The following is a 67,630-nucleotide window of genomic DNA, read 5'->3' as shown; positions in this document are numbered from 1 at the left end:
TAGTAACCTCCCTATCGTAGTAACCTCCCTGTCATGTAGTAACCCTCCTGTCATGTAGTAACCCTCCCTGTCATGTAGTAACCCTCCCTGTCAAGTATTAACCTCCCTGTCATGAATTAACCCTCCCTGCATCATGTAGTAACCTCCCCTGTCATGTAGTAACCCTCCCTGTCATGTAGTAACCTCCTGTCATGTAGTAACCTCCCTGTCAAGTATTAACCCTCCCTGTCAAGTACGTAGTAACCTCCCTGCCTGCAGTAACCCTCCTGTCAAGTATTAACCCTCCCTGTCATGAATTAACCCTCCCTGTCATGTAGTAACCCTCCCTGTCAGTGTATTAACCCTCCCTGTCATGAATTAACCTCCCTGTCATGTAGTAACCCTCCCTGTCAAGTATTAACCTCCCTGTCATGTAGTAACCCTCCCGTCATGTAGTAACCCTCCCTGTCATATTAACCCTCCCTGTCATGAATTAACCTCCTGTCATGTAGTAACCCTCCCTGTCAGGTATTAACCCTCCCTGTCAAGTATTAACCCTCCCTGTCATGAATTAACCCTCCTGTCATGTAGTAACCCTCCCTGTCAAGTATAACCCTCCCTGTCATGAATTAACCCTCCCTGTCATGTAGTAACCTCCCCTGTCAAGTATTAACCCTCCCTGTCATGAATTAACCCTCCCTGTCATGTAGTAACCTCCCTGTCAAGTATTAACCTCCCTGTCAAGTATTAACCCTCCCTGTCATGAATTAACCTCCTGTCATGTAGTAACCTCCTGTCAAGTATTAACCCTCCTGTCATGATTAACCTCCCTGTCATGTAGTAACCCTCCCTGTCAAGTATTAACCCTCCCTGTCATGAATTAACCCTCCCTGTCATGTAGTAACCTCCCTGTCATGTAGTAACCCTCCCTGTCATGTAGTAACCCTCCCTGTCATGTAGTAACCTCCCTGTCATCATGTAGTAACCTCCCTGTCATGTAGTAACCCCTCCCTGTCAAGTATTAACCCTCCTGTCATGAATTAACCCTCCTGTCATGTAGTAACCCTCCCTGTCATGTAGTAACCCTCCCTGTCATGAATTAACCCTCCTGTCATGTAGTAACCCTCCCTGTCATGTAGTAACCTCCCCTGTCAAGTAAACCCTCCCTGTCATGAATTAACCCTCCCTGTCATGTAGTAACCTCCCTGTCATAGTAGTAACCTCCCTGTCATGTAGTAACCTCCCTGTCATGTAGTAACCCTCCCTGTCAAGTATTAACCCTCCCTGTCAGTAACCTCCCTGTCATGAGTAACCCTCCCTGTCAAGTATAACCCTCCCTGTCATGAATTAACCCTCCCTGTCATGTAGTAACCCTCCCTGTCAGGTATTAACCCTCCCTGTCAAGTATTAACCCTCCCTGTCATGAATTAACCCTCCCTGTCATGTAGTAACTCTCCTGTCATTAACCCTCCCTGTCATGAATTAACCTCCCCTGTCATGTAGTAACCCTCCCTGTCAAGTATTAACCCTCCCTGTCATGTAGTAACCTCCTGTCATGTAGTAACCTCCTGTCAAGTATTAACCCTCCCTGTCATGAATTAACCCTCCCTGTCATGTAGTAACCCTCCCTGTCAAGTATTAACCTCCCGTCGTAGTAACCCTCCTGTCATGTAGTAACCTCCCTGTCAAGTATTAACCTCCCCTGTCAAGTATTAACCCTCCCTGTCTTGAATTAACCCTCCCTGTCAAGTATTAACCCTCCCTGTCATGTAGTAACCCTCCCTGTCATATTATTAACCCTCCTGTCATGTAACCTCCCTGTCATGTAGTAACCCTCCTGTCAATGTAGTAACCTCCCGTCAAGTATAACCCTCCTGCAACCCCCTGTCATGTAGTAACCTCCCTGTCAAGTATTAACCCTCCCTGTCATGTAGTAACCTCCTGTCATGTAGTAACCTCCTGTCAAGTATTAACCCTCCCTGTCAAGTATTAACCCTCCCTGTCTGAATTAACCCTCCCTGTCATTAACCCTCCCTGTCATGTAGTAACCCTCCCTGTCAAGTATTAACCCTCCCTGTCATGTAGTAACCTCCCTGTCAAGTATTAACCCTCCCTGTCATGTAGTAACCCTCCCTGTCATGTAGTAACCTTCCTGTCAAGTATTAACCCTCCCTGTCATGTAGTAACCCTCCCTGTCATGAATTAACCCTCCCTGTCATGTAGTAACCCTCCCTGTCAAGTATTAACCCTCCCTGTCATGTAGTAACCTCCCTGTCAAGTATTAACCCTCCCTGTCATGTAGTAACCTCCCTGTCATGTAGTAACCTCCCTGTCAAGTATTAACCCTCCCTGTCATGAATTAACCCTCCCTGTCATGTAGTAACCTCCCTGTCAAGTATTAACCCTCCCTGTCATGTATTAACCCTCCCTGTCTTAGTAACCCTCCCTGTCATGTAGTAACCCTCCTGTCAATGTAACCCTCCTGTCATGTATTAACCCTCCTGTCATGTAGTAACCCTCCCTGTCATGTAGTAACCCTCCCTGTCAAGTATTAACCCTCCCTGTCAAGTATTAACCCTCCCTGTCAAGTATTAACCCTCCTGTCAAGTATTAACCCTCCCTGTCATGTAGTAACCCTCCTGTCAAGTATTAACCCTCCCTGTCATGTATTAACCCTCCCTGTCATGAATTAACCCTCCCTGTCTTGAATACCCTCCCTGTCATGTAGTAACCCTCTGTCAAGTATTAACCCTCCCGTCATGAATTAACCCTCCCTGTCATGTAGTAACCCTCCCTGTCAGGTATTAACCCTCCCTGTCATGAATTAACCCTCCCCATGTCAGCTAGTAACCCTCCCGTCGTGTAACCCTCCCTGTCATGTATTAACCCTCCCTGTCTTGAATTAACCCTCCCTGTCTTGAATTAACCCTCCCTGTCATGTATCCCTCCTGTCTTGAATTAACCCTCCTGTCAAGTATTAACCCTCCCTGTCATGGAATTAACCCTCCTGTGAATTAACCCTCCCTGTCATGTAGTAACCTCCCTGTCAAGTATTAACCCTCCCTGTCATGTATTAACCCTCCCTGTCTTGAATTAACCCTCCCTGTCATGTAGTAACCCTCCTGTCAATGTTTAACCCTCCCTGTCATGAATTACCCTCCCTGTCATGTGGTACCCTCCCTGTCAAGTGTAACTCTCCCTGTCATGAATTAAACCCTCCCTGTCTTGAATTAACCCTCCCTGTCATGTGTACCCTCCCTGTCAGTATTAACCCTCCCTGTCATGTAACCCTCCCTGTCATGTAGTAACCCTCCCTGTCATGTAGTAACCCTCCCTGTCAAGTATTAACCCTCCCTGTCATGTATTAACCCTCCCTGTCTTGAATTAACCCTCCCTGTCATGTAGTAACCCTCCCTGTCAAGTATTAACCCTCCCTGTCATGTAGTAACCCTGTCCCTGTCAAGTATTAACCCTCCCTGTCATGTATTAACCCTCCCTGTCTTGAATTAACCCTCCCTGTCATGTAGTAACCCTCCCTGTCAAGTATTAACCCTCCCTGTCATGAATTAACCCTCCCTGTCATGTAGTAACCCTCCCTGTCAGGTATTAACCCTCCCTGTCATGAATTAACCCTCACTGTCATGTAGTAACCCTCCCTGTCAAGTATTAACCCTCCCTGTCATGAATTAACCCTCACTGTCATGTAGTAACCCTCCATGCCCTGTAGTAACCCTCCCTGTCATGAATTAACCTTCCCTGGATAACACCCTCCCCACACCCGACCCGGGGATTGTACCCTGGGCGCAATGGTTAGCCAAGAACACTACTGCTGAACCAACTTTAACTGAAAAGGACATCAGGCAAACGCAACTAAGGGCCCAGTCAGGCGCGGGATTCTGAACCTATGGAGAGTCAGCCCACATTATAGTGTATCAGAACGTGGAATTGACACAAGATGAAACAGTCAGTCCAAGGCTTGAGCTACACCGTGTGTGATACATTAGGTACATTTCTCCCTCTGTGTCAGAATTTTGTGAATGGGGTGAGTTTTTATGAGGCTCGTGCGGGTTGGGACTTCGTTATACTAGTTTTTCATATTATGTTTTTGTCTGCTTGATAGTGTTATGAGTACTGGAGTTATTACACCAGCAACACGGTGATTACGCGGAGTGAACACGCGACAATATTCATTACTCAAATTTATTCATAAAATATCACGCTGTCGAGCTACAACACTTGGTATAATGTTAGTGATTAAGGTTGTAAAGGATACGAGGCGGAAAGTGAAGCTGACTCGCCTGTCCATAAGAACCAAACACAGAAAAATCTGACGATGGTGTTGAGGGGTGAGCCACGTCCCCGTGCGGTAATGGATCCCCAGATACTACACATTGCGAGGTACCTTATCAAGGACACTTTTTATCCCGAGATTGTAACAAACACATTTCTACAATTACAATATTTGATTTTTTTTCAGTTTTCATATGTGGACATAAGCGGTTTTACAAATGTTATATAGTAAATGTGAGGCGTTCTCGCCTTCCAAGTGTGAGTAGCCCAACCCTGATGCTTGCTTGTGGTAGAAGGATGTATCGAGTCGGTGCTGAGACAGGAATCTGACACATGGATGACTAACTGAAAAAGTCGTGGATATGAACATGAAGCTCCAGAGCTGTTGTTGGTGGTCGAAGGAAACAACGGAGAACACTGACTCGTGGCGCATTTGGTAGAAAGTGTAGTAGATTTAGCTATATATGTGTAGGAGGATACGTGATGAATGAGCCATCCATGAACCTTAGGCTGCGGCACGACCGACAAGTTGCAGGGGTGAAGGAGAACAGTGGAATGCTTACAAAGTAGGTGGAGTACCACAAGGGTGGTGGGGGGGGGGTTAGGTCCTCTCTCTCTCTCTCTCTCTCTCTCTCTCTCTCTCTCTCTCTCTCTCTCTCTCTCTCTCTCTCTCTCTCTCTCTCTCTCTCTCTCTCTCTCTCTCTCTCTCTCTCTCTCTCTCTCTCTCTCTCTCTCTCTCTCTCTCTCTCTCTCTCTCTCTCTCTCTCTCTCTCTCTCTCTCTCTCTCTCTCTCTCTCTCTCTCTCTCTCTCTCTCTCTCTCTCTCTCTCTCTCTCTCTCTCTCTCTCTCTCTCTCTCTCTCTCTCTCTCTCTCTCTCTCTCTCTCTCTCTCTCTCTCTCTCTCTCTCTCTCTCTCTCTCTCTCTCTCTCTCTCTCTCTCTCTCTCTCTCTCTCTCTCTCTCTCTCTCTCTCTCTCTCTCTCTCTCTCTCTCTCTCTCTCTCTCTCTCTCTCTCTCTCTCTCTCTCTCTCTCTCTCTCTCTCTCTCTCTCTCTCTCTCTCTCTCTCTCTCTCTCTCTCTCTCTCTCTCTCTCTCTCTCTCTCTCTCTCTCTCTCTCTCTCTCTCTCTCTCTCTCTCTCTCTCTGAGTGAAATATTATGTAAAGTCTTCTCTCAAAATCACATTCCGATGTTTTATTCATACATTTCAAGTACCAATAAATACTGCGACACACAGTTACAATGATGAATAACAGAGTCTTACTAGCGTTGATTTAGTGAGTATCAACAAGAGCATCAGTATTGAGGATATAGGTGAGTCTTTTAGAGTGTTGGAGATCTCTTGAAGGCTCCTGATGAATAAGATAACCCAACTGTACATATATCTGAGGAAGAACATTTATTAAGTACCGGAAGAGTGTGACGAGAGCGAGGGTAGCATAGACTGTCTGTGTTTGATCAAGAATGGGATGTGTGTTATTCAATCCATGCGTGTTGTGGTGTAGGTGTATAGGGTATCAGGAACACAGCTGAAGGTCACGTGAGTTAATTCGTCTGGGTACAATAGCCTACAGAAGGACACTCATCACTACATCAAACAGGTCGAGGAAGCTGAGAAGAGAACTCCTCCTCGTGGCGCGTTTTGGGGGTTTGGTCACATCTATAAAAAGTGTCACCAGAAGAGAGAGGTTACGGGTAAGAGAGGATATGACCGCGAGGTGGAATGCAGGGATTGACGTCATATATCTTTTGTCAAATTAAAAGCGATTCAGGGAATATAAAGCTGTGTATGTATGTTTTTTTTTTTTTTTAAGCTTTCGCGTTGGTCATCGTAGCGGCCAAATCGTGAAATGAATTCGGACATAAATTCGTGGTGGAGAATAAACTTATAAGTATGGACGACTGTTGTGGACAAGTTCCCTGGACGTAAATAATGGCTAAGGATGAGATACCTGACGGACTATAATCGATAGGAAACTGAGAACATATGAAATGTATTTACTGTACCGCAGAACTACTGTACATTCATATATGACAAAACTTACGAAGGTATAAAAATTTGGAGGTGGTTTTAATAGAAGTGTGGACATTTTTGTATGGCCTTGGTGTATTTGTGAACAGCGAGGCATTCATCCCCCGTTTTTTACTCTTCCTCGGAATTATCTCGACACTTTAAAGTTTAAACCAACATTAAGGCGCCTACATAAAACCAGTTAAGATTGTACAAAATATTATTTATTTTCAGAAGAATTTTATAACGTTTCGGCGAGAGTGAGTCTACAACAGTGGGCGGTGCGGAACGGTGTCAGTTTCAAGTGGTCTTTATTGCTGTTGATTTTGTGGGCGGGGCTGTGTGAACTCACGCTACAGGTCATAACTAAACAACCAACAGATGACGATACATGAAGCTTGACCTCATTTCCCGTAAACCATAAAATAATATTAATCGACTCTCTTTACTCAGCCACAACCATTGGTGTGTAGTAGTAGTAGAGTGTTGAGCGGTGGGCGTATTGGTGGTCAGGAGGCAGACCAGTTATAACCTGCCAACCAAGACCTGGGGATTGTGTCCCCCTTCACACACACACACACACACACACACACACTAGGGGTGAGTGATGCTATGTGAATTATCGGGAAATCCCTTTTGTCTCGTCCTTGTGTTACCAAATACTCGTAATATAATTCACCAGAACACCTCGCTCATCTGCTCACACCACAAGCCTATCCTGGATCATTTGGGGTAGGTCATGTGTCGGGCGTTATGGTGGAGGGCGGATGCCACCACCCTCTTAGCCGTTAGGTCACTGACCTACATCGATTCTTTCTCCTGGTCGACCCACTCTGACCCTCCCCACTCTCCACGGCCCATCACCCCCCTCTCCACTGACCTTCACCACCCTCTCCACGGACCGTCACTCCCCTCTCCGCGGACCTTCACCCCCCTTCTCCACGGACCCTCACGCCCCTCTCCACAGATCCCCACCCCCTCTCAACTGACCCTCACGCCCCTCTCCACCCCCCACCCCTGTCTTCACGAGGCCCCACCCCGTCTCCTGCACATACACACACACACACACACACACACACACACACACACACACACACACACACACACACACACACTGATGGCATGTGCACCTCTTTGTCTGCCTCGTCCTCTTCACTGCCTACCTGAAGGGGCAATATTGATTAGAGCCTGCCTGTTCCTCCCTCCCCTGCCTCAGTACATATTGTAGGTCCGTTTTTTAACTGACCCTCCCTCCCACCCACCTTCAGGTCAAAGATTCTTACGTGCTCTCGCTCCCTCACTTTACAGGTCCATGCATCCCTCTTCCCTCAACACTTACATTTGTTCCTCACAACCCCCCACACAGACTCTTAATGTCTCCTCTCCGATGGTTCTCGTCACTTTCATGTTTCTGCTCTTTGGACGCTTTTGTTCTTTTAAGTCGTCACCGTCCCAGACCTGCAGTATAAGGCTGGGTTGGATGTTTAAGTGAAATTTACTTCAAATCTACTTTTGGGCTTCAGCAGAGACCCATCCACCTCTGCTGCCAACCTTTAATAAACTGTTTACCTTGGTATGGAACTCTTGATCCCCTCTTTTATTCCTGTAAATAAACCTCTGGTTCAACTTTTCCTGTCGGAGGACAGGTGAACTCATTAAGCCTCCGGCAGTTACAAGAAACACGTAAATCTAAAATTTGTAACTTTAATCACAGTATTTTGCTGCAGAGAACCATGCTAGACACCATATAAAAAATAAGAAAATCATCTCAAAGCAATTATATTCTTTGAACCAAAACACGACCCTTTCACTCTGAGTCTTCACTGTTGATCATTGTTTGTGGTCACCAGCCAAGATCTTTTATAACACCCGAGATCTACCCGTCATCCCTCCTAACCCCATAATTTCCCCTGACAGACAGTGTGGATACAGCACACATTCTTCCTCCCTCTGTACTTGGTTCATTGTATGCTCCTCCCTCCCTCCCCCCTTGCCTGTCAGAATTCAAATAAAGTTGACCGGGAAGTTTTATCAGAGGCGGGGTTCGACCCTGCGTGCACGAACCCTGGGGTTCGGACGCAGAACTTGCAAGGTCAACCAGCGCACCTGCCGTTTGTCTCGATAACTAAATGGAACAACGTCCCCACCTGCTGGTCAACAAGTGGAATAAAAAAAGGAGGTTAAATCTCTGAACGGGACCTGGCTGTTTTGATCAGGAGTCGGCTACCAGCAACAGGGGGGGACTTGGCGGCTGGTATTCCTTCCACACTGTTTAGGTCCCTGGGTACTTGTTCACCCTCCCACACTTAGCTCCCCACCTGCCCTGCCCTACCCTTCCCTATTACAGTCCGTATGTGGCTCCATCATAAAGCTTATTAGCGCATTATCAGGTGCAACCACACACACATTTCCTAGGTTTCTTTATGAACATTAGTATACCACCTTTTTATATTTGTGTGTGTGTTGTTGTTTACGCACATACAGAGAAAAATCATTTACTTTTAATAACCACTTGTCCTAAAGTTACGACAATTACGCTCTGTAATTATCGCAACAAGATGTACTCTACTCTTCCCAGTTCGGGGGGAAATTGGAGTGAGAATCCTAACACAGCACAACACACCACAGTCCCCATACCAAGGCGGTCGAGTAGCAGCCTGTCAGACCAGTCACACTTGGAGAATTAGATAGAGAAAAGTAGAACAGACTTTGGCATGCAAGGTGTAAGGTCCCCGAGGCGCCACACAGTCTCCCGTAAGCCACCAGACCCTGACCCTCGTCTCTGGGGTTGGATCGTAGTTTTCAAAAACTCGTTATGATAATTTTCTCTACTGTCTGGGGGTTAGAGAATATAATATCTATTGACAGTAAATCCTTGGGTGTAGTACCACGTAATTTCAAATGTGTCTTAGCTAACGTGAGCCATTTATATGCAGTCTCACGGAATGTTAATATACGAGTGTTCGTGGTGACGGTCCAAATAGTGATGACAATGATGGTGGTGTCAGGGTTGTGATGTATAATGGTTGCATCATTGACCAAATAACCAAGCTGTTCTAGATTCCAATGTCCCCTGTAGTAACAGCTATCCGGTTTAGTAGTTCATCATGTGACCATACGTATATTATTAGTATAGTATTGTTGCTCTATTTTATGAGAAGGAAACCGAATCTAATATTACGTCTTGATGGAGCAGTGGGTCAATTTTCTTCTCTGAGGTGTGGTAAGACGGTAGAAAACAACTTGCTGACCTAGGCGCCACGTACCCGATGGTGGTGGTGGTTATAGTATCCTGGTGGCGATGGTGGCAGTGGTGGTAGGGGTTATAGTATCCTGCTGGTGATGGTGGCAGTGGTGGTAGGGGTTATAGTATCCTGCTGGTGATGGTGGCAGTGGTGGTAGGGGTTATAGTATCCTGCTGGTGAGGCAGTCTGCTGTGATGGTGGCAGTGTGGTAGGGGTATAGTATCCTGCTGGTATGGTGGCGTGGTGGTATATATCCTGCTGGTAGGTGGTGGTGGTAGGGGTTATAGTATCCTGCTGGTGATGGTGGCAGTGGTGGTAGGGGTTACAGTATCCTGCTGGTGATGGTGGCAGTGGTGGTAGGGGTTATAGTATCCTGCTGGTAATGGTGGCAGTGGTGGTAGGGGTTATAGTATCCTGCTGGTGATGGTGGCAGTGGTGGTAGGGGTTATAGTATCCTGCTGGTGATGGTGGCAGTGGTGGTAGGGGTTATAGTATCCTGCTGTGGTGGTGGTAGGGTTATAGTATCCTGCTGGTGATGGTGGCAGGGTGTAGGAGTATCCTGCTGGTGATGGTGGCAGGGTAGGAGTATCCTGCTGGTGATGGTGGCAGGTGGTGGTAGGGTTATAGTATCCTGCTGGTATGTGGCAGGGTGGTGGTAGGGGTTATAGTATCCTGCTGTTGGTGATGGCAGTGGTGGTAGGGGTTATAGTATCCTGCTGGTGATGGTGGCAGTGGTGGTAGGGGTTATAGTATCCTGCTGGTGATGGTGGCAGTGGTGGTAGGGGTTATAGTATCCTGCTGGTGATGGTGGCAGTATATGATGTTAGCCGCTTGGTGCTGGTGGTGGTGGAAGCGGCAGTTTTGGTGATGGTAGCTGGTGGTTTGGCCATTGGTTATGGTAATGTTATCGATGTTGAAGGACGTTTATAAATGGTTATGGTAGTGGAGTGGTGTTGGTGGTATGGGATGGGTATTGGTGGCGGCGACAGCGACCAGGTGTATCATAACCATGATCAAGTTTTTGTGTAAGGGGTGAGCCGGACCGGGTACATGACGGTGGCACCAAGGTTACTCTCTCTCTCTCTCTCTCTCTCTCTCTCTCTCTCTCTCTCTCTCTCTCTCTCTCTCGTGTTTGAACTCCTTGATGCTCTTCACCTCAGAGTTTCTCTCACCGACGGTAGTAATAAAAATTTATCTCACCGTGTAAAGACAGTAGTGTGAAAAGACAGGTAATGTTGGAGCGATGGCCGGCGCGGGCAGGTGGTATATACAGTGTCCGCCCCTCCATCAGCGCTCGTTGGAATCCTGTGTAAGCGGCTTCATGCCCCCCCAGTCATGTTTCTTTACCTTTAAAGGGCACCAGCCAAAGAAGCGGCCTGGCAACTTGTTCACTGTAATTTTCCTGTCTAGCAGATTTATGACCGGATGTCATAATTAACATTGGACTTCAATTTACCTGTATAAAGTGTAGTTACCATGGAGGAAAGGGACCCGGAGCCAGGGAGTCCCGTACAGCCAGGGGAGAGGGGCACTTGTGGTTGTATGAGAGATTTTATGCTTGGTGTTAGAGCACAGAGGAGAACCAGCAGTGTTCTTCTTGTGCTGCTTTCTACCTTATGTCAGTTAGTGTAGGACTTGAGTAACAAATTCGCCCACGTTGCCAGAAGACTTTACTGTCCTGTCCTGAATGTGTGTGTCGGCCGTTGACTAGTGTGCAGCGGGTCAGGGGAGCCAAACTTAAGTGATGTGTAGGAGGGTGTCGGTGATGTGAGTAAGGGGTAGGAGGATGCGACACCACCCGTGACTGATGGTGGGCGTGATGGTGGATGGAGGAGGAGGAGGAGGTGCGCCATGACCCACATGGTGAACCCCTCTGGCCTGGCCTCCAGTTGTGGTGTTTTGACCTGCAGCTAACACACACACACACACACACACGCACATCGTTTTCATGTGTAGAGTAGTATGTAGTATATTTTAGGGTGACATCTAATTGTGTTCCCACAGCAGTACACGAATGGTCATGGTAAATTCATTTCATCTTTCTTTCAGTCTCTGTCGCTGGCGAAGAAAAAAATCGTGCACTACACGACGCTGGACCCACAGAAGAGAGCCAACGCCGCCTTCCTCATCGCTTCTTATTCTGTGAGTATCTCTTGTTGGTTAGTCACTATTGTCACAAGCTGCTGTTTGTGTAGTCATTTTACATAAGGAAGATTTGGTGTGCGTTGCCTCTCATAATGTTGGAGTGATTACCATACTCTCTCTCTCTCTCTCTCTCTCTCTCTCTCTCTCAATAGAGTTAATAGAGTCAATCACCCAACTACTTACGGTAATCTTGGCATAATATCTACTTAAATCACCCTTGAGGCCGCCATCCTGTAACATAATCAAAGTGTTGCCAGTTTGATATAGTTCGTCACACCTCCTGATAAGGGGAAGATTTATTATACGAATCCGTGTAAAAAATACTTGACCCTGTAAAACACACACACTACTACTACTTTGCTGTCACTCAGAATCGAGTATGACAATCATCCAGCTGTGATGCAATGATATGAGTTATTAGGGATGTCACATTCATTGGTGAGTTTGGAGGTGACTAAAGAAGCCGATACGGGACCGGCAGAGTCGCTCACAGATGTTGCACTTGTGGAGGTCTACATCGAGTGTGGGAGGGGCGGCGGTAGAGTCTTTCCGGCGTTGGCGCTTCTCTGCCTCAGTTTGCAGTTGGGCTAAATCAAAAATATTGGCAGCTTGTGTGGTGCTCCTTCAAGTGTTACGATGTGGAGTTATTGTCTCCCAGGTGAGGGGGTCGATTTGGCACTTTTTCAGGTTTGTCTTAAGACTATCTTTATACCTTTTCAGCTGCCCACCAGCGTTACGTTTACAATTTGTTAGGTGACTGTAAAGTAGTTGCTTTGGCAGTTTACTGTCGTCCATGCGGGTAACATCGTCAGTCCAGCTTGGTTGTTCATGGATAATGGTAGCCTCGATGTTCCTACAGTTTGTATCAGCAAAAATACTGGCATTTTTTCTCTTGTCTTCCCAGCTAACTCGGAGGATGGAACGTAGACTAAGGTGGTGAAAGTTTTCAAGTGCCTTGAGGTGCCTCCTGTATGTGACCCATGTCTCGCTGCCATATAGCAGGATGGGGAGGGTCATTCCTTGATATACATGTAACTTTGTAGATAATTTCAGTTCCCTACAGCTGAAGACATGGTTTTGGAGTCTGCCAAAGGCTTGAGATTCACATCTGATCCGATGCTGAATCTCTTCTTCGATGTCCGTGGTGGTGGACAGGTGAGATCCGAGATACCGAAAGTGGGTAACATTAGAGAGGGTAGTACCATTAAGATGGATGGATGGTGGAGGTGTGTCTGAACCAGGGTCAGGTTGAAAGAGAATCTGAATCTTTCGTACATTCATCTCAAGGCCGAAGTGTGCATATGCATCTGCGTAGGTGTTCAGGTTCTCCTGTAGGTCGTGTTCGGTGTGACCAACAAGGGTGAGGTCGTCTGCTTACTGAAGTTCAGTAATGGAAGCTGCCGACACATTTGTTCTTGCCTTGAGTCGTCTTATGTTGAAAAGACCCTTCATTCGGTACCCTATGTCCACCCCGCCGGCAAAATTTGCGCTGGCACAAGTAAGGAAGGCAGCCAAGAAAATAGAAAAGAGAGTTGGTGCCAGTACACACGCTTGTTTAACCTCCGTTTGGATGGGGAACAACTCAGACTGGGTGCCATTGTGCAGGACACTGCCGTTCATACCATCCTGGAGTTGCCTCACAGTGGCGATGGATTTTGGGGGGCAGCCAAACGGCTGAGGGTCCACCAGAGGGCTTCCTTGTTGACCAAGTCTAAGGCCTTGGTTAGGTCAATGAAAACCATGCACAGGTCATGACGCTGTTCTCTGCACTTTTATTTATCTGGCGGGCAGCACAGATCATGTCAGTGATGCCACGTGGTGGTCTAAAGTCTTATTGAGATTCTGAGAGGAAGTTTTCCGCTTCAAGAAGAAATTTGTTAAGGAAGTCTCGGGCGATAATCTTGCCAGCTATGGACAGCAGTGAGATCCCGCGGTAGTTGCCAGTCTGACCGGTCCCCCTTGTTCTTATAAGATCTTGGGGGATTTCCTCCTTTTCTCATATATTCTCCAGGAGAGAGTGGAGACGGCTGGTAAACAGAGGTCCCCCTGCTTTATACACCTCGGCTGGGATTCCATCAGGTCCTGAAGCTTTTTATTTTTCATTTGTTTGATGGCAGTGGCTATCTCATCGAGGGATGGAGGAGTGTTTCGGTTGAGCAGTGAATGGTAGTGATCTTTCCAACGCTGAAGGAGGCCTTTATCGTCTTTAATTGTGGAGTTACCATCGGATGAACTGAGAGGGGCTGCGCTACGAGTGATTGGCCTATAAAATGCTTTGCTGGAATTAAAAAATTCACGCATCTTGTGCTTATCTGCAAATTTTTGTGTTTCACATGCTTTATTTTTAAACCAGTCGTTCTTTAGATTGCGAAGTTCCCTCTGGGCTGCAGCTTTCTTCCTGCGGAAGGTATCAGCTTTGGTCCGAGACTGAGGGTTGTTATGCCACTCAGTTAAAGCAGCACGTTTGTCGTCAACAAGTACATTGACTGCTGGGTTGGGTTAGGTTAGGTTAGGTCTCTCTGCAGGTTTTTGTCATGACAGTGTTGAGAATATCCCATTTGGCACTGGGATTTGGGATGTTTGTTGTTGGGTTCTTTATCAGCCCACATTCGAGCTGCTCTCTGAAAGCATGTGCTAATGCTGGATCCTCCAGATGCTTAGTGTTAAAACCTCTTCTGGAGGCTTGCTGCTTCGCCATTTTGGGGCGACATGAAGTGAAAGCTTGGCTCTGAAGAGCCAATGATCAGTGTCGTAGTGGTCTGAGCCACGCATGGCGCGGATGATGAGGACATCTCGGCGATCTCTTTCTCTAACAGTGATGTAGTCAATGAGATGCCAGTGTTTGGATCGTGGGTGTTGTCACGAACCCTTGAACTTGTTGGCCTGCCTAAAAAAGGTGTTGGTGATTGTGAGGTTGTGTGCAGCACACTTGCTGAAGAGGATTAGGCCATTGGGATTACACTTGCTTAGTCCATTTCTCCCTATGGTTCCCTGCCAAATGTCAGCATCTCTGCCAACTCTGGCATTGAAGTACCAAGGAGCACATCCTTATCTTCTCTGGGGATAGAGGTTAGCACTCAGTCAAGTTCGGCATAAAAGGCCTCCTTGATGTCATCCTCTGCATCCAGTGTTGGGACGTATGCACTGATGAAAAAATCATCACGTGAGTGATTCAGTGGGACTCAGAGCGTCATCAGGCACTCGTTGATCCCAATAGGCATTTCAGTTAGCCTTTGTAGGATGCGTTGGTGGATGGCAAAACCAACTCCATAAATGCAGTTTCTCTCTGCAGCAGGCTTACCTTTCCAGAAGAAGGTATAACCAGACCCCAGTTCTGTGAGTTGACCCTCGACTGGGAGCCGGGACTCACTAATGGCTGCTATGTCGGTGTTATACCTTGTCAGCTCTTTTGCCACAAGGGCAATTGACGCTCATTTGTGCCAGTATCCAGAAGGGTCCTGACATTCCATGCAGAGATCATAAGAGGTTGTATAGTTTGTTTTACACACACACACACACACACACACACACACTACGCCCCGCATAAAAAGACTTATTGAGCAGCGCAACAAGGCATACTACACCAACAACCGCCTGTACAAAAGTCTACGTAACCAGGTCATCGGGGAAATCAAGTCTGCCAAGAAGACTTATTATCCCAGGAAAGTGCACGGCCTCAAGGAAGTCGGCATCTGTCAGTGGTACTCCAAGGTAAAAGATCTCTGTGGTCTCAGCCGTCAGTCTCCCACACTTCCTTTCATCTCACATTTACCTAGTGAGGAGGCAGCTGAGATAATTAATAACCATTTTGCTACCATATGTCATACCTTACCCAGACTTGACCTCACTCTCCTCCCAGCTTACTTACCTTCCCCCTCCCCCCCTCCCAGTGTTCAACCATATGAAATCGCCAACAAACTCCTGAAATTTAAATCCAAATGCTCCACGGCCCCAATTGACCTCCCAATCAAAATATACAAGGAGTTTGCAGTCGAACTTGCCACCCCCCTCTGTTCTATTATTAATGCATCCCTCAGACAAAGCAAATGCCCTAATGAATGGAAAACCGCATTTGTCACCCCCATCCCCAAGGTCACCACCCCACAGTCCCCTAACGACCTCAGGCCAGTTGCCATTACCCCCATACCCAGTCTACTTTGTGAGGACTTTGTTTTTGAGTGGGCATTTGCCAGTATCTATCAGTCAATTGATCCACAGCAATTTGGCAATATGAGGACCTCCTCTACATCACACTGCTTGGTGAGCTTTCTGGATTTTCTGCACAAAAACTTGCAGAAACGTAAGACATCACTGGCCGTTGCCCTTGTGGACTTCAGGAAGGCCTTTGACCTTGTTGATCACTGCACTGTTATCAACATGGCTATTGCACTAGGGCTGCTCACCAACCTGGTCTCATGGCTCACTGATTTCTTGAGTGGACGTCGCCAGGCAGTGAGGTATCAGGGCTTGGTCTCCACATCCCAACACCTCACCTGCGGTGTTCCCCAGGGGACCAAGATGGGACCACTGTGCTTCCTCATCCTGATCAACGACGCTCTATCGGACACTCCTCACAGGTGGAAGTACGTGGATGACTGCACTGTGGGGGCTTCAGTGGACAACATCGCACCAGATTACTCATCGCTACAAGGCACCCAGGACAGGCTACAGTCATGGGCTACGGAGAACAAGGTCACCATCAACCACACCAAAACCGTAGTCATGCACATCAATACCGCCACCACTCCAGTGCAAGCCTCAGCAGTCACAGTGGGTGCCCATCCTCTCCAGCTGGTGCAGTCTGTCAAACTCCTGTGTGTAACTATAGACAACAAACTTGACTGGAAGGCCCATGTAAATAACACAGTCAAGGCAGCCTCGTACCATCTCTACATGCTACGACGACTTAGGTCACTTGGGACACCCACGCCAGAGCTGAGGACCATCTACAACATCTTTATTCTCCCCAAACTAACGTATGCGCCACCAGCCTGGTCGTCTTCTCTCAACTCCACCCAACAACGTCGGCAAGAGAAGGTACAGAAAAGGGCCTGCAGAATCATGCTCGGCGCAGAATACTCCGGCTACACCAACGCTCTCTCAACCCTGGAAATGCCATCCCTCAGTGACCTCCACCACCAAGCACTGGAAAGGTTTGGCAGTGGACTACTGCACCACCCTCGTCATCGCCACCTCCTGCCACCTGCAACCCCCCACCCAACTCGCGCAGTCCGCCACTACAACAAAATTCAGCCCATAAGAGCCCGCACCGATAGATATAAGAACAGCACCATCCCATCTATTGTTAAAATAATAAACAACTCCTGATTTATGTATTGTACAGCCCTGTAAATGTATTCAATGCATATTATATCATTATGTCTAAATAAAATGTAAGTCTGTATATTTTCAGCCACCGGCTGCAACTCTATTAATAAACCGTAGTAGGTAGTAGGGAGCTACCAAACAGGGAGTTACTACCGCCTGGGAAGATATTCCCCTTAAAAAAAATCCTTGACCACCGGAGGGTCAATACCTATCAGGCACTGCTCCTGCGGCAGTAGCTGCCCCGGCAAATGTTGGCCCATTCCCTAAGTCCCTCTCCTCCACCCATCCTCACCACCGAGATATCAACATAATTCCGCCAAAGTGACATATTCGTTTCGTAAAGAAGTGGGATCAATGTCGAACAGTGATGAACAGTATTAAAGCCAGTACATTCAGCACTAGACAGAACCAGGGAGAGCTGTGACCCACCAGTAAGTCCACACCCAGAGATAAGCACCCCCTGGGAACCGACCACCATCTTCTGATCAGGCGGTGTTAGGGAGTCTACCTTGGGAACAACCATGGGTCGGCTTTACACCTGATCATAAGATAACACAACACCACTTAGCAGAGAGTGAGGTACTGTGACGCCACCCCACACCACAAAGTGTCTCCATGATCATGTGTCAACACCTATGGACTAGTTACTACATCACGTGAACACTACACCACCCGGTGTTTCTATGACCACGTGAGATCCTTCATGTCAACACCTACGGATGAGTTACTGCACCACGTTAACACCACACCACCCGGTGTCTCCATGACCACGTGTGAGGTCCTTCATGTCAACACCTACGGACGAGTTACTGCACAACGTTAACACCACACTACCCGGTGTCTCCATGACCACGTGAGGTCCTTCATGTCAACACGCCAGGACGAGCTACTGCACCATATGGCCTACGTGACCTCACACAGTAAGGCAAGAGACCACACCGGCCATCAACTGTAAACTATAATTTGTATGTTCAATTCATGTTCTTTTAGTAATGAAAGCTTTCCGTCCAGTGTATATTTTCAGCCTTCGGGCTACTGAACTTTTTCAATAAATCGTTTATTATTAGTAGTAGTAATAGTTTTATTATTACACACGCAGGGCTGGTGATAAAGGGTAAAAAGGAAGCTTACTCTCGGCTGGCTCGTGTAATCCTCGTCCCTTTACTTATGATGATTGACGAGGTGGTTTAAGTAAATGGTTTCAACTTTACCGCAATGCAGAATTTTGTCTTGCTTCACATATCGAAACTCATAGGAAAAAAATTAAATGTCATTATCAATACAAATTCAGATTTAGGACAGAAGGCGAGTGCTGTATCCATACATTCCTTGAAGTTACTTATCCAGATCAGATACACCTGGAATATACCTGGATAAGATCATGAGGGGTTACCATTGTAGTGTTGAGGTGTGAAGGTAAAACAACTCGTCAGGTGTGAGAATCTGGCGCAGGGTGACTGATGACTTCCTGTGCTGTTGATTCCTATGACCAACTTTGTGGTGAAATAATTAAAGCTTCGTTGTTGACCTAGGCCCAGCTTTCACTTGACGGCGGTGAAGAATGTGAAAGGTCTTAGAGAAATGGCACGAGCCTTGATAGTTATAATACACTGTACCTCCCCCGATGGTTGATTGTTCTGTCAGTTTGAGCGCCTCTCAGTCATGTCACAAAGTTTCTGTCACTTAGGGGAGGTGTCCTTGACCATCTTTTTTTTTCTTTTTTTTTGTGTTTATGGTGATGATAATTGTTTGATGAAACTAAGTGTTGATGGAGGTAGTGGTAGGCATCTTAATACACGCCAGGTTTTTATATTACGTCGTATAATATAACAGCAGTTCGAGGTCTTTTAGAATGGTTATGGGCGTGAGCTTGTGTGGACAGCCATCTTGACTGAATGAATGTCTTGTATATAGTTGGTCAAAATTTACAGACCGGTGTATGTGTGTAAAGTAAGGATGTTATAACAAGCTAGCTCTCTCTCTCTCTCTCTCTCTCTCTCTCTCTCTCTCTCTCTCTCTCTCTCTCTCTCTCTCTCTCTCTCTCTCTCTCTCTCTCTCTCTCTCTCTCTCTCTCTCTCTCACACTGGTTGATAGCATGTGTGTGTGTGTTGTCTGTCTGTGTGTACATGCGCGCTCTGAATGTATTACGAAATATCACACTCGAAATCTCGGGGAGTTAATACACGAGGGAGGAGTCACAGAGTACAGCAGTAGGTCAGGGTCAGGTTGAAGTGTTGGGTAGACTTAAACGTCGGCGCTAATGGTTGACGTGTGGGATGTCGCGTACCTGAGGCTCAGAGTTTACCGTAACCTTGGAATCATGTTTCTCTAGTTTATGGATTTTGAAACATACATACATACTGTATATACTGGAGTGGTTTTTGAATGGATGGAATTAGATGTATGAAGTTAACACTGTATTTATCTCGTTACCCCCAATTAATAGAACGAATTGAAACGAAAGTAAATGGAAGGGATATAAAGCCATGGTAGTCGACTAAATAACTATTGTGGAGTTAATGTTGTTAGCAGGTGAGGTCATGTGTATTCTTATAGCCCCATTCTTGGCTCTGTAATGTGTGTGTGTGTGGTCAGGAAGGCTGGCTGGCTGCTGAAGTGGCACAGTAGGTGTCACTACCTCATGCCAACCCTCACTCACCCCACTGGTCTAGTGAGTGGTGCTCCGAGCTGCGTGTGTCACTCATCTCCACTACCACCGTTTACTGCACCACCACTATTGTAATCATCACCTGCATTGCCATCATCACCATAACCGTTACCACCACCACTAACACCATTACAACCACCACTAACACCATTACAACCACCACTAACACCATTACAACCACCACTAACACCATTACAACCACCACTAACACCATTACAACCACTACTATCACCACCATCACCAGAACTTATATTTAGTTACAGTGTGAACCTGCTCACCTCACACAGAACCACCTGCTGTTGATAGTGTGTACAGTACCACCACCATACATGACAGTCTCCGTAATGGAATAAATTGTTTATCTTCAATATTATGTTCGTGTTAAACGATATTAAACACTTAACTTTTATAACTATTATGCTTATTTGTTTATCTCAACATGTGCAGTCTGCATATCATGATTAATTTAGTGCTGTCCAAGCGCAAGAAAATACTAATAAATAAAAGGGATTTGTGTGGTGTTCATGTGGGTGTTGTGTGGTGTGGCCGCAGGTGTCGTCTCATTTGTTGTGTCCAAATTGTGATGCAGGAAGTATCCTTCATGGCTGGTGGTTGGTGTGGCGCCACTGTCCAAGTGCCATTTTGGGTTACCCCGCAGTGCATGATACGACGGTGTTGGCTGGCGTCGTTATGCTTCAAGGTCTCCCGACTTCACATGCATCCCATTGTAATTTCCGCCCCTCCCTGTACGGATAAAAAGATGCTATTGTTTGTAAAAAGTGTCCCGGAATTGCGCAGGCAGGAAGCTGCATGTTTCTTGTGCACCCATAACTTCATTGTTGTTCGGTGCTTCACGTGTCATTATTGGGTTTTGGTGGCACTGCATCAGGTTCACCATAGATGGCTCACTGGGTCATTAACCTGTCCATCTATGGTGACGCTTCTGCTCATGTTTAACCGATATTACAATGATAGATGAATAAGTAAATATAACCAAAAATAATCATGCTCTCTAATGAAATGAAAAAAAAATGGAGCTGCATTATAAAGCACAGTTCTCTGTGTCGTAAATTGGTCCCGAAGCCTAAAGCTGCCATCAGATAGTCCTTCCCATTGCCTTCAACTGACATACTTGAGTGAGTGAAGCTCCGGAGCCTCTGTCACCACTTCACGGGGTGAGGAGAGAGCACTTTTGTACTATTATCCCGTCTAAATAATAACTGAAAAAGGGGGAAGCAAAACCCGTAAGGAAAGGTTAAGCACAATGTCAATAATACAGATTTTTACGTCAGCAGAAAACACTTGATATTGTAGTTTTGTGACAACTGGAGAAGATAAGAACAGGGGAGTGATGGTGCTTACATTACCTCATAACTCTCCCTTCTTACAACCAGCGCCATTCCTTTAAAGCGACTTTATAAAGGTTGCACAATCTTCTCCTTTCGAACTTTTAAACAATCATATAAAACGTTATAAAAATATGCTATACCAAAGTGGCATTTGAAGGGGAATATATTTTGAGAAACCTGAATTTAAAGGCAGGAAGGGATGGGGAGGACGAGCCACCATCAGTAGTGTGAGGTGGTGTGAGCACAGACGGGATAGCGGGACCATCGGGGGCTGAAGGAGAAAGTTGGACAAGATTGCTTGCCCTGTCAAGGATCATTATCCTGATACCCGCCATGTGATTCAGACCAGACTTAACTGTACACACACAGACACACATCCCAGTCTCTCTCTCTCTCTCTCTCTCTCTCCCTCCCCCTCCTCTACAGTATAGTGAAAATTTTGATTGTGCATATTATTCACTGAATTTCTTAACTTTCATCAAAACTCGCACTGTTTTATTTATTTTATATATATATATATATATTTATATATATATATATATATATATATATATATATATATATATATATATATCCATTTTCCCGTGTGATTTTATCAAGATTTATCTTATCCACGTTTTCATATTTATATATATATATATATATATATATATATATATATATATATATATATATATATATATATATATATATATATATATATATATATATATATAGACAAGGAATTACCCAACTGAGCTAATGATGGGTCTTGCTGGGTTATTAGGCTTGTGGGTCTTGATTACACCGTACATGTATGGCAGTGGAGGGGACGTTGAAGTAAGATGTTTAATGAGAGTAGCTTTGCCTCTCAATAGAGACTTCAGTTTTTTGTTGAACTGGGTGTTAACTGTGTTGAGAGGATTATTTATGAGTTAGAATATGTTGTAGTATCACATAAAAGGTCATTCATTTTAGAGATATAATCATATTTGTTTAAAATCACTACTGTGTTGGCCTTATCTGCTTTAGTGACATGTAGGTCCTTATTTTTCTTAAGGGCTTGGATTGCTTTGGTGAATCTTTCTGGACAGTTTGGAACACAAGGCTTAGACATAGATGCATACACAACACCTTTACACATGTTCACTTCTTCACTTGTCAAATTACTGAATTTCTCCAAATTGCAAAATGCTCTGGCTATGTCAACACTGTCGACTCCCTTGTTAGAGCCATCAAAACTTAAACCATAGCCGAGGGCACACAAGGTATCATTGTCTAGTTGTTTAGAGGAGAGATTCACTACACTGTTGTGATTGGCATCCTTAGTCCAATCACTATTTCTAATAAGGAGTGCCAATTTGTGGTCTATCTTAGCTTGAAGATCAGAACGCTCACGTCTCAGGTTATCAAAACAGTAATCCAACATGAACTTTTTCCAATCACTCCGTATGGTCATATTGAAAACACGCTTTTTTTTTTGTCTTACAATACGGAAGGCTTCATCCACTTCAATTTTCTTTATTTCCAAATGTTTCTTAAGGATGATTTCTTGGAACTCAGACATCTTCAGGACACGTTGTGGGAGGATTGATCTAGGCATAACTTTTTCACTAAGGCATGTCTGGAGAAATTTCAAACGTATTTTCAATTTGTGGGCCTTGATCATCGAAGAGGAGTATTCAGTAACGAAAGGAGACAGTCCAGGACAACTTGTAGAGAGGTAGAAGAAGTGGCGCGTGGAATCCATTTATGCAAGTAAATCACTGTAGGTGCGCGTCATGTGGCATTTAAAAATCAAGAACTCCCCCAACAACACAATTGGTTGCATTTATAAAGTTCATTGCAAGGAATGTAATATGTTTTTCTTAGGCCAGACAGGTAAAGATCTTGTAACTAGACTTAAACAACATAAATATAGTGTTTGGACAAGAATCCAATGCTCTGTTTGTTCATTTGAGGGATAACAAGCATTGCATTGACTAGGATAATGCCTCCACAATATTACCTTGTAATTCAATTGATAGTAGGAACATCATAGAATCTAGTCTCATTAAACATACCGAATCCGTCAATATTAATTTGAGTAATGGTATGTACAAACTGGATAATTTCGTAATTAAGAAGATTTGTAACCAGGTGAGAAGGTTGGGTCACCTTACCCTCTGACCTGACTACCGACCGTTGCCGTGCTATTTTAAGATTAGTTGGGTCATTACCTAATACCTGACCATTGTGGACCTGGTCTCACCCTCCTCTGTATATATACACCTTGTTTTGTACTTCTCTTTAGTCTGTACTCACCCCTGAAGATGTGAATTACACGAAAGCGCTTGGGAACTTCGTGTTTTCTTCTTTCCTTGTGGTTATCAGCATATATATATACTGTATATATATATATATATATATATATATATATATATATATATATATATATATATATATATATATATATATATATATATATATACGGAAGAGGGTGAGATCAAGTCCACAATGGTCAGGTATTAGGTAATGACCCTGCTAATCTTCAAAAAGCACCCCAGCAGTCGGTAGTCAGGTCAGAGGGTAAGATGACCCAACCTTCTCACCTGGTTACAAATCTTCTTAATTACGAAATTATCCAGTTTGTACATACCATTACTCAAATTCATATTGACGGATTCGGTATGTTTAATGAGACTAGATTCTATGATGTTCCTACTATCAATTGAATTACATGGTAATATTGAGGAGGCATTATCCCAGTCAATGCAATGCTTATTATCCCTCAAATTAACAAACAGAGCATTGGATTCCTGGCCTGTCCTAGCACTATATTAATGTTGTTTATTGATACAGGACATAAGTAACTCTTTCTCTTAAGTTTAATGAATAGTTAGTTATGCATGGTGTCTGATTAACCGTTCGGGTGAATTGGATTTTCTCAAGACTAATTTACCTTGTATCTTTTAATTTAAGAACAACAATACAATTAACACAGGCATTTCCTTCATATTACCTAATTTACCATTTTATTTTTTCTTCACAATATATGACTACCTGACTCCCACCTATAATAATTCTAAATAAGAAATGTCAAAGAATTCTAAAATTTTGCTCAAAGTGGTCTTGTAATTTCGATGTTTTTATTTTTGGGGGGCGGTGGGTGCCTTATGTAGAATCAAATCCCCATATGATAAAGATCAGATGAAAAGTAAGTTGTTGGGGGTATATTCCTCGCTTGTGCCGAGTGAGTGAGAGCGATGAGTTACCATAACAAGCCTCGTCAGGAGTCAGGTCTTTAAATCCTCACCAAGAAGCAAATGCTTCCCGGATTAAACTGCTCCACACCGTTTTTTCCTCTATCAAAAGTTCAGAAGTCAAGTATTTACGAGTTGATCTCACACCAAGACCTCGTTTTTCTTACCCATTGTCTTGTTTGGTCTGTTTTATCCATGCCGATCCCCATGAAGACACAGTATATACAGCTTCTTGACACACACACACACGCCTACCTCCGTAATCCCGTCACAATCTACTCGTTTCAAAAGCCGACAAAAAGGAAATTGAAAAATGAATATTTTTTTGTAGTAATGGATAGAAAGAAGTCAGTTTTAAAGTAAATAATAATAATGATAATGATAATAATAACGTGACCTATCGGACATTACAAAACAAATCATGAAGTGACGCTGCTAAATAATGAAGCTTCTACATGTATTTGATAATCATGCCAAGTATATAGTTGGTAATTTAATACGCCTTGTTTTACCTAGTTGGAGAAATTTTCAACAAATGAACCTTAAAAATGGTGTGTGTATGTGATTTAAGGGAATGGTGGGTGGGGATTTAGGGTAGAGTGCAGGGAGTTCCATCATCCGGGATGTGGCAGGAGTGGGAGTCGTGCGTGAAAGTGTAAATAACAATGTGGAATCCTTGTAACACTTTCAGTACAACATAATACTATTGTTCCTCAGTGGTGATGAGTTTTCAGCAGCCTGTTATTGTCACCATGCAGGGGGGGGGTAGGGTACTGGCTGCCTCCACTACTTGGTGTACAGTGTGTGTGGCTTACTAAGTACATTACAGTCTGTAGTACGGTATACAGTATTGTATTGTCATGTTTAGTTTAAGGTACCACATATCCCCTTCGCTATGGGACGCCACTTGTATACAAACTCTGGAAGATTTATTTGCACCCACGACCGTTACTGTAAATATGAAAAGTGCAAAGGACTTATGAATTTTGAAGCTTTTTTTTTTGAGGGTGGATTTCAAGGGGAAGTGCCAAGAATGGTCTAAATTGGTTCCAGGCGTTACTTAGTACCGTACTGTTGGTGTGTTGAAGTAAAATGAATGATACGAATTTACTTTAAAGTTAACAAAGATTTTTTTTTCATCCTACGCATTTGCCTGTTTCGTTATTATTTTTATTAGTAATTATAATTCTCCCAGGTTTTGTTTATTTTTATATCCATATTGGCTGTCACTGCATCTCAGGAATACTTTCTGAATATTTTGTAAATGTAATTATGTCATGCTTAGGTTAAGACTTCATTCATCAGCTGTTTAAACAGTACAGACAGTACTACTCACGCTTACGTTTATACACGCCAGGTTATATAGACCAACTTGGAGGCCAGTTAATGAACTTTGAACTTCATCGTCATTGTGGTATATAATTATCACAACAAAATTAGAGAAGTTGGTGTCCTGTCGACAGTAGCAAAGACTCGCGCTCCTTCCTGCCTGCCTGCCCCCACACCACCACACACACACACACTGGTTGAGACCGTGATAGAGGACGCGTGGCTGTGGCCCAAGGCCGCAGCTCGTGTCCTTCCCTGCAACCACTTCTTCACGAAATATAGTAAAAGAACATTTATTTTGTCGTAGAACAAGGAAAACGGTGTGGCCTCAGACACTGCTTTCTGTGTGTGTGTCCAGTACAATTCTAGCAAAGTCAGTAAAGGTGGGTAGCGAAGCCTTCTGACACACACACACACATGTAAGTTTATGGTACTTGACATAACTACATGGAAATTTAAAATAAAATTACTTTGTTTGTGAATAAAGAATGCATGGAAGACAGCAAAGAAACGGAAGTCAAATAACAATTGTAGATTGAGGGGCCAGATGCCGTGGTGCAAGGGACAGGTGGTGGTGTAGTGGATTTCTCCCCTACAAACGCTGTTTGTCGCTGAGTAGCCGACCCCGCGAATTCCCCAGTGTATGCCTCGTGGTCTAGGTCAACCAGCGCCGCCTTACATGATGGAGGTCAACTATTATGCCACGCCTACCTCCGCGATATAAGACCTGACCTCGTGGTGAACTAGCTCTCTCTTCTTCTAGCTACAGCCGCAGCAAGCAACACCACCTCCTCCGCCGCTGCCTGGCGGCCCTCGCTCCCGCCGGCGAGCATGGCGACCCACAAGGTTGTCCCCCTCTGAGCACCCTCACCAACCAGCTCTCTCTACTCAACGCTTGTAACCATGCTGCCTTCCCAGCACCAAGCTGCATTGTACATCCAATACAACATGTATACAGAGAGCACATTGTGAGTTTCCTTTCTCCATCCCATCCTGAGTGTGAACCAAACAACCCATACCCCACAAATGGTGACCCCCAGAGATTCGCACTCACACAGGACGGAGGAGAAACTGATCACGCTCCCAGTCTTCAAGCAACATGGAAGTCTGGCTTATCCACACAGAGGCAGCTCTCATCAGCTCTACAGCTACTGTCTCAACACCGCAGGTTAGACACCCTAGAGCAGCACTGCTTCTCTAAGCAGACACCAGCTCCTCTTCCTGCCCCAAGCACCACGTCCTACCGACCCCAGCACACCCGTCCTGCCTCAGACGCCGCCCCCGGCCCAGCAGTACCCCCTGCCGCTCCTCCTGATGCAGCTCCTGCTCCCGACTCGGCCTGAGTGCGGACCCACACACCCCTCTTTTCTCCCTCAGGTACTCCCTGCTGCTGTCGTGGACCCAGCTGCTGTCACGAGCCCTCATCCGCTTCTGCTGATGCAGCCCCTGCTCCTGACCTAGGCCCACACACCCCAGCAGGCGCATCTGACGACTCTGTACCTGCCGTGAGGGAAGCACAACATTCATCGCCTCCACACACCCTTTTTCTCCCTCTCTACTCCCACAGATATTGTGTATCTAGACAGTTGTCTCCTCTAACGCCGGCTCATCCACGCCCTCGCCGTTATTGCTCACATGTGGCATGCACCGCCCGTTCTGCCTCACATGTGCCATGCACCCCTGCAGACAACAAGTCTCCTACACCGCCTGGAGGGAAGGAGGGAGTATTGTAGTGGATTTCTCCCCTACAAACGCTGTTTGTCGCTGAATAGCCGACCCCGCGAATTCCCCAGTGTATGCCTCGTGGTCTAGGTCAACCAGCGCCGCCCACGGAGCGGGGGTCAACTATCTACCCACGCCTACCTCCGCTATAAAAGACCTGACCTCGTGGTGACCACTCTTTCTCTTCTTCTAGCTACAGCCGCAGCAAGCAACACCACCTCCTCCGCCGCTGCCTGGCGGCCCTTGCTCCCGCCGGCGAGCATGGCGACCCACAAGCTGTCCTCCTCTGAGCATCCTCACCAACCAGCTCTCTCTACATCACGCTTGTAACCACGCTGCCACTTCCCAGCACCAAGCTGCATTGTACATCCAATACAACATGTATACAGAGAGCACATTGTGAGTTTCCTTTCTCCATCCCATCCTGAGTGTGAACCAAACATCTCGTACACCACAGTGGTAGTGGCGACGGCAAGAGGTAGTATTGTGGGGTACGTTATGTTTGGGTTCACACTCAGGATGGGATGGAGAAAGGAAACTCACAATGGCTGTTGGTTAGTAACACAGTACAGTTATGGGTTCAGGCTTCTAGTGCAAGTCAAGGAGGAAGGCGGGGTAGTTAGTTTCGGTAACTGGACAAGTGTGCTAGTGGGCCTCTCTTATCACGTTTTGTTATTGAGCTTAAGAGGCTCTGTGCTCTAAGCTGGTGTGAACTGGGAGGATAATTTCGAGTCAGACGGGTGAAGATTCTTTGGGTGATCTACGTAACCTAACCTACCCTTCAGCTGCAGTGGACACTGGATCCAATGTAAGAAAATTTGTCTTATAGTTAGGAAAGTAGGTGCGGGAAAGTGAGAGGTTGCCACAAGCCATGAGAAGGGAGGCTGTACTGGCCACATGCAGGGAAGGTAAAGTGAGATAGAGAGGGAGAATTGGAGGATGGGGTAAATAACCGGTGAGGGAAATTGGGGTTAATGAGGAAACGTAGGGAATTGAAAATAGTATAAGAATTAGGTGACAGTAAACGTGTAGCCAGGCGAGGCAGTACCTCAGAATTTTCTGAAGTCTAGACCTGACGGAGATTATGATCAGAGCGTAGGAAGGACTGACCATTTTGCAGTTTTATACCCGCTGCTTTGCGGATTAACCTTGGTAGGTATAAGGCTACGGGAATAAACCCCAAACAAAATATCTGCAGTGGAGCCCTGCATCAGGCAGACATACTTATAGAGCTCCAGTAAGACCCCAACAGCAGTAAAGGCAGAAGAGGTGACCAACATCGAAACCCAACAACTACACCGGCGGATGAAGGCTGCAAGATGGGCAGGCTACTAAGGCAAAACCCAACAAAATGGGCTATCGGCAGTCCATTGCAACTCTCCCTCTCCCCAGTCTTTGCAACTGCTTACACCACTGGATCAGGAAAGGGGAGAGCCAAGATGTGTGGTTGCAGCCTGTGCTCCTGCCTCATCACATAAATCAACTCATACACCTAAACCCCTATACCCCCATAAGTCCTATGGTGATAGACGAGTGGCGACGGGGACAGGCTTCATAGGGTAAGGACATGTGTAGTCGGCACTGCTCGCTAACGCAGCCATGGTCTCTTGACCATGGATACAGCTGCCAGCCTGGTCTGTCGGACCCTCCTCTTCCCCATCTCCTCCTCCCTATCTGGATTTATCAACAACCTCACACCAACAGTAAAAGTGCAAAGATTGATGATCAATCCACAAGTGATATACAAAAGTGACAATTTCAACTCGAAAGAAAGAAACAAATGTTAATGATAATTGTGCTTAACGGTCAGTGTTGACTTGGCCCTTGACGTGACACACCCAGTCCGTGGTACACTCGCCACCACCAACACCCAAGAAACAATCCAAAGTACACCAGGAGAGAAGTGACGACTCCCCACTCCACCCAGGTGAGGAACTATGAATTCCTAACTACATCACATGAGGAACAAGAACCATCTCCAACACCCAGTGTGAGCTGGAGGACCTACCCAGACCACGTGGTGCAGCTGCAGCTGTAGTGAGGTAGCGGCTTATTAGCCAGGCTTGGTGCCGACATCAGGTCACAAGTTAAACTGAGAAGCGTTGCTGGGTGATTCAGTCAGCTGATGGGCACGCAAAAACTGTTCCCTGTACTGTCTATATTATCAATTTGTTAACTAAATTTCAGAATGACCAATAATTTTAATAAAAAAAATGCAGAAATATTCAAGAGATCAACTTTCTTGATATTTACTTCACTGGAAACGAATGTAAACATAGAACCAACTACTGTATTGGTGGACTAGCCAATCAGCTGATGCGCATAACAAAACGTGTTTGTCGTAAGGATTTCGTTAATTGAACTGAAAATCCTTATGGGAGCTAATTCGTAAACCGAAACTTCGTTAATCGAACCGTTCGTTAACCGAGGGACCACTGTATATGGGAAAAGGAGGAAATCCCACAAGCTGTTAAATACACTTCCATCATCAATATTTATAACAACAAGGGAGACCGATCAGACTGTTGGCAATTACCGCGGGATCTCGCTGCTGTCCATAGCTGGCATGATTATCGTTGGAGCCCTCCTAAACAGTCTTCTTCCTCCCAGAATCTCAATGTGGCCTTAGACCATCACTTGGCACCACTGACATGATCTTTGCTGCCTGACAGATACAGAAAAGTGCAGAGAATATCATCGACCTTACCAAGGCCTTTGACTCAGTCAACAGGGAAGCCCTCTCGCAGACCCTCAGCTGTTTGGGCTTCTCACAAAAATTCATCGCCATTGTGAGGCAAGGCAACGCCACAATGGCATGAACCACAGTGTCCTGAACAATGGCACCCAGTCTGAGTTCTTCCTCACCCAAACGGGGGTAAAACAAGGATTTGTACTGGCACCAACTCTCTTTTCTATTTTCTTGGCTGCCTTCCTTCCTCTTGCTAGTGCTGGATGAAGGCACTTTTCATCATAAGACGACTCCAGGTTGGAACGAAAGTGTTGGCAGCTTCCATTATTGAACTTCAGTATGCAGACGACCTCATCCTCGTTGCTTACACTGAAAGTGACCTACAGGAGATCCTGAACATCTACGCAGATTCGTATACACACTTCGGCCTTGAGGTCAATGTACATGAGACTCGGATTCTTTTTCAGCCTGCCCCTGGTTCAACCACACCCCCACTGTAAAGGCCTGGGACTTAAGGATATGAACCCCTTGCCAGCCTAATCAGGATCTTATAAAAGGAAAGTCAAGAACCATGATTTTCTGAGGGATAACAAACAACCGTTCGAGACGGACATCTCTTTACTATGAAAATAACACAAAACTCTGACACCACTCGCACAAACATCAAATAACAATTACGGGAGTCAAACAATTACGGGAGTCAACAATTAATGGAGTCAAACAATTAAGGGAATCAAACAATTAACGGAAGTCAAACAATATAGAGAATATTTCCTATGGCGGTGGCCCGGCGGAAGGTTTCGTGGAGTGGGGATCCGCTCTCAGGGGGAAGGTCAAGGCAGTTTCCTCAATTGGCGTCGGCGTTGGCAGGCAAGGTCTTGCCACCCAGGAGAGATGCCAGGGCATGGACGGTGGAGAGGATGTGAAGGAAGTGGCGCTGACGTGGCAGCTGGGGTAGGTGACTGGAGGTGGACAGTCGAATAGTGAAGGTCTGGGGAATCAGCCCACAAGCCCCGGACACATCAGAAGAGAACACAACCAGAATTTGAATGAGCAGCTGGGAAGTGCAGCTGTGGTGCTAGCTGGGTAGTGTCTGATCTGTGTCGAGGCAGCAGTCACGTTCTCACCTCCGTCTAACACCCCCAGTGCGGGACGCGAACAAGCAAGCTGGCGGCGAACAACCATCCTGCTCGTTACCGCCCTTACACCCACCATTCATCCAGCTTAACGGTACTACCCTCGTGTGTTACCCAATTTCATTATCTCGGCTCCCACCTGTCTTTCACCAATGTAGTCTACGTTCCATCTTCCGAGTTCTCTGGAGAAGACAAATGCCAGTATTCTCGCTGACACCAAATGTAGGAACATTAAGGCTACCATTATCCATGAACAGCTACAGTCTCTCCTCAACTTACAACGGGGTTCCGTCCCAACGATCTGGTCGTAAGGCGAAAATAATACATAGATATTCTAAAATGGGTGTCTCTTTTTCTTCTCAGCACCACGAGAACTCTCACTTTTACGCTTGCCAGCCATTTTAAGGGGAATTACAAACGAAAATTTTGTCAGTACACGGTGCAATCACTAACGACAGGACTCGAAAATGCGTAACTTGAAAAATATTTTATACGATCACGGCGGTCGTATGTCTGGGTCGTCGTCGAGTATGTCGTAAGTCGAGGAGTACCTGTACTGTATGTTGGACTGGCCCCGTTACCCGCATGGACGACAGTAGACTGTCAAAGCAGCTACTTTACAGTCACCTAACGAATGGTAAACATACCACTGTCAGACAACTGAAAATATATAAGGATAGTCTTAAGATAAACCTGAAAAGGTGCCAAATCGATCCCCTAAGCTGGGAGATGATCACTCCACACCGTAATGCTTGGAGGAGCATCACACAAGAAGGTGTCAATCTTTTGAGTTTGCCCGACTGCATACCGAGGTAAACGGGCGCCAGCACCGGATAGATGCTGCAGTTGCCCCTCCCGCACAAATTATTACAGTGGTCCCTTGGTTAACGAACAATTCGTTCCAGAAAGTCGTTCATTAACCGAAAAATTTGTTAACCGAATCCATTTTTCAATGGTTCCAACTCACCGAAAAGCGCATACAAAGTAAAAAAAATGCAGTAAAGTACACTTACTTTGAGGTGTGTATGTAGAAGGTTCCTGGTTGATAATGATGATGGGAATTAGAAGTTGGGGTGGAGGAGAAGGAAGTGGGGATGGAGAAGAAATCACCTTTCAGGGGACCCATGCTTGATGCAGTAATTTCACCAATAAAATTTTAAGTTCACTAGGTGTAATTCAAGATTTTTTCTTTAAATCAACACTGCACTGTGCTATATATTATCAATATGTTAACTAAAGTTCAGAATAACCAATAATTTCAATGAAAAATGCAAAAATATTCAAGACCAACAAAATAGATGCTCTCTCCACTGTTTTCAAAGCCCAACTGACTCCTTGTGACCGACTCACGCATCTAATGGGCCCACAACAAACAAGTTCCCTGTACTGCATATATTATCAATATGTTAAATAAATGTTAAAATGACTAATAATTTTATTAAAAAACATGCAAAAATATTAAAGAACACAACTTTATTGATATTTACTCCATTGGAAACGAATGTAAACATAGAACAGATTCCTGAATTGGCAGACTAGCCCATCAGCTGATGCTCACAACAAAACGTGATTTTCGTAAGGATTTCGTTAATCAAATTTTTTTTTGTTAACAGAACTGAAGATTCTTATGGAAGGTAATTTGTTAACCGAAATTTCGTTAACCGAACCGTTTGTTAACCGAGGGATCACTGTATAGTTAATAGTTAATGGCCTGGGCTGGTCTCTTGCCCTACTGTGTGAGGTCACATAGGCCACGAGGTTCAGTAACTCGTCTGTAGGTGTTGATATGAAGGACCTCACGTAGTCATGGAGACATCGGGTGATGTGGTTTTCGCGTGGTGCAGTAATTTGTCCTCGGGTGTTGATATGATGGACCTCACTTGGTCATGGAAACATCGGGTGGTATGGTGTTCACTTGGTACAGTGACTTGTCCTCGGGTGTTGATATGAAAGACTTCATATGGTAATGGAGACACTGTGTGGTGTGGGGTGGTGTCACAGTACCTCACTCTCTGCTAGATGGTGTTGTGTTATCTTGAAGTCGGGTGTGAAGCCGACCCACTATTATTCCCAGAGTGGACTGACTAACACCGGCTGGTCAAAAGATGGTAGTCGGTTCCCAGGGGTACTTATCTCACTGGTGATTCACTGCTCTCGCTGGATTCACTGTTCATCACTTCACTGCTCTCACTGGATTCACTGTTCAACACTGATCCCACTTTCCGAAATGATATTGTTACTTTTGACGGGATTATGTTGATATCCCGGTGGTGAGGAATAGGTCTTGATCTTCCGGTGGTCAAGGATATAGTGTGTGTGTGCCCTGTGGCAAAAGAGCTAGCTAGGTATAACATCGACATAGCAGCCATTAGTGAGTCCCAGTTCCCAGACGAGGGTCAACTCACAGAACGGAGGTCTGGCTATACCTTCTTCTGGAAGGGTAAGCCTGCTGCCGAGAAAAAACCATTTATGGAGTTGGCTTTGCCATCCGCCAACACATCCTACACAGGCTAACTGAAATACTTATTGGGATCAACGAGTTCCTCATGATGCTCCGAGTCCCACTGAATCACTCACATCATGCCTTTTTCATCAGTGCATACGCCTCCAACATTTTCATCAGTGCTTACGCCCCAACACTGGATGCAGAGCATGATATCAAGGACAAGGAGGATTTTTACGCCAACCTCGACAAACCTCTATCCTCAGTGAAGATAAGGTTGTGCTCCTTGGTGACTTCAATGCCAGAGTTGGCAGCAGTGCTGACATTTGGCAGGGAACCATAGGGAGAAATGGACTAGGGAAGTGTAATCCCAATGGCCTACTCCTCCTCAGCAAGTGTCCTGCACACAACCTCACTATACCAATACTTTGTTTAAGCAGGCTGACAAGTTCAAGGGTTCGTGACAACACCCATGATCCAAACACTGGCATCTCATTGACTACATCATTTTCAGAGAAAGAGATCCCCGAGATGTCCTCATCACCCGTGCCATGCATGGCTCAGACCACTGTGACACTGATCGTTGGCTTGTCAGAGCCAAGCTCTCACTTCACGCTGCCCCAAAACAGCAAAGGCAGCAAGCTTCCAGAGGAGGTTTTAACACTAAGCGTCTGGAGGATCCAACGGTAGCACATGGTTTCAGAGAGCAGCTCGAGCATGGGCTGATAAACAACCCAACAACAAAGAACCCAAATCCCAGTGCCGAATGGGATGTTCTCAAGACTGTAATGACAAAAACCTGCAGAGAGACCCTCGGCCAGATCAAAAGAATACACCAGGACTCATTTGATGAAAATAGCCCGGCAATTAATGTACTCGTCAATGATGAACGTGCTGCTTTAACTGACTTGCAGAAGAACCCTCAGTCTCGGACCAAAGCTGATACCTTCTGCAAGAAGAAAGCGACGGCCCAGTGGGACCCTCGCAATCTAAAGAATGACTCTCTTAGAAATAAATTATGTGAAACACAAAACTTTGCAGATCAGCACAAGATGTGCAAATTTTTCAATTCCACTAAAATATTTTATGGGCCAATCACTCGTCTCACAGCCCCCCTCCGCTCATCCGACGGTAACTCCAAAATTAAAGAAGATGAATCATCCTTCAGCACTGGACAGAGCTCTACCATTCACTGCTCAACCGAAACACCGATGTGGATATCCTGACTACCCAGCAGGTGCCTCAGCATCCAGAGCTGACCCACCTCACCTATCCTCCATCCCTGGATGAGGTAGCTATTGCCATCAAACAGATGAAAAATAACATGCCTCAAGGCCTGATGGAATCCCAGCCGAGGTGTATAAAGCAGGAGGACCTATGCTTACCAGCCCTCTCCACTCTCTACTGGAGAATATATGAGAAAAGGGGGAAATCCCCCAAGCTCTTAAAGACACCTCTATCTTTAAGAAATATAAGAACAAGTGAGACTGTGGCAACTACCGCGGGATCTTAATGCTGTCCGTAGCTGGCAAGATTATCGCCTGAGTCCTCCTAAACAGAGATCCTGAACACCTACGCAGATGCGTATGCACACTTCGGCCTTGAGGTGAATGTACATAGGATTTAGATTCTCTTTCAGCCTGCCCCTGGTTCAGCTACACTTCCACCATCCACTCAGCTTAACAGTACTACCCTCTCCAATGTTACCACTTTCAGTATAATAATAATAATAATTAACGGTTTATTGAAAAAATTCTGCAGCCCGAAGGCTGAAAATATACATTGGACATAAATGACTTATTACATACATTGGTGGTTTAACAAAAGCCTTCATAAGAGAAAGGTAAAGGAACATACAGTGAACATACAGATTAATGTAGGTGTTGAACAGCAAACTCGTAGTGTAGTAACTCCCTCCCAGATGGTGTTAGGAGAAACTCACATGGTGTAGTAGTTCCCTCAGATGGTGTTATGAGGGACCTGGCGTGGTGTAGTAATTCCCTCGCAGATGGTGTTATGAGGGGCCTCATGTGGTGTAGTAATTCCCTCACAGATGGTGTTATGAGGGGCCTGACGTGGTGTAGTAATTCCCTCACAGATGGTGTTATGAGGGACCTCACGTGGTGTAGTAATTCCCTCACAGATGGTGTGATGAGGGACTTGACGTGGTGTAGTAATTCCCTCACATATGGTGTTATGAGGGACATGTGGTGTAGTAATTCCCTCACAGATGGTGTTATATGAGTGAGGTTTGGTTTTGGCCTTCCTATTGTAGACGGATTAACACATCGCTGGTTGTTGTTGGGTCTCACGGGCCGTTATCACTGGGTACCTGGGATCTCACTGTGTGAAGGTTTACTTGGGTACGACTGTTACTGTTGAGTTGTTCTCACTGACTTAAGCACTGTTCACCTCTGTTTAACACTGGTTCCGTTCCTTTCCTAAATGAAATTGTAACTTCTGGCGAGAACTTGTTGATATTCATGTGGGGAGGAGGGTTCAGGGGTTGGTATGGGCCAACTTAACAGTTGACCTGGCTGCTCCGAGATGAAGAGATTCAGCATCGGATCAGATGTGCATCTCAAACCTTTGGCAGACTCAAAAAGCGTGTCTTCAGTTGTAGGGAGCTGAAATTATCTACAAAGTTACACATATCTCGAGCAGTGGTCCTCCCCACCCTGCTATATGGCAGCGAGACATGGGTCACATACTGGAGGCTCATCTGGGCACTTGAAAACTTTCACCACCGTAGTCTACGTTCCATCCTCCGAGTTCACTGGGAAGACAAGAGAACAAATGCCAGTATTCTTGCTGACACCAACTGTAGAAATATCAAGGCTACCACTATCCATGAACAACTACTCTGGACTGGCCATGTTACCCGCATGGATGACAATAGACTGCCAAAGCAGCTACTTTACAGTCACCTAACAAATAGTAAACGTAAGACTGGTAGGCAATTGAAAAGATATAAGGATAGCCTTAGGACAAACCTGAAAAAGTACCAAATCGACCCCTTCACCTGGGAGGCGATTGCTCCACACTGTAACGCTTGGAGGAGCACCACCCAAGAAGGTGTCAATACTCTCAAGTTAGCCCAACTGCATACCGAGGGAGACAAGCATCAACGCTGGAAAGATGCTGCTGCCGCCCCCACACTAGATGTAGCCCCCGACATGTGCAACATCTGTGATTGATCCTGCCAGTCCCGTATCGGCCTCTTTAGTCCCCTCAGAAATCACCATTCTAGGCGACATCCTTAACCCCTATGTCCCCGTTGATATTCCTGAACGTCCATCTAGGGCACCCCAGTTGACGTTCTGGAACGCGCGCCTTTTCACACGATTGCTTGAATGCCCAGCGCTGGTTATTAGGTTCCAGCATGAATATTTGGTGGTCACGCCACACGCAGGGTATCGTGGGTGGGCTCAGTGCGGTTAGTACTTATTATCCTGTCGCCATGGAGAGTTGTCCCTCAACCTCGCAACACACATGAAAAAGAATGCAAATAAAATAAATTCAAAATTAATTATTTATAGGAAATAAGTATTATGATCATTAAATGTATGCATTACTAGCCGTCCCGGACACGAAGGGAAGCAGAAAATGGCCGCTAAGTGCGTAGTTACCACTAGCACTCAGTCAAAACAACACTGTCCCCTTATCTCCTCACCACTGTGGCCCCAGGGAAGTTTCTAGGGGGTCAATATATAGTTTTTATTACTTCTTTTTTATTGTTTTATCATTTAAAAAAAGTTAAAAATTAATTTTGGAAAGGTTGATTTTTCTCAATTTACCCTGCACGGGGGGGTACGGCCAGCGGCACCCTAGCCCGGGACGTAGGGATTAATAGCTCGTATCATTGTATCATAGCTGGATGATCATCATACTCGATTCTGAGTGTCAGCAAAGTTAGTAGTAGTAGTGTGTGTGTAAATGACAACTTTCCATGATTAACATTTTTATTTGCCTTGGAAACATTATATCTCACAGAATGACTTAATGTTTACATCTTACTGCTGCTTGTGATATTGTAAATTCGGGTCCCTTTCCATCAAAAAAGGCAATGTCAGAGAGTGTTGGTGGTGGTTGGTGTGTGTTGGTGGTTGTGATGGTGTGAAAAGTGTTGATAATGGTGGTTGGGGAGTGTTGATAGTGGTTGGTGTGAGTGTTGATGATGGTGGTGGGTGAATGTGATCAATATAACCGTTGAATTGTAGCAGTTTATTTAGCCAGAAAAATACAGATACAGAGTGGATAATAATAACAATATTAACATGGCTGAGCCAGTTGAGAAACTGACCACATACTTCTCCTAACCAACACCAAGCCTCCTGCAGCTCTCTCTCTTCCACCCACCACACTCACCCTAGCCCCCCCATCTCTCCCATTATGATGCTTTGTTGAGCAAATGATTATCAGTTACAGTGGGGTATGCTATAACGAATCTAATTGGTTCTAGAACCTTGTTCGTTATAGGATTAATCCGTCCCAGGCCCCCAAATACAACCACTTAACACTGAAAATTTTCTGTGGAAAATGTAAAAAATACGGTACTTTATCTTACCTTAGTGTTGTTCAGCATGCAGGACAGGAGGCAGAGGGGGAGGGGGGAGGAGAGAATTATGGAGAAGAGGTGGAAGGAGAGGAGTCATCCTTCCTAGCCCTCTTTGGTGACTTGTCTTACAGGCACTTTGATTGTAGGGTCTTTTGCTACTTTTTTAAAGAAGGAATCCAGGGTTGGCTGCTTCAACCTTGATTTCTGGACCTTCCAAAAGTAGTTCATCACATTGTCATTAAACACACTGATGGCCTTTTCCACAGAACCAACATCAGGATGATAATCCTCAGCAAGCTTAGACAGTTTGCTCCAGCAAAAGAACACATCCTTGAGATCTTTGGCTGGAATGATGCAGCTTTCCTCCTTGTCCTCATCCTCCCCTGACTCCTCAGAAGTTAAGCTCCGCTTCAGTGTCTCATTTTCTTCTTTGTGAAGCTCAAGCAGCTCCGCAGTGGACAGCTCCTTACTGTGCTCTTCCACCAACTCCTCAACATCATCATCATCCACTTCCAGGCCCATGGAATTGCCCAGAGACACAATTTCATGTACAACAGCCTCTTCCTCTAACTCTTCGAAGCCTTCAAAGTCTCTTTGAAGCACACATTCAGGCCACAATGGCCTCCAAGCAGCACAAAGACACCTCATAGTAACCTCTTTCCAGGCTGACGCAATTAAAAACACAGCGTCTGCTATATTGAAGTGATTCTTCCAAAATTCCTTCAAACTAACATCACTGGAAGAAGTGGATGCAAAACATTTTCTAAACAGTGCCTTTGTGTACAGCTTCTTAAAGTTAGAAATTACCTGTTGAGCCATGGGCTGGATGAGAGGTGTTATGTTGGGTGGCAAGAAGTGCACAATGATGAAGTTGAACTCCTCTGGCAATTCAACCATCAAATTAGAAGGGTGGGCTGGTGCATTGTCCATCACCAACAAAGCTTTCAGTGGAAGATTATTCTCCCTGAGGTATTCCCGAACACTGGGTCCAAACACCTCAATCACCCACTCAGAGAATAAACTCCTGGTCACCCAAGCCTTTGGGTTTGACTGCCACATAACACCAAGGCGGGTCTTCCTAATGTTTTTGAAAGCTCTGGGGTTTTCTGCATGGTACACAAGGAGTGGCTTTATTTTGCAGTCACCAGAAGCATTAGCACAAAGAAGGAGAGTAAGCCTGTCTTTCATTGGCTTATGGCCAGGGACAGACGTTTCCTCCTTGGTAATGTATGTACGGCGAGGCATTTTTTTCCAAAAAAGTCCAGTTTCATCACAGTTGAATACCTGCTGAGAAACAAAGCCTCCCTCTTTAATCACATTCAAAAAAATGTCATGGTGTTCCTTAGCTGCTTCTTTATCTGCATTAGCAGCATCACCATGTCTCACAACACTATGTAATTTATTTCTCCTTCTGAAACCAGTAAACCACCCCTTGGTACCCCTAAACACTGGCACATCACTATCACTTCCACTGGGAGTCTTGGCTTTAAGGTCCTCAAACAATTGTCTGGCCTTCTCACAAATTATAGCTTCCCTAATGCTTTCACCTGCCATTTCTTTCTCCTTTATCCACACTAGGAGTAAATTTTCCGTCTCCTCAATCACATTACACCTTGCTTTGTTAAGTCTAGAGATTCCCAAAGCCACTTGCACAGTTTTCAACTCCTCTTTATTCTTCAAAATCGTACATATAGTTGATTTAGCCATCCCATACTCATCACTAAGTTTCGCAATGCTTGTTCCATTCTCACTTTTCTTTATGATTTCTTTCTTAGTTTCAAGAGTTATGAGCTTTCTCAGTCGCTTTGGACGATTCATTGTTACAATTGTACACTTGTATAACAAAATATTTATACAAATAACTCTATTTCCACATCAAAAGACGAAATTTCAACAATAACAGTGGTGCACTGGCTACACAATGAGACAAAGATGGCGCCTGACGCTCTTGTTGTGGGTCACAGTACAACAATATTCATGCACCAGACGAAATAGTCCCGTATTCATCCGCGTTCGTTGTAGGAGTTGCGTTCGTTATAGCATTCTCAAATTAGGTAAAACCATTCGTTATAGGAATATTCGTAGTAGGATCCGTTCGTTATAGCATACCCCACTGTATTAGGGTTTGTAATGTACATCTGTGAAAGTGCAGTGTTTATAATGTCAGAGGCCAGTTCTCTGTCACCCTTATTTTAGTTTGATCAGGTTTCCGATAATACACTAGTAATATTACTGTGCTTACAACTCCAAACAAAAACGAGTTGAAGCAAACTTAATTTATTTTTCAAAACTGTTCCGGGGTAAGTAAGGGAAGAAGAGGGCAGTAAATACAGTAGTGTACTACATAACTCATCAATGTGCTGGGTAAAATTTGGTGCAGTAATTGTTCTTTTTTCTTCTACTCTCTCTAGATCATTTACTTGAAGAAGACTCCTGAGGAAGCTTACAAGCCTTTGATTGGTGGAAACAGTCCGCCATTTTGTCCATTTCGTGATGCAGCATATGGGATGTCAACATACCATCTGACTCTGCTTGATTGCCTGCAAGCAATTGACAAAGCCTTCAAATTGGGTTTTTTTAATTTTGAGGATTTTGATGTTGATGAGTACGAGTATTATGAGGTGAGTACAAGGACCGATTTAGTGTCAGTTGTGTTAATTTTTTCCATTCACTTGACTTATTTTATTTATTTTTTCATATATTTTAAATGATTTAATAATAGATTGTATAATTCTCATTTGTAATTAATTTTATTCTTTTCTTAAATAGAAAGTACAGAATGGGGATTTCAACTGGATCATGCCTGGAAAATTCTTGGCATTCTGTGGACCCCACGCAGAAAGCAAAATCAAGAACGGTTACACTCTCCATTCCCCTGAGACGTACTTCAGTTACTTTCGCAAGCACAATGTCACAGCCATCGTCAGACTCAACAAGAAGATCTATGACGCAGCTCGGTTTAAGAATGCTGGGTTTGATCATTACGACATGTACTTCATTGATGGTTCTTGCCCATCAGATGAAATCATGAGAGAATTCTTAAGAGTCTGTGAGAATACTGAAGGAGGCATAGCAGTCCACTGCAAAGGTATTGACAGGAGATTTTTTTTTTTTTTTTTTTTTTTAAACACTGGTATAATACTGTACATGCATTTTTATATATCTGCACTGTATATGTGCATGCATAAATGGCAAGGAATTTAAAGTGAAAGTAGGGATGTGTCTTTAACTCCCTTTTATATATCATGGTGCTGGAGGCAGCATCATGGGATTCTAGGATGGGTTTGCAGTGGGAGTTGTTGTATGCTGATGACTTATTGCAGAGTTGATAGCAGATAGTATTGAAGGGGTAATGGATCAATTTAAGAAGTGGAAGGATGGAATGGAGATAAAAAGGGCTTGAGAGTGAGTGTGGAAAAACAAAAATATTGATCAGTGGTGTGGGTGAGGGACCCGTGGTGGAAAGTGGAAAATGGCCATGTGCTGTCAGTGAGAAAGGTGTTGGCAGCAACTCAATAATGTGCAGTGAGTGTGGAAGGTGGGTACACAAGAGGTGCATAGGAGCAGATGGCAGACTGCAGGAAGTTGCTGACTAAGTGTTCTGTATGCATAGGTAATGAAGTGGCCTCAGCAAGGGGCTGGGTAACTAAACACTAGGGAAACTTTCCTGGACTGTCTTAATGAGCTCTACTTTCTGGTGACGTGATCAGTGGTGGAGGCAGTGCTCAAGCTAGCTCAGTTGCTGAGTCAGAAGTGGCTGGACAAAGTTTAGGGAATTGCTGCCTATATTGACAGCAAGAGGACCTTTCCTCTGTGTGAAAGGAAATGTATATTAAACTGGTGTGAGAAGTATGATATGTGCAGTTCGAGTGAGCTGAAATGAGAATGGTGAGGTGGATGTGCAATGTGACACTGAAACATAGAAAGCCCTGTTCAGATCTAAGAGGGTGGCTGGTTATTGAGAGTATTGACAGTCTTTTATAAAGGTTGGTTGAGATGGTTTGGGCATGTGAAGAGAATGGAAGAGACCAATTGCATCAAGAGGTGCACGAGTCTAAATGCAAAGAGGAGAGCCAGGGGCAGGGCAAGAATGACATGTTGAAATGATATTAGTTAAGAACCTGACAAAAGAGGTTGCAAGAGGCCATGCAGCATTGAGCGCTGCCATCAGGTAATTGCAGCTAAAGGATGCAAGTGTGGAAAATAGCTTTACAAAGTTGATGATGATTAATCAATGATGTCAGGGTACAGAGATAATTAGACAAATTTATGTAATATGGTAATACGTACATATTAATGCTATAAAGGATTTCATATCGTCTCTTAACAGCTGGTCTTGGTCGAACTGGTTCTCTCATTGGATGCTATGTGATGAAGCACTTTCGATTCACTGCTGCCGAGATCATTGCTTGGTTGCGCATTTGTCGTCCCGGTTCTATAATTGGTGGTCAGCAGCAATGGCTCACATCGTAAGTTGTTAGTTTGTTTTAAAAAATACTGTATAGAGATAATTCATCTTCTAATACAGTATTCTCTTTTATAGCCAATTGTTTCAGTATAGTACTATACAGTATTTAAAGTTAGGAATGCCTAATTACTATTAATTGTTTATTAGCTTTAAAGGATCCATATGGATTGCACAAACTAGTCCTTACATTTCTGGGAATTCCTGCTTATACTGTACTTAGTTTTCATATGACAATAAAAAAATTTTTAGGATGCTTAAATATAAGTAACACATATACAGTGCAAGAAAATTTTCTGTATATACTGTATTATTCAATAGTGGATTGAAATCTCTTGTGTACACAATGTAGTGCACAGTACTGTACTAAAAGTTCTTATTTTCTGTTATAACACAGCAAGCAATCATCATTGTGGCTGGAAGGTGACATTTTTCGCGGTCGCAATAAAAACCAAAACTTGAACAAGAAGTGCCAGTTTGGTATTTATAGCATTGCTTATCGTGAACATGTAGCCAACATGCGCAATAATCAAAACAAATATAACTGCAAGAATCACAATCAGAAGAAACAGGTACAGTAGGTTTATATTTATGTACATGTACAGTATTTGTCTACAAGGTTCATTAATCTGGAATTTGGAATTTAATGTAAAATTTAAAGTACAGGGCGTCCCCGACTTACGAATGCCCGCCAATACAAACGAGGTTAAATTTTAAATTTACAGTATTTTATTTACCCAATGACTTATTTTTTTTACTTTCATTTACTGTACTGTATTTTGTCATTCTATTTCTTCTTTTGTCTTAAATTAAGTGATTTTAGATGTATATAAGGACTTAAGCTTTGATATAGTGGGATTTTAAACACTGTTCTGTAAGTACGGTATGCACAAAGCATATGTTCCAACTTACGTACATTTTTTTACTTAAGAAAAGAAAGAACGTCCTCAGGAACAGAACCTGTTCGTAACCTGGTGACCCCCTGTATAAAATTTTCTCTTTTTATGATTCTGAAATTTATAATATACTGTATAGGGTATGTGGGTTTACTCAATAGTACTTTAGTGACCTTTCCCATTGTTAGCTAAGGTTATATTAGATTCATTTCAATGTGATATTCTTTTACAGATTTTTGTCAAAGGTCTTTTTGTAATTTTAGAACACTGGGAAGTACAGTTGTAACAAGTCTTAACTGTAGTTATCTTTTGCAGCTCACTGGCAGCTCGTCTGATGATGAAGCAGATCGTGAAGAAAATGTTCAGGTGGTGTTGAGTGGAGTCGACACCCTCAAGCTTGATGATCACACCACTCACACAGACAATCATGACAAATATATTGAAGTGAGCATTTTATCTCAACCATACTGTATTTTTTTTCACATTATTATGAGTGTGTGTGTGTATGTTAAATTCTCCATCTGTTTATCTACATACAGTACTCCCTTACTAACTTAATGGTATGGAACAGGTTCACCGAATCTGACAAAATCACGTAATAAAACTCCTCACAGAGACGAAATAGTACTTATTAACCCATTACTGTCATATTTGGGCTGGGTGTAATGTTATGGTACATTTTCATGTAGATTCAGTGCAGAAACAATCCATTAAGAAAATTTGCACTTGTGATCTAACCAAAAAGCTTCAGGTATATATTTCATACTCGCAGGACTATCTCATTGCTTTTGCTGTTCAAGCTAGCTTTGAATCTCACAGGTCATTCATAAATGGAGGATTGGTGTAAAAAAAATCCTGTAATATTGTATGACCAAGGAGAACCAGCGGGTGACTTCCCTTCCTCTTGTCACCTGAAGGAACTGTTAGGATTTGTGTGGGTGTGAACTTCTATTAGGCTTAATAAGTTCAAATCCATCTTTTGACATGTGAGAGTGTTGAGTGCAGTAAAAACAGTATCTGGTCTTGTTTTCCTGCATTGTGTACAGTATTGTATTCTGTTGCCGTATATACAGTTTAGATACTCTATAGAGTGTTTTTTCTCGGCCGAGAAAAGATGCCCCGCCCCCTCCTCAAGAGTTACAGCTGATTGGTTTGGTGGCTGTTGCAAACCTGTCCGATTTTGTCCTGAAGTAATGATGTATTTCTAAATGAGTTTATTCATAATCGTTTGGGTGACCGTTTCTGACGAGAAAGATATTTAGCAAAATTATATAAAGATACATACATTCATTATTTCAAACATAAGCATGTAGGAAGTTTATCAGAAGTATTATCCATGAATTAACTGTTAAATCGTAATACAGTATTTCAATGTGATTCTGATCTTTTAAAATGTTGTTTTGCATAATGTAGTATTACTGATACATTATTTGTCTTAGTATGCCTTATTGTGGGCAAAAATAAGTATGCAGTATATTAAATGAATCCTCCGAAAGCGTGAATTTGCTACCAGAGTTTAACAGTTAATTCACGTTTAATACTTTTGATAAACTTTCTACGCGCTTATGTTTGAAATAATGAATGTATGTATCTTTATATAATTTTGCTAAATATCTTTCTCGTCAGAAACGGTCATCCCAACGGGGCATCTTTTCTCAGCTGGGAAAAAACGCGCTATAGTAAGAGGCAGACTTGGTTGTGAGAATGTAATATCAGTTTGGGTCTGAAAGTGCATTCATTCTCTTCTCAGTCACAAAATTAAATTTCCTTCTTTTGTCGTCTGTTTATAGAATGTAGGAGTGGTAGGCTCATATTATTAGTACTGTATATAATTTTTGTTTCCCTATAGTTTCTCCACCAGAACATTTCATATTCTCACAATGTGTGGTGTAATTTTTTTATTATTTAAACCCTTGTGTATGTATATGTATATATACAGTATATATAAACATACATATATCACACCTATGGTACAAATTTATTAACATAATCAATTTGATTTTTTAAGGATGTGGCTAACAGTAACACAAACAACAAGGATTCAGAGACACGTATCATCAATGGACTTTCCCAAGGTGACCGTTTGAATCAGCTTAAGGCATCTCGTTCCCACTCAAGATCTGCAACAACTGGACGAGTTCAGTAAGTAAATTACAGAAGCCTGGTCAGCATGTTTGTGTTAAGAATACATGAAGATAGAAATGGGAAACTTTAGGCACTGGTATTATGAGAAATGCACATTTGGTTGTTCTTGTCCCAGTTGGCACTTAATGTTTGGAAGATTATGATGAAGCAAATAGCACTTGGATTACAACATAGGAAGTGGGGTGTTGATTGCGTTGAATATTGTGTATGAAAAAAATATTTTTGTTATGATCTGTTTTATAAGTCTTAGAGAGGTGATATTACTTCTTTCTTTCCTTTTCTTATTCTTCTCATTCTTATTCTCTGTCATAAGAACAATTTCTCCTATGCTGCAGGATGGTCAGAATCAAGAGCAAACACATTCTTTCTTCTTTTACTGTCATCCATTCACTCAAACTGTTGTGACAACCTCTAATACCTCCTCCACTACTGTACAACCCAAAGGCCCTTCACATACTGTACTTTCACCATCCCGTCCTGTCTTGGGCCTCTTCTGTGACTGACTCAGGCTGCTTCCTTCAGGTATCTAGACCACAGCTTCTTTTATTAGCCTTCCAGGCTCTTTATGGAAGATAATGCCCCCCATCAGACTATCATCAATATATCGCACACATCCATTATTTCCCTTATGGTGTCATTTCTTATCTGATCTTGCCAATGTATCCCAAGTATCCTTCTCTGAAGGTTTATTTTCAAGAGTTTAAATTTCTTCTGAATATTATTTTATTATCATATCAGGATTCCCTTCCAGACACAAGGACTTATCTCATTGGGAATGTATGAATATGTAATTTACTGTTAATTGTCAATTATATACAGTACACTGCTGCTTCCTACATGTCCATTCCCCTCACTATTAGTTTCTCTGCACCATCCTTCCATCTCTTTCACTCTTTCAAATCAATTGATTTTTAGAGGTGGAGTTACTGTTGATGGTTCATGTTAGCTTTTGTGTAATGACAGGAAAAAAAATTTTGGAGCTACTTTTTTTGGAAAGGAAGTAACATAGCAGTACACATCAACTTCATTAGTGAGAATTTTTTGAAGGGAGTGTGTGTGTGTGTGTGTGTGTGTGTGTGTGTGCGCGCGCGCGTGCACGCGCAATTGCTCTTCTTCTTTTTTTCCTGGCAACCTTACAATAATGAGGAAGGTATACCAGTATATCAAACAAAGTCTTCTAACGTAAGTCAGTGTTGAGGTTGATAAAATATTTATTTAGGAGTTGATCTTGGCAGAAGAGTACAGTATCACCTTTGAATTGCAGAAGAGGTGGGTTTTTGCCATTTAAACTTTCTTAGTCAGTGTATATCCTTTGAGAAACTGTTAATGTGATTCTCTTGTCTTGCCCAATTTGATGCATGTTACATTAAAGCATGAATGTATTTAGTGTAAAAATTTCATGATTCAACAGACCCATTTGTTGATAAGTATTGTAAGAGTCCTTTTAAATGTTTTTCCTCTTGGTATTATTAGAGATTTTGTGGTCTTATGTCTCTAATTACTGTAGCTATTGTCTGTAGACCTTTATGAGGGTAATAGAATTTCAAACTGGTCTATGGGACCTCATGAATGACTTGGTGAGTGCCAGCCAATAAGCACCAATAAGCACTCCTTGCCATATATACCCATAGGCATATATGCTTAATGCCAGGATTCACTATCTATGCTGGTAATGCTTATAATGTTGGCTAGGGGTACAATAATCTTTTTATCCCATAAATTCAACTTCAGCTGAATCTACAGGTGGTTTATGAGCTGGTCAGAATTCAAGTCAGGAGTCTTCATTAACAAATAATGTACAACTGCATCCATAACCCTCTATCCACTAAAATGTGGGCCTAGCCTGAATCCAGACTTACAATTGACCACCCCACTTTTGCCATTCTGCTTGAAATATTGATGAACTATTTAGACATACTTTTGAGAACTAGGGCTAAAGCTTACCACTTTGTTTTTGACAACAGTTCAAACAACAGCACTGTAAGTTGATTGGATCAACAAATGCATTATGGTTTCTGCACCTTTTAAAACCCCATTCTTACATCTTTGAGATTAATTTTTGTTTTTGCCTTTATCTGGGTGAAGGGCATATGGTAAACAGGAAATGGAGGATTAATCAAGAAATCCTATTTTATAACAGATCCCATTACCAGGCAACTTGGAAACACTCTCTTCTATTTGTGGATTCATGAATAGTCATTTGGAACTGAAAGGAGGATGGGTGAATTGAATCAGATTCATGCACACTCAGAGGTAGTAGACAGTAGCATTGTCATGATGAGTTCTGATTTGGCAGTCATGACAAAGAGCTCAAACATTTTGAGACATCTGCACCAAGTCCCCCTCCAGTTGACCTTGAGTATGAACCACCTGTAGATCCATCTGAAGTTGTAATTATTGAATGAGAAGACTGCTATCCTTCTCGCTGACAGAATAAGTATTATCTGTATGCACAGTGTACAGCATCCTGCCAATAAGTTTATGTGTGTTGTTTTATGACTGCCTCGGTCTGCTGATTCTTATTGGCTGGATCTCATCAGGTCACTACAAGTAGTTTGTTTCCTTGCTATAAAATGGTTATATGTAACAAAATTCTCCAAAATAGAGCAAGTGAAAGAAGTTTTAATGTCACTGTATATTGAATGCTCCACTGACCAACTTAAGGCTAGTAGTATAGAAAGAATTTTCTTGTATTATTTTTTTTTTTTTTTTACACTTGGTGTAACAACAATGTTGTTGCAGCCTCGAAGACAAAGCCCACATTCGCACCAAGTCCACACCATTGGGCAATGGTGGGAGTGGCAGTGGTGGTGGTGGTGGTGGAGGGAGAGAGGCAGTGTTATCACCACTGAAGGCCGGCAAGGTCTCCACCCTCACCACAGCCCATCGAGATACAGCACGTAGGCCTATACGTACCACCACCACAGCCACTACCAAAAGGTGAGAAATTAATTAAAAATGCTTGGGTAATATACTAATGATGTTAAGGGCTGGATTATTGTGTGCTTTTTTGTGTGTTAACATACCTGTCTGCGATGATTTTGATCTCTTTTAATTTGTTAACAATGAAGGGATTATATATATAGCTGGTCTAGTAAATGATCAGTATATCACCAGTAATTTTTAGCCCATGTTTTAGTGATGTATTGTACCATGAATGTGTGCCTATTGACATTATTCTAGTATAACTCCTAAGTTTGGATCAACTACAAAATTCATATATTATTTTCATTGAGAGTTCATATAACTATAATTTGGAGTAAAATGGGTTCTACTTTTGCCAAAATAAAGAAATTTCCGAATTGTGATCAATTGCATACGATGCTGCTGATTATGTCGACTCATGATTTATTGTACAGTTTTGCATTTTTACCATCTGTTTTTAATACAATACTGTACTGAACTTGTGTTAACACCAATGATTTACCTCAGCCAACAAGGTAGGTTAGATGAGGTTTCCAGCTTTTGTTGCAATTTATCAGTTTTAGTACAGTAAGGTGGTTAGTTGATGAATGACCATGAGATGGGGATTATGAACACACAATTCATTGGTAACATATTTCTAAGTACTTCTGTACAAAAAAATATAAATAAAATCTTTTGGAAGGTATTGGTGCACAGAATTATTTGAGGACAACAGATCATGAGTGTTGTGATTACCAGTGCTCAACTACAACCGGACATAGGCAGGTAGTCTTTGATTGCCTCAGGGAGTTGCATCCCTGCTTTGGCAGCTGTTCCCTACCTTAGTGTTAGTGTCAAGAAGGGGAATCCAGTCATAAAACATTACTTCAACATGCCTGATGGCAAACAGGTCACCAGAGCTGTGCATATTCCCTGGTCTTTGCAGCATTTTCTGATCTGCACCTGGGTTTGTGGTGGGAACATCCTATTCTGCTTTTCCCAACAGCTGCCTTAAGGTAATTGTGGCTAAACCACTCAAGTGTAGAAATTGGCTATAAAGCATTGAGGACTATCACATAACATAAATAAATTACAGTCAACAAAATTAAATGCAATTAATTAATGTTTTAAGTACTGTACTGTACCTGCATCTACAACACAGAAGAAAAAATAAAATGGGAATTTAAAAATAAATAATAAACATAAAAATTAACAATCACCATCACTGGAGTAGATGATATACAGTATTGAGGTTCCATCTTCAAGCAGGGATCCCCTGTTCAGTACTTAGTTGGCCTCGTAACTTACAAGACAGTGAACAGTTGATAAAATGTTCTTGAAAACTTTACACTTGATATATTATGAACTGTGCTCATGTAGAGGTCTCAGAATGGTGGTAAAGGTTTGAGTATCATTACACACCATCTTAAATTTTCTTAATTAACCCTTACGTCCCGGGTAGCGTGTCGCTGGCCGTACACGGTGTAAAACGAGAAAAGTCAATTTTTCCAAAAATAATTTTTAACCTTTATTAATGATCAAACAATAAAAAAGAAGTAAAAATATATTGTCCCTCTAGAAACTTCTGTGGCACCTCAGTGACAAGGGGAATACTGTAAAGGGAAAGCTTGATTTTAACGGCGAGCGCTCGTGGTCACTTACGCACTTAGCGGTTATTTTTCTGCTTGCCTTTGTGTCCGAGATGGCCAGTAATGCATATATTTACTGATCATAATACTTATTTTCTATAAATAATTAATTTAGAATTTATTTTATTTGCATTACTTTTCATAAAAAGTGCTCGGCGACACACACCCAGTGTCTCGCCAGGTTATCTGGCTGTCTTTGTGTTTGGGAGAGCAAGTAATTCTTAGAAATAATTATCTGAATAATAATTCCACAAATAAGTACATATAACATAACCATAGCATTATTTTCAAGTAATACTACACTGCTTTTAGTAATATTACTTTGATATAACATGATAAAGTAGACAAACAATGAAAAATAAACAAACAAAAGAAGGTACTTACCAAGAAGCTTCCCTCTGACTGTGCATAGGAGGAGGAGAGGTGGTGGTGTTGGTGATACCCTGATGCCATCATACCAAACAAACGCATCCATTGCCCCTTGTCTGAGCCGGAAACTCGTGGCTGGCATACTCCGTCCTTGCTGTGCCTCGCTGCCAGCCTCATCGTCATCACTTGTCCCAACAACATCGTCTAACTCAATGCTATTCTCAGGATCACTAGGCATATAATCACTGCTTTCATCACCACTTTCACTAGAATCGCACACTACGGCACTCACATCAAATAGTTCTGTTCGTATCTCGCTATCATCTAACCCGCGGCAGCAACGCTCGATTGGGATGGAAGATGCTGGCGACCTAGCACGAGAGGTTGAGGGGCGACAGGGGAATGGGTACTGACCGTGCTGAGCCCACCCATGCTCCCCTCCGTGTGCCTTGACAGACAAATAGTCATGCTGGAACCTGTTAACTCGCAATGGGCATTCAAAGAGTGGCAGAAAAGGACGTGCATTCTTGAACGTCACCCGGGGCGTAAGGGTTAATTAGGTTTAAATGCTGATAAAGAAAAGTACCCTCTATTTTATTTATGCTTTTAAGGTCCAAAACTTGGGAGTTTTTAAATAATAAAGTAATGTAGGGATGAATATTTTGACAAAGCACACTGTATACCAAAATTAATCATAGAGCCTTATAAAGACTTTGCATACCACAGAAGTAAAGACGGTATCTTCCAGTGGGTTTTAAGCAGCATAGAGCATGAGTGTTAAGTACAGTAAGACTTCAGATCCAGAATGCATGGGGAATTGAATGTGCCTGATGAATGTTTTTTCCAAATGCTTGAGAGTTACTCTTAAAAAACCACATCTCAAACTCAAGAACATCGTCATAGTAAATTTTATAAAATGACATAGCAAATATATTATAAAGGGAATAAAAGAGCTGTACTCACTCGTTATGTAGCACTGCAGTGGTGTGTGTAATCCTGTTGTACAGTAGCGGATACAGTTACTTGTTGAGCTTGAGTAAATATGGGTGCAGTAATCACTTAGTTCACTACTCTTTTTCAGGCTTGTTAAGTTCCTTAAACACTAAAGTTCAATAAGGTTACACTTAAAACAATTTTTTCTTCACTTAGGGGAGAATGTATGTTTGGCCAATATGGAGGCTGCACTCAGCGCCTCTAGTGGCCAGAAGTGGAAACACGGGCAAAGCGACCCCAAATTCAAACCAATTTTCTTGATTTTTTTTTATATTATTAGACATTACTTGACCCCACCCAAAAAATATATATAAAATAAATAAATAAATGCTGGTTGCTTGAGAGTTCTGGATGGTTAAATGCCAGATATCTGAGGTTATACTGTACCACACTAATATGTAGAACTCACATTGGTTTCTAGAATTAATATCAATTTGGAAAAAGGTTGCTCTTGCTTAGATTAAAGTATCCTTTTTATGACCCTATTTCTGCAGAAAGTGAATTCTTTGTAGTATAGAACAAGGTACTGTACATGTACTTTACAACTTACCAGTACCACTAATCTGGATAATAGCGTAATTTGATTACTAATACAATCTGTTTAGCATGAATGTAATTGATATTATTAACTGTTAAATTTGAAATGTGTCATATAACTGTGAGACATTTACGATAAAACTTTCTCACTCCTTTACACAAGACATGCATGGCTATTGGGCTCGGTGTACCGTGGATCTGCACACCGTGGAAACAAGTTTCGGGGGGTGTCCCAAGCTCCTGGGCCCCCTTCATCCTCTCAGCCTCAGACACGTGGCTTGATCCCATCCTCCATAATTCCTCTGGGGACCTCTCAGAGTCCTGATAGCTTGGTCTCTCAGAACTCTGGGAGAAAGGCTCATATGAACTCCTCTTCCTCCTCCCAGACAAAGTCCTCTTTCCACGCTGCTCTTTCTTCATCATCCACTCCCAAAGGTCCCTCTGTTTCCTCCCCTCTTTCATCATCTTATTCTTCAACCATGAATGATAACCAAATTCCCAGAGCCAGTGACATTACCCACACAGTTGCAGCATTATCAACTGATAATGTGGATAATGGCAATATTGAAGATCATCCTCAGTTGGAAAATAACAACCGTGAACACGAGATAGAAAATAGCGGCTGCAGCATCAGAGAGGACAATAGAAGCCGGACCTCAAGCTTGGGAAATCAGTCTCAGCTCAGCTCACCTATTATACACAGCAAACTCCCAGTCTATCGCGTAGTAAAGGGAATAACAAATAGTAATCAACTTTTTCACTACCGTTTCTCTCCTGTGTAAGTTAGTTGTTTAGTGATTAGTGATATTATTTCCTTTTATTTTTATTTATGTATTATTTTTAATTTGCATGTACAGTACTCCTTTTTTTCCAGGTTTAATCACTTTTGGTTGCCTTTCCTGCAGATTCCTGTGCATAGTCTGCTATTAGTAGCTTTTTATCATTATTATTGCCTTTGGCATGATTTTGTCACTACTGTATATATATATATATATATATATATATATATATATATATATATATATATATATATATATATATATATATATATATATATATATATATATATATATATATATATATATATATATATATATATATATATATATATATATATATATATATATATATATATATATATTTTTTTTTTTTTTTTTTGTGTGTCTACATAGTATATTGTATTTATTGTACACCCAGGCTAACCTATTTATGTCAGTGGTCAGGGTAAGCTTTATTAAGTTTTATTAATTAGATTTATTTTTTTCCATTTACATCTTGGGTCAAGGAACTCCATATAGTTTACAGGTTGAAACCTCCACCCCCCCAGGCCTGGGGTCATGTCTTGTGAACTGAGGTCTATAAATTTAATAAAATCGAAAATTTGAATAACCTTCATCTTCAGACCAGGGTCCTAAAGGGTAGTCACTGAAAATGGAGAAGGCTTATGAGTTTGGCTGCTGAGCACAACGCAGACACACCAATTTATCAAATGCTTGCACAGTTACTGTATAAAATGCATAGCAGGATAGAACCTTCAGATCAGGCTGCACCTCAACACAGTGTGTATGTGCTGCACCTATTTTCTCATTACAGACAGCTAAGTGTTTTCTTGTGATTTTGGAACACTTGAATGTGATGTACTGTAAGTAGGGGCTCAAAAGTTGAATAGTGATAACACTTGCCTCTTTTACTGGGGATGCTCATTCATGCCCAGAGCTTCCTTATTGTCCACCCAGCAGTGAATGGATAACTAATTTTATAGCTGAGTAAGCTAAGACAGAACAGTGGAGTGTCAGCCATACAATTGTACTGCACTGTACTGTATATTGAAAACTTAGTATTGTGTTCTGTGTTTGCACCACTACATCTTTTTTTCTTCACTCAAGTAAGGTGTGTAATACTGCCACACAGTTTTATGCATGTGATAGGTTTATTGCATCGCAAGATTTTGTTTAATGATGCTGTGGCTAGTTAGCTAGCAATTTGGTTGCAGGGCTAACACAACCTAGCACTGTGTATAGTGCATAGATCAGCTTATCTTATATTAATTGTATACAAGAAGTAGTCCAAGGCCAGTTAGAGGATATTTTGGTTCTCAAGAATGAGATGTTTAAGCAGGAAAATTTCTCATCAGATTCTAATGCTGGATATCCCACCTCAGGGTTATTAATTCTGCAAGCAGTGCTGTACATAACCTCTGGTTAAAATTCCTCGGGACAGAAAAATGTTTGAATAACATATACAGTATTTTTAGATTACAGATACCAATCTTTTCATGCAAACGTCAGGTACTCCTGTACTGCAACAGCATTTAAACCACTTGAAGACATGTGAAATTTCAACTTTCTACAGTTTATAAGCATAACAAGTTTCCTCATTGCAACACAAATTCAATAATTTCACTTGGATACTTTTTGGATGCCATTGTCAGGGCAGAATAAGATCAAAACTGTAAAAATAAGTGCCAAAAGTATGGAGCCAATTTTCTCAAATTCAGAATGGTAGACATGGGTGAATGGATGATAGCACCATATGGGAAGTAGCAGCAATCTGCAGAAATTCACTTGTCAGTTTGGCTGGGGTCACAAGCTGATTCATTTTTGCCTTTCTACTTCCACCCTTGAGTTAGAAAATGGATGAGGTCTTACACAATTGAGGCATTCAGAATCATAACCTGCTGTCTGTCATATTGGCCGGTATTGCATTTTGTACACCATCGTCTTCCCTGAACCCTCCTTTATCCCAGAAAAAGTATATTCTGCAAAAAAAAAAAAAAAGTCAAGACCCATCTTGTTTGGTTCAGAAGTTATGGCATTTTGAAAGTCGACAAACTTTAATCACATTTCTCATGAACATTATTCATTGTGGACAGGCAGTGAAGGAAAAATAACTAAGAGATATCTGAATGCCTCAATTGTCCTCAGCTATTTGAAGCACAGGGTCTTCTGGTCTTTTCGCTCTTTGAATTGCTTGGAATGTGCATCAGCACACTGGGTGGTTGCCATAGCAGCCCTATTCAACACCAAAATGATCATTAAAATTTGGTAGGTGCATGTGTTTTGGATTATTATTGACAGAACTTTCGGCTCCTACATTTTCTTTTTGGGAATGTTTCTTTATGATTGCCATAAATGCATTTGATGAGCATGAAATCATCAAGACAACCAACCCATTCTTATTGGAAGTCAGATGGCAGCTTTGTTAAACCATCCTTCATAGAGGTTCTGGGAGCTTGAGGTATCTCTCTTTGCATTTTACTATAAAACTGACATACATTCAGTTGTTTGTCTAATGTTCAGCAGTAAAACTCTCATAACTTCTTCCCATTTTAGAGCACTTCATGCCAAGTGGCTATCCTTTAGGATTCCAGTATAAAGGTGATGATTTTCTATTATTTTATTTTGTTAATTCTTAGACCTTGATCACACAAATCAGAAGGGCCTGTGGTTTTGTCCCACAAACTTATTGAACTTAAAAGAGTTGCTCAATACAGAGTCTTAGAAAACAAGATATCAAGATCAATCATTAGTTCTTCAAATTAATGTTGATTAATTCTTGATCAGCAAGGTTTTTTATTAGGCATGACATGTATAGTAACATCTCCGTTAGCCAGAATCCCTCAAACCTGGAACTCTCCGATGGCCGTAATTGAAATTTGCTCGGAATTTTTCAAAAATTTACGGCTTTAGGAACAAATTTTCCGAGGTTAAAAAGCGAGAGAATTTTCTGAAAATGTCTTGAATAAACACGAAAGTTAAAGTAATTTTTCGGGGGACCTGACCTGACCTGTAGGTAGGGTGGGGGATTAGTTGTCTCATATTATTGACCTCATGGAATGTCAGGTCACCCTTTCTTGGGTGGGGGATTAGTGGGTCTCATGACCTGAATATGTCTTGAATAAACATGAAAGATAAAGTATTTTTAGGGAGATTGTGATAACTTTAAGTATAAATGAGCAAAGTTGTATCCCTTCAACATTACATTACATAACATTTTAAAATATGGAGTGAGAAAGCAGAAAGGTGTGGGTGGTTAGAGAGATGGAGTGGAAAGGAGTGGTAACATGCACCAGTGTTGCCAAGTGATAAGCTCCTAACAGTCACACAACAAGACCCTCACTGGACTTTTGTTGTGTTAATTCCTGTGTGTGTGTGTGTGTTTTAGCTTACCAAGCACATTGTAGGATTTGAAGAAGTTAATGAAGAGTTTGTTCAGGAATCAGGTGGTGAGGTGACATGCCAAGACACTTACACAGCACACTTATTAACAGCACTACTAAACCATTGTCTTATAACATTTTACATTATAATTTCTATTTTAAAATTAATTGATACATGGTGGCTCGACTGGGCGACATTTGCACTTAGACAACGGATTAATGAATAAACTAGGGCATATGGAGACGTTTTATACACTAGTGATGTCTTGAAGCTTCAAAACTGCAACCACATAAATTATCACAACCTGTACCCAAATGTACTAAGTTAATTACTAAAATTATTATGTCTGGTACAAAATAAGCGATGTTTATACTTAAATTAATCACTATCTTACAAGAATTCCAGCAATGCAAGTTATATTCTCCTAAGTCAAGTCAGTGCCTTTTATAAGCGAATAAATTAAACCCCCTGCATTTCATAATCCTTGAGTAAGCGTTAATCTCCTCTCCTGGCTGTCAACTCCCCACCTCCCCCCTCCTTCCAGCCAGAGGGAGAAGAGTCCATTGGGGGTAAAAGTGACCTCCCCACCCCCCCCACCAAACCCCCAAAGGGTCACCTCACTGTTTGTCTACTGTACTGGTTCATTCATGATACAATATTGTTTATTTGTTTTTCATTAATTAGTAAAGATATGTTACTGTAATAATCTGTGCTTATTAATGCCTGTACCCTTCAGATACAACACAGTACAGTAGTACCCCGATTTACGCGGTCAATTGAACCCACAGGGTACCGCGGAAAGTGAAAACCGCGTAAAATGAACAACAGAACATATGGGATTAATTCCAATAGAGACTGGCCCGACCCCCAAACTCCACTTTTTCCGACACAATACCTGTGTTGTAGTAAAAATAACATCTAAATTTTATGATGGTATGCTCACACAATTAATATTTAAGAGAAATACAGTCGCCAGGTTATGTCCATTCAAATAATGGACTCAAATCCCCCCCCCTCTTCCCAGCTCACTGGCCCCTACCTCTCTGAGAAATGATTGGGTGAAACACTAGATTTTAACGTTTAGTAATAAATAATACCTCAGACTAAAGTTAGGATAATATAATTGACATTTCTGGATTCCTTGCAGGTCAGGGAATATTTTGAATGTAAACTTCATATATTTTGCACAAAAGATAAAATACTTGCTTTGTGTAAACCAAATTATTACATTAGATCTAAAATTTGTATGTCTAATGCAAAATCCATGATGTTTATATTCAAAATGATCATCATATTGTAAGAATTCCAGCAATGTAAATTATATTCTGGTCCAGTAATTTGTATGAATTTTATGAGCTAAAACAAATATCTTCAGTTTATAAAAAAAAAAAATATTCTTCACGACACTATCTGTCAATCAAAGTACCCCAACTTGCCTCCCCCCTCTTCCAACCGTGCCAGATGGTCGGTCGGTCCCAACCCTCCCCCCACCCCCAACTTTCCCTCCCTACCAGAGAAATGTTGGGTGAAAAACTAGATTTTAACTTTTAGTAATAAATAATACCTCAGACTAAAGTTAGGATAATATAATTGACATTTCTGGATTCCTTGCAGGTCAGGGAATATTTTGAATGTAAACTTCATATATTTTGCACAAAAGATAAAATACTTGCTTTGTGTAAACCAAATTATTACATTAGATCTAAAGTTTGTATGTCTAATGCAAAATCCATGATGTTTATATTCAAAATGATCATTATATTGTAAGAATTCCAGCAATGTAAATTATATTCTGGCCGGGTAATTTGTATGAATTTTATGAGCTAAAACATATATCTTTAGTAAATAAACAAAGAAATATTCTTCAAGGACACTCTCTGTCAATCAAAATACTCCGCCCTAGCTGGGTCGGTCGGTCCCTCCCTCCCCCCCACCCCCACCTTCCCTCCCTACCAGAGAAGTTTTGGGAGAAAATAGTATATTTACATTTTTAGTAATAAATAATAACTCAGACTAAAGTTAGGATAATATAATTGACATTTCTGGATTCCTTGCAGGTCAGGGAATATTTTGAATGTAGACTTCATATATTTTGCACAAAAGATAAAATATTTGCTTTGTGTAAACCAAATTATTACATAAGATCTAAAATTTGTATGTCTAATGCAAAATCCATGATGTTTATATTCAAAATGATCATCATATTGTAAGAATTCCAGCAATGTAAATTATATTCTACATATATGAGTAGATGCACCATGAAAGTGAAAGTCTGGTTCTGGCAAGGTACCGCAGAAATGAGAAATCATGAAAAAGAAAACCAAAGCGGTAATACTGTATAGTATTATGTATATTCCTCATAGGTAAAAAATTTCATTCAAGACATCTTCAGGTCATAAGACCCACTAATCCCCCACCTAACAATGGGTGATCTGACGTTGCATCAGGTCAGGTTAATAACGTGACACAATAATCACCCACCCAACCTTCAATGTTATGATTAGTTATGTATTACAGTCAATTGAGTGAAGTGTCTGCCTATTCTAGGCTAAAGATGACAGGATCTGCTGGAGTACAATAAAACAGTACACAAGAACACTTGCCAACAGTGTGTAACAGAGACGTGACCGATTGCCCAAGCGGCTAATGAGCCAATCAGTGGTGAAGAAGATATATATAACACAGCTCTATTACGTCCGAGATTATAGAGCTTTTGTTTTTTAAGATATGTTTATTTAACCAATGTTTAAGAGAAAGTTTTCATGATTATTTTGATAAAAAAAATGGGGGTTCACCAAAATTTGAACTGAGTTTACCGAGTCCGTATCAACATTTCTTTTTTTTTTTTTTTTTTTTATATATAAAACAATGGAATTCCCATCACCATATCATATAGAAATATTTTGTTTAAGGATATCTTATTGGAAACGTTTTGTAGAGAATGTATTAAGGATCATTATGGTATCAAATTCATCTCCCTATCACATCACAGCCGCTTGAGTGGGTGGGGGGGGGGCTGACCAAGTGACCCCCTATCCCCCAAAAAGGTTTGCTTCTGTCAACACACCAACACCACCCACACACACACTTTCCAACACCACCACACACCCCAGCAAGGGAATTAAGACACATCTGCGTGTGTGTGACTGCATGGTAGTACAGTTAAATATCAGCTGTTGAGGAGCGCTTGGCAACACTCATTTTCACTCCTCTCTATTTACCCACACCTTTCTGCTTTCTCACTCCATATTTTAAAATGTTATGTTATGTAATGTAATGTTGAAGGGATACAACATTGCTCATTTATACTTATATCTGTACTTACCACAATCTCTCTAAAAATACTTAAGATTTCATATTTATTCAAGACATCTTCAGGTCATGAAACCCACTAATCGTCCACCCAAGAAAGGGTGACCTGACATTCCATCAGGTCAGTAATATGAGACCGTTAATCCCCCATCCTAAATCCACCTGGCCGTTGCATCAGGTCAGGTCAGTTACATGAGACCCACTAATCCCCCCATAGCTTCATGGGAGTGGAAAATAACAATCTTTGCTGTAACACACCGCTTCATTCATGCCCATATCCTATTGATTTTAATTTTAAATATATTTATTTAACCAAACTTTTTGATAAACTATTCTGGATTATTATACAGTAGTATAGAAATCAAGTTTATAACTTATTTAGAACTGTATTTATGGATTCTAGTAGTTTAGATTCAAGGAAAACATCTCCAGCACCCAGAAACATTCTGGGAAAGTGGGCTAGTGTGCGACTGCGCAAGAGGTGTAGTTTTAACACTCGCAAACTTTTCCCAGTAACCGGAAAAGGTTCCAGGGATAAGGAATTTTTCCGGGTTTGAGAAAGTCGTCTTGTTACCCGGAAATATTTCATTACGGAAATGCTCTGCACCAATTGTTCCGGCTAACGGGGATATCACTAGTAATTTATTTTGCATATTAGAGTATATTGTGCTTAGTGAGAGTGGCAGTGATTGTTTTGTGTGTGTGTGTTTATTTGAGATACACTGTGGTATATTAGCATATAGATACTGATTTATATGTTCTTTTAACATTAATCAATCTATATTTCATCGCATATCATTCTGATCCACAGCCGAAACTCAAATACACTCACCAGCCGTTCCTGGCTGCCCTCGTCAGATGACTACCAATACTGCCCACCTCGAAAAACAAGAACAGTAAAATCAACGAGAATACATCATCACCATCATCAGCATCTTCCTCCAACGCCAACACCACCAGCATCTCCACCTGCAACAAAGGCGCTATCAAGAAATCTCAAGCTCTTCCATCAGGCTGGCTCCACCGAGAACACCACCGCCCACTCCGACACATCCAGCAAGTGCAAAGCTCCCCCCACCAACTCCTGTAATGATAAAGAGCCGGATGCCCCATTCAACTCAAGTGACAAAGAGGATAAAATCTTGTCCAGTCCTTCCACTCCCGAGAAAAAAGTTCTTCAGCAGAGCTCGGGCTACCAAGGCTGCCAAAGGTACTTCCAAGTCTTGGTCATTTGAGGTTGTCAGAGAGTAGGGTTAGAGGGGAGAGCAAAGTGTCACGATCTGCTCCCCCAGAGTTGAGAAAAGCTTCATCAATTGAAGGTAAAGGAGGCAAAAGTGCTCTAGGTACAAATTTTAAACGATCTGGCCGTGGTGTCAATCGAAATGAATTAGAAAGAAAAGTGGTGGGCTTAAGAAGCAGAAATCGCATAGTCCTTCAAATAGAGAGCCAGGTAGAAGTCTCAAGACACGCAAGTCTAGAAGTAGAGTCACTAGTCCTGAACCTGTTGTGAGTGACACCTCAGAGAGAAGCAGATCAGATAAGAGTCGAGATGTTAACAACAAGAAAAAATCCTCTCAAACTCAAATTACAGGTTTACAATCGGAAAGAGAAAGCACATACAAAGTAATTAGAACTCTTCCAGATGACCCACCCAGTGACGGGTACATGTGTCCGATCAGGTTGGGATGAGGAGGGAAAGAGAGTAACTGGTCGAAGTGCCATCACTATGCCGCTCCCGCCACATTCCTGATGAATGAATTTCAATCCCTTGTTGTAACAGTGTTATATTAATCTGAGTTTTAAAAAAATTGTACAAATGTTAATTTCCCATAGACACAATAAGAAAGCACGGCTCTATAATGCATTAGAAATTATGATAATTTTTTTAATACTCTAAATCTTGCAGGTTTTGGGAAATGTTTGAACTTTTATGTTTCCTTAAGATATTTAAGCTTGAATAGGAGCCAGATCTAAGTGTGCCTGATGTATGATAGGTAAGTGTTGTGCCATGCCCTTATGTTGGTGTACAAATTACATATAGGCCAGAGAACTTAAGCTGAAATGTCTACACTTATTCTGGATGTTATTTTAAAGCTGTGAACCTGTTGATGCCTGGATATAAGTGAGCTGGAATATTATACCATACAGGTACTGATACAGTGTGAATGATAGTTACGACAAGGTTACCGTGATTATAGAATAAGTTTTATTGGGGCTGCTATAGGTGGGCAGTTAATGATTTGCTATTTTACTTTCAAATACTGTATTAAATTTTTAAAAGTTATAGTGAACCTTTTCTGCAAATGTAACACAACTCTGAGAATTTAGATCCCAAGGTTTCCTATTGTACTTGGTGTTAAGTGTAACACATTAAGCTAGGTTGAGTAAAAGGTAGTGTTGCCTCCAGGACTAATACCCCGGTGACATTTGAGATATGATTCTCAGTGGTACCTTGTTCCAAAGGCCCCTTTTAACACATGTAAAGTAATTGAACATTGGAGATGCTCTTTATCTATTTTTGTGATGGAAGAGAATGCTTTTTTGTGCAGTTATTGGCCAAATTATGCTTATAATGAAAAATATTTGGTTGTACTTTTTATCTGTACAAAATATATTTTGTATATAACCCAAAACTGTATCAAATAGTGTATATTTGTGCATCAGTTAGTGTTTACCATTGGGATTGTAACTTTTTTCATAACTGAAAATATATTATATAGAATACATGTGCATTGAAGAAACCTCTGTGAGGAACCCAACAATTTAAATTGGATTTTTTTTATTATTATTACTTCATTGTAAAATAAAAGAAAATCATATTTTCTTATATAAGCTCAGTGCACTCTGTTAGATTCCCTTTAGGTTGTGCTACAGTATAGGAGTTTTACCAACTCTAAGATAAGCTTGTAGTTTGCTAGGGTTTGAAGCAAAAAAATAAAAATGGGATGCATGTGTTAATATTCAGACCTGTCATATACATACAAGTGTAAACTTAGGAAGCACTTAATTTTGCAGACTACTTTTAGTTTTCAGAGATTCAGATTTTAAAACCATGCAAAAATTTAGCTTACATGATTTTTTTAGTTTTAGATGTTGATTTTTCTTGTAGTAGAGCATTTCCGTGTAGAAGTGAGGTAAACTGTTAAGGTTTCCTGATAATTGTGTGCTTCACTTGTGTAAAACAAAAAAAAATACATAGAATTAATATTTTAAATAGTGTGCTAAGATATCTGGGAAAATTTGAGTACAGTATTTAATTTTAAGGAAAATTTTCTTTATTAATAGAATTATGAAGTTTTGGGAATATCCATTAGTGCAATTTGACCTTTCTTGTAGGAATATTTTAAAGATTGTTAAGGTGCAATTCAAAATATTATAGCTAGCCAACAGAACTGTTAAGGGGAGGGGGGGGCACCTACAATGAACTGAAGTGCTATTTGTCTCAGTCCAACAGTAAAGTAGATGATTTGTGCTCTTACATATCTTCATTAAACTGTTCATTATGTAGAAGTTGCTACATGACAAAAAGTGAATATTATCATGATATTACAAGGTATTGGTGAAAATGTCACTGTTGCATTTTTGTTCGACATTCCTTCATTTCAGATATTTATTATTTTAATTGTTTAATGATATGGCTTTTTGAGTGCCAAGAATAACCTACATATATAATTTTATTCCATGCCAAATTTTATAATACAAACGCACAGTTCAGATCATTAGTTTCTTGCATTAAATCAAAGCATAAACCAGAAAAGTGTACTGAAAATTAGCAAAAAAAAATAAAATATATTTTTTATTATGTACAGTATAAAGTATAAAAGGTACAGAGATACTAATATTCATGCCATTTCAGTATGTAAAATAGTCAACCATTATCATTCATACATACAGTAGGTACATTTTAACACAACTGTGTCAAGCATTTCATCTAACCTCCACACAGGTTATGTATTTCACTTTAGCTGTCTTCTTTATTCTGTGTAGTTGTTTAAAGTCTTTATTATTATTATAATTATTATTAAAGAAATCTCATGTATCTGCAGCTTTTTGCTTTTCTAGCATTATTTCTGAGTTAGCAAGATGGTGCTCTATGATTTATTTAAACTTGCCTTCACATGCCAAGAATAGTTATACAGTACTGTATTCATTTTATATGTATTGAGTGATTACAAATTATTGTAACGATTTTAAAATTTCTTATGTAAAAACTATTAAAGCTTAGCAAAAAATAATAATATATTAATTAAGAACAAGTAATTTTTTTTATATTAACATATAGACATTGAAGTAGTATTCAGTCTCCCTCCAGTCATTTTGAAGCATGTCATACTGAATTTTTCTAACAGCCCCACATATCCTTTCATCAAATTTCCCAAATATGCTGGCATTGGGGGAATAAAAACTGTTTTTGACATAATGTACTGGTAATCCCACATACCAGTAGACAACAGAGAAAAGAGTCAGGGCTTAGATCGGGTGAATAAACCAGCCACTGGGGAAGAAATAAGTAACTCAATATTACATATCTTGCTTTTCAATGTAGTCCCCATCTCCTCCCCCCAATGTTTTAAAATCGAGATAATAATTTGTAAGCACCAGGTAGTGTGTGTATATATATATATATATATATATATATATATATATATATATATATATATATATATATATATATATATATATATATATATATATATATATATATATATATATATATATATATATATATATATATATATATATAGGCAAACCCTGTTATTCATAGCCTCGTATTCGTGAACTCTGCTATCCGCAATCAATTTATTGTTACCCATTTCCACTATTTGCAATGGTTGCCCTGCTTATTCAAGAAATTTAAGAGGAATAATTTTGAACCACCGCCCAACCGTAGCGTAGACAGCATGTGTATGTATTCCTCCGCCTACACGCCTGGCTTAATTCCCACACGTGCTGGCGCAGTGTTTTGTGTGATCTCACAATTTGTTTATGTGATCTCGCAATGCCTAAACGATCAGCTACTAAAACTCCAAGCAATGTTGCTAAGATATCACGTGTGGTAGTTACGTTGGACGTGAAATTGGATATCGTAAAAAGACGGAGAAGGAACGTCAGTGATTGGGTGTGTACCGACTTGGCTCCCTCTACGGTGCATTCTTGCTTCTACAGTGGTCCCTCAGTTAACGAAACAACCGTTCTAGCAGGTTGCTAGTTAACCAAAAATCTCGTTACATTCAAACTATTGTTTCAATGGGTTTTTGGGGAATTGGTTCCAGCTCACCGAAAATTGCCTAAACTCAACAAAAAAGGTAGAAAAGTTCACTTACTTTGAGGTGTGTATGTAGAAGGCCCTGGATGATATGATGATGATGATGATGAATTTGAAGTGGAGGTGAGGAGGAGAAGGAGAAGAGAAGAAGTGAGGAGGGAGAAGCGCATTTTACTGCTTCTTGGGCAGAGCCACCTTCCATGAAAATGTTAGAACTCTGACTGACAGATTCTCCATGAACATCCTCACTCCTTTCTGAAGTGGAAGGCTGAGATAGCATCTTGTTCCTCTGCCTTTACTGAAGAAAGTGGTCAATTCAGGTCTGTGGGGCATCTGTCCTCCTCACCATTAACTTATGTTTAAAGGAGACCACTGAGTCCTCAACAGGGGTGCTTGGGCCAGTTCCCTGAACTTCTCCCAGTAGTAAATCACATCTTTCAACTGTTTAGCCGACATATGGTCATCACTTTCAATTTCCTCCTCACCACTGTCAGCCTCTACCTGTAACATCTCATCCAGTTGCTTAAAGTCATCAGGAGTAAGTTCCTCCTCATGAGACATCACAAGCTCTTCCACATCCTCCTCCTCCACTTCAAGGCCCAATGACGACCAATGGACACAAACTCCTGGTCCAACTCTGTTTCTTCCTCAAATCCCTCAAAATCATGGGCTACTGATGGCCACAGAGCTTTCCATGAAGAATTGAGGGATCTAGTGGAGACTTCTTGCCATGATGACACAATCAATTTTACAGCCTCCAGGATGTTGAATTGTGTCTTCCAGAACTGTTTCAGTGTTAGTTCAGGATCATTGGAAGTTGCCTGATGACATCTCCTAAACATTTTCTTCATGTACAACTTCTTGAAGTTGCTGATCACATTCTGGTCCATTAGCTGTATGATTGATGTAGTGTTTGGAGGCAAAAACAACACTTTCACAAAGTCAAATTGATACTCCAAATTGCTGGCAAGGTCAGGATCATGACCAGGAGCATTATCCATGAGGAGAAGAGCCTTTAAAGGGAGTTTATTGGTGGTTAGGTAGCTCTTGACAGAAGGGCAAAACACATCAACAGCCCATTCATTAAAGAGCTGTCTTGTCACCCATGCCTTACGGTTGGACTTCCAATAAACTCCAAGCTTTGTTCTTACCACTTTCTGTTGCTTGAACACCCTGGGGTTTTCAGAGTGGTAGACAAGCATAGGCTTCAGTCGGAAATCCCCTGAAGCATTGGCACCAAGCAATAGAGTGAGACGGTCTTTCATGGGTTTATGCCCAGGTAAAGAGGCTTCATCTCTGGTGATGAATGTTCTTTTGGGCATCTTTTTCCAGAACAGCCCAGTTTCGTCCACATTGAACACTTGCTGTGGAAGATAATTTTCTTCTTCCATCAGTTCTTTAAATTCACCTAAAAACTTTGCTGCCCCTTCCTTATCAGCACTAGCAGCTTCACCATGCCTAACAACACTGAAAATGTCACTTCTTTTCTTAAATTTTTCGAACCAGCCTTTGCTGGCCCGAAAATCTTCAAATTCTGTGCCTGAAGAACCAGGTTGATCTGTCTTTAAATGTTCGTAAATCTCCCTGGCTCTTTCACAAATGAATTCAGTAGAAACTGAATCACCTTTCATCTGTTTTTCCCTAATCCAAATGATAAGTAACCTCTCAGTTTCTGCAATTAGGGATCTACTTTTAAACACTTGTAGATTTGTCTCTCACTCCTTTAAACTTGTCTTTCTGTGCAAGAATTGTCGACACAGTTGATGTCGACATGCCATATTCTTTGCATAGCGCATTTGTTCTAATACCTTGTTCATGTTTTTTTATGATTTCCTGCTTGGTTTGGATTGAAATCGCTTTTCTTGATCTCTTAGGCCCCATGCTGGATTCAAACAATGTCAACACATGCTTTTTTAAAGTTAAATTTGTTGTAAATAAAGAATATTTTCTTTAAAATAACACTGCACTGCGCTATATGTTGTCAATATGTAAAATAAATTTCAAAATGACCAATAATTTGCTTGGAAACACAGAAAAAAGCATTTAGTTGAAGAGAGTCTCAAGCAAGATGTTACCTCCAGTGAAAACAGAGAGAGACTAACGCCTGTTTGCTGTGTTAAGAGGCTGGATGCCGCGCATTAAACTAGTCACTTTACCTTCAATTATGTTCAATAATTGTTAAAATGACTAAAAAATTGAATATTAAACTTTCAAAATTATTGAATAGTATAAACTTCTTGATATTTACTAAAATAGTAAGGAATTTAAGCCCTAGAACCGATTAATGTATTGGCGGACTAATACTACAGCTGGTTGACCACCCAGTGCAAGCCAAAACTTGTTGAGGTCGGCTCGTAAGAAACTCGTTAAGCGAGGGGTTGCTCGTTAACCGAATTTAAGAATCTTATGGGAGGTAACTCGTTAACCGAGGGACCACTGTATAGTTAAAAGCGCCGACAAGATTAAGGAGATGGCCGGGTCTGCAACAACATTGACGGCTACAGGGTGACGAAGTTCCGTGATGCCTACGTTTAAAGCTTACCTCACACGCCTATGCATATAAACATTCAAACACATGTAAAGTACCCATATATACTGTATTTGTAAACATTTACGCCTATTAAACTCGGTGTTTGTTATTGATGTTTATTTGATATTATGCCCTTGTTTCTTTATTTATTTTATGTTCTAAATGTATTGAGTAAAACAAGTGTTAAAATCTGACATCTGTGACCACTGCGATGCGTGTCCCCCCAATTTACATTATTTCTTATGGGAGAAATTGCTCCATATTCGCAATTTCGATATCCGCAACTTGTGTCTCT

The 67,630-nt window shown here is 41.9% G+C and overlaps 1 protein-coding gene across 1 annotated transcript; it reads left to right on the top strand.

Moving 5' to 3' along the window:
• The first annotated feature begins 10,997 nt into the window (after positions 1–10,997).
• LOC121870336 (dual specificity protein phosphatase CDC14A-like) lies at positions 10,998–62,489 on the top strand. The gene is made up of 11 exons (XM_042372118.1): positions 10,998–11,030; positions 11,526–11,663; positions 40,521–40,730; positions 40,879–41,197; positions 42,440–42,578; positions 42,972–43,146; positions 43,786–43,914; positions 45,479–45,612; positions 48,358–48,555; positions 52,231–52,845; positions 60,351–62,489. Exons 1-11 carry the CDS (start codon positions 10,998–11,000, stop codon positions 60,772–60,774), a joined length of 2,514 nt encoding a protein of 837 aa, XP_042228052.1. The 3' UTR covers positions 60,775–62,489.
• The last annotated feature ends 5,141 nt before the right edge of the window (positions 62,490–67,630 follow it).

This window comes from Homarus americanus, unplaced genomic scaffold (assembly GCF_018991925.1).
Source record: "Homarus americanus isolate GMGI-L3 unplaced genomic scaffold, GMGI_Hamer_2.0 scaffold40856, whole genome shotgun sequence".
Taxonomy (NCBI): domain Eukaryota; kingdom Metazoa; phylum Arthropoda; class Malacostraca; order Decapoda; family Nephropidae; genus Homarus; species Homarus americanus.
This window is presented reverse-complemented; position numbering and strand designations above follow the sequence as displayed.

Coding starts and splice junctions, on each gene's coding strand:
- LOC121870336 (XM_042372118.1), top strand. CDS start 10,998: ATGGAGGAAAGGGACCCGGAGCCAGGGAGTCCC. Junction 11,664..40,520: donor TCCTCATCGCTTCTTATTCT/GTGAGTATCTCT, acceptor TACTCTCTCTAG/ATCATTTACTTGAAGAAGAC. Junction 43,915..45,478: donor ATCATGACAAATATATTGAA/GTGAGCATTTTA, acceptor TGATTTTTTAAG/GATGTGGCTAACAGTAACAC.